The 58,966-nt window shown below is 43.3% G+C and overlaps 1 protein-coding gene across 1 annotated transcript; it reads right to left on the reverse strand.

Moving 5' to 3' along the window:
- Nucleotides 1–9,227: 9,227 nt before the first annotated feature.
- On the reverse strand, nt 9,228–40,234 carry LOC311325274 (uncharacterized protein; the record flags this gene model as incomplete). Its single annotated transcript, XM_084457940.1, has 24 exons — nt 9,228–9,905; nt 10,191–10,361; nt 15,112–15,292; nt 15,740–15,819; nt 16,716–16,896; nt 17,362–17,441; nt 18,757–18,819; nt 19,863–20,043; nt 20,455–20,534; nt 21,509–21,689; nt 22,101–22,180; nt 23,206–23,386; nt 23,840–23,919; nt 25,358–25,420; nt 29,492–29,566; nt 30,030–30,065; nt 34,705–34,803; nt 35,198–35,302; nt 36,954–37,034; nt 38,516–38,587; nt 38,675–38,719; nt 38,901–39,152; nt 39,579–39,677; nt 40,213–40,234. 24 exons carry the CDS (start codon nt 40,232–40,234, stop codon nt 9,775–9,777), a joined length of 2,619 nt encoding a protein of 872 aa, XP_084314066.1. The 3' UTR covers nt 9,228–9,774.
- Nucleotides 40,235–58,966: the final 18,732 nt, after the last annotated feature.

A 58,966-nucleotide genomic window follows, 5' to 3' on the forward strand; every position in this document is an offset into this window, starting at 1 on the left:
CGCATATCATTCCATTTTCAGTATTAATGCGCCTCCCATTTGCTCCAATGCATTGTAGTTGTTGTTGTTGCTTGGCAACCCTTTTGTTAGGGGAACTATTTTGCTCGGCGGAATTGAGGGAATGATGCTTCGTTTTGAATAAATCTTAATATTTTACATTGCTGTGTGTTTATTTTACACTAATAGATGTAGTAACTGTTGTATAAAAGCAATAAACAACTCAAGGCCGTGTGTTATAGTGATTTTTTGATATAGGCAGTGCAATTAAATAACATTCAAGTAGTTGTACAGAGTCATTTGTTGTTGTCTATTGTAGCAGGCCTAGAAAAGTCAATACAATAAAACAATATAATGAATGAATGAGTTCAACAGCTTGACTTGATCTTCCATGATGGATAGCGGACAGACAACTGTAACAATTCTGTCAACCGGCCATTTATTAGTCGATAACTCGTTCTCAAGCAGATGGCATTCAGTGGGCCATGTTAAAAATATCAGCACTAGGCTTTTTCCGAAGCCGTCTTTCGTCAATAATATTTTGGAGGCAAAGACGCTGTAGTGGTTTCAAAGGTGTTATCTTATGAATCTGGAAAGTTATTTCAATAACTTCTTGTAATACGTTGTCTGGTATGTACATATTTTCTTCCATCTCTTCTTCTCTCTATCTTTGGCGAACGAACGAACACCGCAACATAAACAAAGAAAGTGGATGTAGTAGGACTCTACACTGGAATCGGAGTAAATAGAAACCATGACGCAAGGCTAGATATATTTAAATGAAAAAAAGTACTTTTCTATAAGAGGTAGGATCTATGTCCTATGTTACAACAGCAGATGTGAAGTAAACACAATCACAAATCATTTCAAATGAACATGTCTTTCGCACGAATAGTCTGTAGCCTACTTGAGACTGTTCTTCTGTGTTCGTAGATTCTGTTCTTAGTTCCCATATGTGAGAACAGTGGTGAATGCCAGAATCTTCTTGGAAACAATGTAAGTGAAGTTAAGAAGAAATGCTTCCTAAGAAATTCTTAATTTTGTTGGTGAATGAGGCCCAATAATATCTGCAGCAACAATAAGGACTTCGGTCTTGTCAGCATTTAGTTGTAAAAAGTTATTCACCACCCAGTCTTTAATGGCAGACAGGCAATCAAGTAAAATGTTTATTTTTTCAACCTTGTCAGGTGTAAAAGAAAAGTACAGCTGAATGTCATCCGCATAATGGTATGACACATACTGGAAATAGCTAAAAATGAGGCTTAAGGGAAGCATGGACAAAGCAAATAAAATCGGAGCCAAAACAGAACCCTGAGGCACGTCACAGGATAAGGTGGCGAATTCAGACTTAAAAGGGCCAACGGCCACAGAGAAACTTCTGTCTCTAAGATAGGAGGCAAACCAGTCTAGGGTACTCCCAGAGACACCCACCCACTCTCTGAGTCTAACATGATACAACGGTCTACAGTATCGATCTACAATATAACTCAACAACATTCACAGACCCCCAAAGCCACTCCTTTGTTATCTTGGCTGTGTGCTTTGGGTCGTTGTCCTGTTGGAAGGTGAACCTTCACCCCAGTCTGAGTTCCAGAGTGCTCTGCAACAGGTTTTCATCAATGATCTCTCTGTACATTGCTGCATTCATCTTTCCCTTTATCTGGACTAGTCACCCAGTTCCTACTAAAAACATCCCTACAGCATGATGCTGCCACCGGAATGGTATTTGCCAGGTGATGAGCGGTGTCTGGTTTCCTCCAGATGTGACGCTTGCCATTCAGGCCAAGCGTCAATCTTGGTTTAGGCCTTGTCCACACGAGCCCGTGTACTTTTGCAACCGAAGTTTTTCGGTCTCCGGTTTCACAAAAATCTTCGTCCCCACGAGTGGCGTGATCTCTCTCTCTCTTTCGTGTCTTTGAAGCTGGTTGGTTATATGACAGTTTCCCATGTCTTTACACAGTCCTTTGCATTTTTATTGAACACTGCGAGGTCCTTTGAGCTGCACTGGTTGGGTAGTAGAGGGCAGACGAGGCAGTGCTGCATTGTCTGCTCCTCTTGTCCACATTCACAGATGGTTTGGCCAGTTTCATAGCCCCATCTGGACATGGTAGCTTTGGATCGCCCTGTTCCTGTTCTCAGGCGGTTTAGCGTCTTCCACTGGACCCATGGTGCTTCTAAACCTGGAGGGAGGGCTTCAGAGGGAGGGATACCCATTCCAACGGAGGGGGGTCGTCCTCAAGCCTTTTAGTCCATAGTTGGAGTCTGGTTTCTTCCCGTGATGTTGTTAGGGGCTGGACATGGCTGAGAAAGCTTCTCCTGGTCTTCAGCCGTTGGGCCGGGGGTACGCGTCCGTAGAGGAGGTGGCGTTCATCACTGGTGGCCTTGGTCATCTCTGCTTGGCTGGTGACTTCCCGTCTCACATCAGCGGGGGCAATTCCAGTGAGGAGGTGCAGGTTGTTTATGTTGGTGGGCTTCAAGCAGCCAGTGATTAAGCGGCAGGTGTTATTCAACGCTGGGTCTAGTTTCTTGGCATGGGTTGATCTCTCCCAGACAGGACATGCATATTCTGCAGAGGAGTAGCACAGGGCCAGAGCAGTAGATCTTAATGTGTGCGCTGTGGCTACCCATTTGGAGTTGGTCAGCTTCCGGAGGATGTTATTTCGGGAGTTAACCTTCAGTTTGGTGTTCTTGACATACGAAGACACAAACAACCATGGCGATTTGCAGGGCAGAATCTTTTGTTTTGACAGATACAAACATACGTGAAGAAGACGGTAGCCATCGGTGGCAAAAGCAGTTAGCTAACGTTACAATGATTCCTGTATCTGTTTAGCTGCTAATGCGAGTTTGAGTTCGCCTGCCGTTTATGCCTGAGAAACAGAAGTTGAACCAATAGTATCGAAATAGCTACAGGAATCATCATTGTAATGTTACCTAACTGCTTAAACCACTGACAGCTACCGTTAATGTCATGGAAGCTGCTGTTGTGAGCTAACTAGCTATCACGGTCTTATTGTGCAACTTTACAGCTTGCTATTAGCAGACAGCACCATAGTTGACAAAACCATACTTGCACAAAATAAAAATGAAAACAATTTATTTGGGATTCAACATTCAAAACTGAACATGGAAACTGAATACTACATGAGTACATTTCAACCTGCTGCCAGTGCCATCAGTTTGTTTACACTACGTGCGCTGCTTGCGTCCATGAATATCCGTTGAAATGGCGTTCCATGTAGTGTCAGAAAACCGTTTAATCATTCCCTATGTAGAACTATATGGGGAACACTACATAGGGAATAGGGATTGAGTGAATGAGTGAACGATTTCCAACACAGCTACTGTTTACTTCCTGGGTTTACCATCGCTCTGACGTCAAACAATGGAGACAATAAAAGACTGCGGTTATCATATCCACACGCAACCGCTGAAACCGGAATTGTCCCAAAACTTGCAAGCGTGGTTGCATGTGGACGAACTTTATTAGGGGCGTAATCCTTTTTTTGTATATATATATATATATATAAAGTTTTTTTTTTTTTTTTACCTGTACAGCTATGAAAAATATGCAGACCAAACCCAGCAATGATTTATGCTTTCTCAAGAGGATGTATTTATTATGTATTGAGGACGGAGGTACGCCAGTGTGAACCCAGGGATTAGGTTGTTGGGTTATGAAATGGGGAACTACCTGTTTTTTTGTCCTGTATAATTGTTTTTTTGTCTTTCCCTTTTGCTTGTAATGTTTCCCTATTTGTTGTCCCCCCCTTTGTTTAAAAAATGAATAAAAGAATTGGTCAAAAAAAACAAAACACAAGTGGGTTGTGATCAGAGTACACTGTGATGGGCAGAGCACTGGAACCCAGATAGACTTCAAAAAACGGAAGCGCTCACAGCAGAGCTAAGGCTTCCTGCTCAATAGTGGAATAATGGATCTGGTGTTTGTTAAACTTGCGAGAGTAATAACAAACTGGGTGGTCAACACGTACTGACACTCTGTAGACCAATCAAAATTCACGGACGGGCTGAGGAGACTAGTTAACGGAGAGACAACGGTGGAAAAGTTCTTACAAAAACTCCTATAGTAACCAACCATCCCTAAAAACCTGCGTAGCTCGCGCCGGGTGGTAGGCACGGGGTAGTAGGCGATAGCTGTCACCTTCACGTCAATAGGACGCACTTCACCTTGTCCCACCTGTTTTTCCAAGTACGTAAATGTAGCCCTTCAAAACTCACATTTGGCGAGGTTGAGAGTCAACGAGGTCTCAGCCAAACGTGTAAACACTTTACGCAAGGTACTTAGATGTCCTGCCCAGTCAGAGGAATAAATTACTAAGTCGTCCAGATAGGCTGTACAGTTGGACACACCTGACAAAACTATATTTACCAGCTTCTAGAACGTGGCAGGAGCATTCCTCATCCCAAAGGCTAAAACAGAGTATTGGACAAAATCATCAGGGGTCAAGGCAGTGCAAAGGCAGATATCTCAGAGGCACGTGCAGTCACTGGAACCTGCCAGTAACCTTTGAGTAAATCCAGTTTACTGACAAAGGTAGCCGACCCCACAGTCTCGATACAGTCATCCAACCTAGGCAATGGAAAAGAATCAGGGACTGTAACAGCGTTTACCTTTCTATAATCCGTACTAAACCGGGATGTACCATCAGGCTTTGGAACCAATAGGCATGGAGAACTCCATGGGCTAGTGCTTGGTCTTGCCAGACCATTCTCCAAGAGATAAGAAACCTCCTGCTTCATAACCTCCCTCTTCTTAGAGTTAACCCGGTAGGCATGCTGTTTGATCGGCGTGGCCGTACCAACATCAATGTCATGGGCCAACACGGTGGTTTGATTGGGAACGTCACCAAACAGGCATGGAAACTCACGGATTAACTGTACCACACCATCCCGGTGGGTGTCATCTAAATGAGGCAGCTGACTGGGCAAATGCACTAGCATTTCAGAGTTGGGCAACCTTGCGCACTGTTGCGGAGCGTTGCGTAATATCAGACCGTCTGGATCACCACCATCTCCGGTACACACCGCGGCTGAAGCCACAGGAGCTAGCTGAGGGTCAGACCTCGAATGATACAGCTTGAGCATGTTTATATGACAGACACGCGACTGGCGCTTCCTATCAGGAGTTGCAACAACAAAATCAGTATCACTTATCTTGTTCAGGATCCGATAAGGACCAGAGAATCAAGCGGACAGTGAGGAACCAGGGATAGGCAGCAAAACTAGAACCTCGTCTCCCACCTGCAAAGAACAGGGCACAGCCAGCTTATCAAAGTGACGTTTCATCCTAACTTGAGAGGACGCAAGCACCTCTTTTGCCAGAGCACAAGCCTGATGCAAACGTTCACGGAACTGGCTAACATAGTCCAGAACATTCATTTTGGAGGCTAAAGGTCCATTTGAAGCGAGCTGCTCTTTTAAAACCTTAAGAGGTCCACTTACCATGTGGCCGAATACAAGTTCAGCAGGGCTAAACTTCAATGACTCCTGCACAGTCTCATGGGCTGCAAACAGGACTAGTGGAACCCCCTCATCCCAATCCTTCCCCGACTCCAGACAAAACTTCTGCATCATCAACTTTAAGGTCTGGTGCCAGCGCTCCAGCGCACCTTGACTCTCAGGGTGATAGGCGTGGACACACGATGCTCAATGGACAAGGACTGCAACACCTGATTAAAAAGTTTGGACATAAAATTTGACCCCTGGTCGGTCTGCACAACCCTAGGTAACCCAAATGTCGAAAATAACTTTATCAAAGCCTTCGTAACCACTGGGGCGGTAATCTTGCGAAGTGGGATTGCCTTGGGGAACCTAGTAGCGGCGCACATAATGGTCAACAGAAACTCATTTCCAGACTTAGCCTTAGGCAGCGGTCCCACACAGTCTACCAACACTTGCTCAAATGGCTCACCCACCACTGGAATAGGACAAAGAGGGCCAGGCCGTATAACCTGATTTGGTTTCCCTGTCATTTGACATGTATGACAGGTGCGACAAAATTTAACCACCTCAGACTTCAAAGCTGGTTGATGTTACAAGGCAGGTTGATGTTACAAGGTTGAGGACCTCGTTGGGGGAGAGGGTAGAAAAGTGGGATAAGGTGGGACGTAGAGAGGAGGGGGAAGCAGAGAGGGTGGGGAGGTGAGGTTGGTGCATGGTGCATCGACCGAGGAGGTGGGGGAAAGAGGATCTGATATAATTAACTTTCTTGTCAAAGAAGTTGGCGAAATCGTCAGCAAACAGATAGGAAGGAGGATATTGCGGAAAGAAGAAATTGGAAATTAAGAAGGTCTTCTGGGAGTCTGCCTTTTCTCCATTTACGCTTGGCTATTCTCAGGCTCCGTCTATCAGTACACACTGAGTCCGACATCCATGGGGCAGGTGGAGTTGGGCGTGCTGGCCTGGAGGTGAGGGGACAGAGATTGTCCAGATAAGAGGAAGGAGTAGAGAGGAGAAGACCAGTAGCGGTATCAGAGGGTAGGAGAGAGAATGATTCAGAGACAGGGAGGGCAGAGGTAACAGCAGAGGGAAGGTCAGTAGGAGAGAGCGAGCGGAGGTAGTAACCATGTGGGTAGGAGGAGGAATTATGACGGAACAGGGGAGAGGGAGTAGGACATGAAATAGTGGTCAGAGATGGAGGGCGGTAACCGTGAGGTTAGGGGTGGAACACTATCTAGTGAAGATGAGATCCAGCTGGTTGCTGGCTTTGTGAGGAGGAGAAGAGGAGAGGTGAAGATTGAAGGAGGAGAGAAAAGAGAAGAGGTTCCAATTTATCACTCTGGATGTTCAAGTCGCCGAGAAGGATGAGTGCAGACCCATCATCAGGGAAGTGCGAGACTAGTGTATGAAGCTCCTCCAGGAACTCACCAAGGGGGCCTGGTGGATGATACATGACAGCAATGGTGAGCTTGATTGGATACGTGACAGAGACAGCATGGAATTCGAAAGAGAGCAGGGAAAAGTGTGGAACACAGAAGAGAGAATATTTCCATTTTGGGGAAATAAGCAGGCCAGTAGCACCACCGTGCCTCGTAGCTCTGGGAGTGTGTGGGAGGAGTACAGAGCTGCGGGGGTGGCGGTGTTCTCTGGTGGGATCCATGTCTCAGTAAGAGCAATAAAGTTGAGGGAGAGCGAAGATGCATAGACCTGTTTACAATTGGACAGACCTGTTTACAATTACATCATTTATTTGGAAATAATTTATATTGGAGGGACAATTTCAAGGACACGTCCCCTCCGAACCCCCCCCCCCCCCCCAAAAAAAATGGATAGCTGCTCCTGTGGAAAGCACATCATATATTAATTTAGCCTACTTATATTGACCCTATAAACAATTTAATATAGGTAAGGTTTTTGCCCAATCAGATGGTACCGATATCTGGTTTGGCCCATGGATTGTAGTCTAGAACTAAGGGCCCTGTCAATTGAGGTTCCATGTTGCCAATAGATACATCAAAAATGTATCTTGCATTGAGGCAACATGAACGAGCAGAGTATCAGATAGACCTGGTCCACGACGGTATACTGATTGGAGCTATGGCCCGGTACACCGCCCTGCCATAGACCATTCATTGCGCCATAAACTTTTTTCACTCGGTCTACATTACCTCATCTACAGACAATATTATTTGTTACTCACCAAACTAAACGCAGATGTAGAAAGATGAGAGCCTTTTCTAAAAGGTGGCTACATTTGCAGCCCCCCACCTTTTATATGAAAAGTGTTTTTTGATCTTTAATAACAAATATCCACAGCATCTGCCGTCTTTCGAAAGAAAAAAATAATACATACATGGGGCAATATTTTAAAGTTGTGAACATACATTTTTCTTTACTAGACCACTTAATGATATCAAAAGACTAGGTTAGAAAAATATATCTATAGGGTGCATGGGTGCATGAGAACCCCCCCCCCCCCCCCCTCTTCACTATATACATATGATGATATTATTGAATTTTGATTTCTTCATTTATTTCCCACTCTTTATCTTTAGGCAACATCACTGCGCTCTCAAATCCTGTGCTTTGGAGTTGCAGTCCTCCTTCTTCTCCTTCCCCACAACACTCGCTGCCCCCTGGAATCGTCCCAACATCACAGACTGTGCCCCAGAAAACCCTAACACCTTGTACTGCCACCAGCCAAATCTGAGTTACTCCTATCCCCACAACACTTCCGTCTCCTGAATAGCCCAACACACCATCCTAATTAATCCCCTTGGAATACCGCCAAGACTACATACTGCCCCTGATGCATCTCAGAGCTACTCCCTTTCAGATGGACGCACACTCACTGACATTATTTCTGTGCAGATGTTATAGCACGTTGTTATAGTTCTTTGTTCGAAAGTCATTACAATTCTTGTTCAATTACGTTGTAAAACAGAATTTGACTCAAGTTAATAAATTCAAAAAATGTAATGTTGCTGTTTTTCCACTTAATGCTTTCAGTTCAGGAGGTATAATAATGTGAATGGAGGATGACTGCAGATCCATGTTTGCTTTAATTAAATATTTTAGTTCAAGCCTACTGTGTGGGAACCAGTGAATCCTAATGGTGACCCAGTGAATCCTAATGGTTTTAGATCCTAATGGGACCAGTAGGTTTCTAATGGAGGCGGCCAATTCCCATTAGGATATTACCATTAGAGAAAACCTAATGGTTTCTAATGGTTTTTGTCTAATGGTTTCTATGTTTTTTTTCAGCACGATCGTGTTCTACATTTTATCGGCGAGTCGACGCTCTATTTACTCCCTACTGCCACCTACGTTGTGAGGAACGCATTACAGCCAGCATTGTTCAGAAACTGTTCAGCGGTAGATTACTTTCAGCAGATTTCTAGAAGAGACATTGGACATTTCTTTACAATTTCCCTTCAAAACAGAACAAAAGAGAGTACTTAGGGGCCCTGGCAAATGGAAAAAAATGTGTTTGCCCTGTTACTGCCCTATTTCCCATATATGGGAAGAGTATTTGCTATGGAGTCTTCGGGTAGATAATGGACAAAGTATTCATCATTCATGATTGATGTTTAGGCTACTTCAAGTAGGCTATAATGGCAACTTCATAATAACAGGCCTCCTTATGTCAATGTCAAGAATCAATGTTTCTTTTCTTTATTTGTAAAAACAGGTTAATGGGAACTAATCTTTTCTTAAGATTCCAATACGTAAAAACATCAAATAAAAACAAAACGTTATCACACAGTCATTCTAATACAGATTCTTACATATTTTCCCTTTATAGATTAACCCTGTAATAGAGCATAAAGTCATGGCCCCTTGAAATCACTGATGATGGATCAGGTCAAACGCTGGACTGACCTGGGCATACCTGCTGCAGCCATAACCAGTGATTGCAAATTATAATTAAATCATATCGAACACATAAGGGATGAACAACAAACTACAGAGATATTGCAGTTGCACAGTACAATACCATTTAACAGTGCGCCAATAATTAATTTTGGCTCTTTTATTTAGGGAAAGGTTACAGAAATCTTGCCCAATAGATCCTTGAATTACAAAAGAGATTGCAGATTGTACCATGGGAGAGTAAATGAAGCACAATTAAGTGTTATATCATGATATCCAAGCATGAAGGCAATATTTGTTCCTGCTATCAATAGTGTGTGTGGTGGTGATGGTGGTGTGTGTGTGTGTGTGTGTGTGTGTGTGTGTGTGTGTGTGTGTGTACCTGCGTGTATTTGCAACATTGGTGTGTGTGTTCATTTATTTGTCCGTCTTTGTGTCTTGGTTTCAGGCGCATGACACCCCAGCGTCTTCCCGGTGCGAACAGTTGTTCACTCCCATGCCGTTGTGAGGGCAGTCAAACACAGAGGCCTCTGTGCCGACGCATCGCAGGTCGTCAAACCAGATTTTACCCGTTCCTGAAAGGATTCAGCAAAACCCACATGCTTCGTTCATCAGATCCACATAATGCACAACACATATGATCATAAAGGACAACTACTGTTTTGTTCCATTTCCACAATAAAATATGAGAACGAATACCAACAAGTTAGAGGTGGCCAATGGCTCCTGGTCTGGTATTACTAATCATTGTGAATTATTTAGGCCCCCTGTTTATTCACATAAAAAAAAAAAAAAATCCGCCAAACAAAATAGGGGAAAACTATACTGTAAAACAGATAGGTGATTGAGAATGGTCTCACCTGGAGAAGCCGTAATGACCACAGCGCGTCTTTGGTACCCCAGCATCTTACAGATCACTTTGGCATCGAGGGTGTCAAAGCTGTCGTCACACACCGTTCCCCAGACCCCCATGTGCAGCACCTCGACTCTCCCACTGCGGCCCCCGCCCGCGATGCGCACCTTCACTGCCACTGGAAAGCATATTCAGAAACTCCTTATGCATCCTCAGGATTCAAATGGAGATGAATATAACAACACAGTCCACTAGAAAATTGCATTTCCTGCAGAAAATGCATGTGAATGCTGAGCAGCTGAATGGAATAGCAATAGCATTGCTGAAAATGCATGAATGTGAAAAATCTGAAATGTCAAATGCATCACACCTGCACAGCTGAAAATCCTGGAAGCTGAAATGTGAAACTGGCAGAATTGGAAGCTGAACTGCATTTGCTAAAGAAGCTAAGAACTTAAATACACTGCTACAAAAGCTGGAAGATAAACTGTAATACTGTCAAAGCTGAAACATGGAATAAATTATGGAATGTATTGCTAAAAAGCTTGTAAGCTGGAAAACCTGGAAGCTTAGCTGAAATTTGAAACTGGCAGAATTGGAAGCTGAACTGCATTGCCTAAAGAAGCTAAGAACTTAAATACATTGCTACAAAAGCTGGAAGATAAACTGTAATACTGTCAAAGCTGAAACATGGAATAAATTATGGAATGTATTGCTAAAAAGCTTGTAAGCTGGAAAACCTGGAAGCTTAGCTGAAATTTGAAACTGGCAGAATTGGAAGCTTAATTGCATTACATAAAGAAGCTAAGAAATTAAACTTAAGACTTACAAACTTAAGACTTAAGATTTAAGAATCAAACTTAAAGGAGTAGTAAAGAGAAAAATCATGTTTAGCCCTGTTTTAAGGTTACTTATGATCATATACAATGGTTCAGATCAAAACGTTGACAAAACTAGCACTTTTGAGAAAGTAATTGCTCTACCACCGTTTTGGTCATACTATGGATGTGGGTGGGCACCGTGAAAAATCATTCAAAAAACATGTTAAACTCTCAATTTCAAAGACACCCTTTGTTAGCGTCCGGAGGAGTGTTATGTTGTTTATTGTCATGTCTTGTCCATTCTTTTTGTAGTATACTAATGAGTTTTGTTTGGAAATAAATGACAAACGGTACATTGGATTTGGACATTGGATTGTGTTCTGAATGCCCCACACCCAGAGTATTGTGTTGTGTTCCATATACCAGCTGTGTGTTACACACAGACTGTTTATTTTCTTATTCGCCATACCCCTTGGTAATAACACCGTAGTAAGAATGTAACAAGTGGGAGCTTGTCCGGGATCCGTCCATCATTCCTGAGAGTTTGTGTGTAGGGCCCTAGCTGGTTAATCGTATTGTGGGTGGTGGTTCAGTTTTTGTGTACGTTAGTGGGTCTTTTTTTGGAATGGCGACCTCAGTAGTAGTTCAGTTCATTGAGTCTCCTTCAGTGGAGCTGTTCGATTTGTGTCTTGTGGCTGACTTGAAGGCTCTAGCTGAGCGTTATGACATAGCTACGCCCAAGAATGTTGTGAAGGCTGAGTTGAGGCGCATTGTGGGGGAAGCATTGGTGGACCGGGGGGTCTTGCCAGTGCCTGTGTTGGCTAATTCTGATCCTGAGGGGTCTACAGAGCAGCCAGGAATCCCTGTGGTTGGGGAGGACCGAAGAGAGGATGATCCCGTCTCCCCAGTGAAGGAGGAGGCCTACCCTGAGGGGAGAGAGATTCCCCCACCCCGTTCTATACCTCAGTTTGATCCTGGTCCCCATTCTGTTTCTCCTCCTAGTTCGTCACGGTCGGGTATAGACGCTCGACTCCGCGTAGCGCGACTCGAGGCCGAGAAGCAGGGGAGAGAGCGTGAACGGCAGGCGGAGATTAACTGCCAGCTTGAGATACGGAGGATGGAGTTGGACGCAGAGATTCAGTTGCGCCGACTGGAGATGGAGGAGAAAATGGCTCTCCTAAAGGCCAGCCAGTACTCTGCCTCTCAGTCTCTTGGCGCCCCGCAGACTTCAACTCCGATTTCTGCCGAGGTGAGGGATCGCCCTGATAGATTTGATGTTCGTAAGAATATTGCATTAGTGCCCCCTTTCAGAGAATCTGAGGTTGACTCCTACTTTAGTGTTTTTGAGCGTATCGGGTCTTGAGCGTATAGCTGGCTCTTGAGCGTATAGCTGGCTCTTTGCACTGGCCCAAGGACATGTGGCCCTTGCTTTTACAGTGCAAATTGGTAGGCAAAGCCCTGTGTCTGCTTTGTCTCTTTCAGATGGGTTGGACTATGATTGCGTGAAATCTGCTGTGCTTAATGCCTATGAACTTGTCCCAGAGGCATACAGGCAAAAATTCAGAAACCATCGAAAAGGTGTCAGTAAAACCTATGTGGAGTTTGCCAGGGAATAGGAGCTCATGTTTGATAGATGGTGTGCTGCTTGTAAGTGCGAGGAATTGATTATGGTGGAGAAGTTCAAGAACAGCCTCCCTGAGAAATTAGTAGTCTACCTAAATGAACACAAGGTGGTCAAATTGTCTCAAGCGTCCGTGCTTGCAGATGAGTTCGTACTCACCCATAAAACTACTTTTACGGCAGCAGTACCCCGCTCTGAGACGCGGAAAGTGTCCCCATGAGCACCGTCCCTCTACTGTGCCAGGCTTGAAGGGCAAGGAAGAGGAAGAGCGTGTGTTTTTTCTGCCACCGGCCTCGGCATTTGATAGCGGGGTATAGAAAATTGCAGCAGCGACAGGGACATTCATCTGCCTCGTCTCCTCATGCCAAACCGGTGGTGTTGGTGCACCCCGCGCCTATTGATTCTAAACTGTCCTCTAATCTATCCACTGTTAAGCCCTGTTTGAAGCCTGAGTCTAGCTATGATCCTTTTGTGTCTTCTGGATCGGTCTCCCTAACAGGTAATGATGAAACCTATGTGCCCAGTTGCATTCTCAGAGACACCGGAGCTGCCCAGTCTGGGATCCTCTCCATGTTGCCTTGGACCGATGATTCGTACTGTGGCTACAGTGTGTTGTTACAGGGCATTGAGATGAGTCATGTGCCGGTGCCTTTGCATTTTGTTAATGTGCGTTCGGATTTGATTAGTGGCAGATTCAAAGTTGCAGTACAGCCTTCTCTTCCTGTGGAAGGTATCACCCTAATCATGGGGAATGGACTTGCGGGTGGGTTAGTATTACCAGTGTTGGAGGTGGTTACTCCCCCAGCGCAGCCTGCTGTCCTCGATAGCCTGGGAAAGGAGTGTTTTCCCCTCCTGTGTGGTTACACGTGCCCAAGCCAGGAAGTTGGGTAATGTGTGTGATTTGGAGGATTCTCTGTTTAGCTCCATACTTGGTGCAGATGTGAGTACAGATGTGAACGACTTGCCTCCCCAGAGCCCAGTGAAGGAGCCTGAGGTTGATAAGTCTGATGTGGCTAAATATTCCAGTGAGGTTTTCATCCCAGTAACTACAAATAACCTGAAAGCTGCTCAAAGGCAGGACTCTAGCTTGGCCAAGTGTTTCTCTTCTGTTGTGACTAGTGAGCAAGCTGCTCACCGGACCGTAGCCTATGTACTAGTGGACGGACTCCTAACCCGTAGGTGGAGGTCCAGAAGAGAGATGGACAGTGACTGGAGTTCTGTGTCAGATTGTGGTTCCTAAACCCTTTAGATCCCATGTGTTATCATTAGCCCATGATATTCCCTGGTCGGGTCATCTGGGTGTGACCAAAACTTATGATCTTACGACGCTTCTTTTGGCCGGGTTTGAAGGGTGATATGGCTGAATATTGCAGAACCTGTCATACTGTACCTGCCAGCTCATGGGGAAACCTAACCAAGTTATTCCCCCCGCTCCTCTTTATCCCATTCCTGTGTTGGGGGAGCCGTTTGAGCGAGTGTTGGTGGATTGTGTGGGCCCTCTGCCTAAATCTAAATCAGGTAATCAGTTTTTGTTAACCATTATGTGTGCAGCTACTCGCTACCCTGAGGCCATTCCTGTGCACAAAATCACTGACAAGGTCGTAGCAGCAGCCTTAAAAAAGCCTTTCCAGATTAACTAGAATCTGACTTTATGGCAAATTATATGTTAGAACACAAACTAACACCTCAGTCAGTTTCTAATTAGCATACTACAATAAGAATGGACAAGACATTACAATAAACAACATAACACTCCTCCGGACGCTAACAAAGGGTGTCTTTGAAATTGAGAGTTTAACATGTTTTTTGAATGATTTTTCACGGTGCCCACCCACATCCATTGTATGACCAAAACTGTGGTAGAGCTATTATCAGACTTTCTCAAAAGTGCTAGTTTTGTCAACATTTTGATCTGAACCATTGTATATGATCATAAGTAACCTTAAAACAGGGCTAAACATGCATTTTCCCTTTACTACTCCTTTAACCCTACTCAAACTCTACTCTAGCCATACTCTAACCCTGCTCTAACTCTACTCTAACCCTACCCTAACTCTACTCTAACTCTACTCTAGCTCCTAATCTAGCCCTCTTCAATACAAATATGCTCCAAGACAGATTCCTGGCTGACTGCCTTCAATCTAAACAACTGTTGATTTGAGCATAAGCAGTCACTGTGGGCCCCCTGATTTTGAAGCATGCGAGCGAAGCGGAAAACCTTTTTGGTTGCTCAAAAACATGATTTAACTAGGTAGATGCTGTTATATTGCTTGGAATAACTTTTAGTTGCCACAATATAAAAAGCTCACCTTATCTCAAATCATCAGTGACATTGTTAGCTAGCTAGCTGCAGCAGCAGTGTCGATCTCAGTTTGGGAGTTGATATCACAGCTGGAGACACAGCTGGAGATTACAATATCCCCGGAAATTGTACCACCTGTGTTTGTGTGTGTGTGTGTTTGAGGTAGTACCGCAAGTATACTGACCAGTGTCGTCCTCCGGGGTAGTGGGCTGGGTGGTGGGTGGAAGCTCGGCCAGTTTGAGGTCATATTTGCCCTCAGTTCCCATCCGATATCTGTTGGTACTGCCGGTGTCCCATCGGACCTTGAACCAGCCAGTGCTGTCCCGCTCCTCGATGACCCTGCCCAGGCTCGGTGGCGGACCGTCCTGTCAAAGCACACCCACACGTGCACACATCCACACACCCACCCACACACACACACACACACACACACACACACATCCACACACAGCGTCAAGAGAGAAAAGACTAACAAGACCCAAAGGAGTCAAATTGAGCCAGAGCAAAACTCAAGGTATAAGAAGCCAGTTATCAGTGTCAACAACAAACAAATGACTCAAGAGCAATCAGCTCCCACACATGAACATGAATACCACATTTCTGTTGACAAAAATGACAGAGACGGATCAGACGAAGAAGTGTGAAATCAAACCAGAGAAAGACACAAGAGCAATCAAACGCTGAACTGGAAACAAGTAAACAAACAAAAAATATACTACAAAATGTCTATTTGTCTGCAGGTAGCCGTGTCCAGGAACGCTAGTTTCAGCTGATTTGTATCATCAATCGTGTCACATGGTGCTGCTGGTCACCTGATCTCCCCACTTCCAGTCCAGTCCCCTCATGACCCTGGTGCCGATCTTCATCATGGCTGCCAGCTCGGGGCCTGAGACTAGAGAGAGACAGAAAGAGAGAGAGAGAGAATCATGAGAACAGGCTATAATAATAATAATAATAGTTCATTTTGTTCATAAAGCACTTTTCATTGTGAGACTGAGACAATCTCAAGGTGCTGAAACAATCTCAGTCATTAAGAAAACAAAGTACTGTAAGACAAATAATAGCAAGCGGAATAACAACAGACACTAATTAATATATAAAAAATGACATTACATACAAAAAGCTTTTCTAAATCCCTAGAGGGCTAACCCTCTCCCCTACTTTAACTCTACTCTGGCCCTACTTTAACCCTACTCTAACTCTACCCTAACTCTACTCTAGCCTTACTCTAACTCTACTCTAACTCTACTCTAGCCTTACTCTAACTCTACCCTAACTCTACTCTAACCTTACTCTAACTCTACTCTAGCTCTACTCTAACTCTACTCTAGCTCCTAATCTAGCCCTATTCAATACAAATATGCTCCAAGACAGATTCCTGGCTGACTGCCTAAAATCTAAACAACTGTTGATTTTAGCATAAGCAGTCACTGTGGGCCCCCTGATTTCGAAGCATGCGAGCGAAGCGGAAAACCTTTTTGGTTGCTCAAAAACATGATTGACCTAGGTAGATGCTGTTATATTGCTTGGAATAACTTTCAGTTGCCACAATATAAAAAGCTCACCTTATCTCAAATCATCAGTGACATTGTTAGCTAGCTAGCTGCAGCAGCAGTGTCGATCTCAGTTTGGCAGTTGATATCACAGCTGGAGACACAGCTGGAGACTACAATATCCCCTGAAATTGTACCACCTGTGTGTGTGTGTGTGTGTGTGTGTGTGTGTGTGTGTGTGTGTGTGTGTGTGTGTGTGTGTGTGTGTTTGAGGTAGTACCGCAAGTATACTGACCAGTGTTGTCCTCCGGGGTAGTGGGCTGGGTGGTGGGTTGAAGCTCGGCCAGTTTGAGGTCATACTTGCCCTCAGCTCCCATCCGATAGCTGTTGCTACTGCCGGTGTCCCATTGGACCTTGAACCAGCCAGTGCTGCTCAGCTCCGCGATGACCCTGCCCAGGCTCGGTGGCGGACCGTCCTGTCAAAACACACACACACGCGCACACACCCACACACCCACACACACACACACACACACACCCACACACACACACACACCGACACACACACACACACACACAGCGTCAAGAGAGAAAAGACTAACAAGACCCAAAGGAGTCAAATTGAGCCAGAGCAAAACTCAAGGTATATGAAGCCAGTTATCAGTGTCAACAACAAACAAATGACTCAAGAGCAATCAGCTCCCACACATGAACATGAATACAACATTTCTGTTGACAAAAATGACAGAGACGGATCAGACGAAGAAGTGTGAAATCAAACCAGCGAAAGACACAAGAGCAATCAAACGCTGAACTGAAAACAAATAAACAAACAAAAAATATACTACAGAATGTCTATTTGTCTGCAGGTAGCCATGTCTAGGAACACTAGTTTCAGCTGATTTGTATCATCAATTGTGTCACATGGTGCTGCTGGTCACCTGATCTCCCCACTTCCAGTCCAGTCCCCTCATGACCCTGGTGCCGATCTTCATCATGGCTGCCAGCTCGGGGCCTGAGACTAGAGAGACAGAAAGAGAGAGAGAGAGAATCATGAGAACAGGCTATAATAATAATAATAATAATAATAATAATAATGATAATAATAATATTAGTTCATTTTGTTCATAAAGCACTTTTCATTGTGAGACTGAGACAATCTCAAAGTGCTGAAACAATCTGTCATTAAGAAAACAAAGTACTGTAAGACAAATAATAGCAAGCGGAATAATAACAGACACTAATTAATATATAAAAAATGACATTACATACAAAAAGCTTTTCTAAATCTCTAGAGGGCTAGCCCTCTCCCCTACTTTAACTCTACTCTGGCCCTACTTTAACCCTACTCTAACTCTACTCTAGCCTTACTCTAACTCTACTCTAGCTCTACTCTAACCCTACCCTAACTCTACTCTAGCCTTACTCTCTCTACTCTAACTCTACTCTAACTCTACTCTAGCTCCTAATCTAGCCCTATTCAATACAAATATGCTCCAAGCCAGATTCCTGGCTGACTGCCTTCAATCTAAACAACTGTTGATTTTAGCATAAGCAGTCACTGTGGGCCCCCTGATTTCGAAGCATGTGAGCCAGTGTTAATTTCGTTAACGAAGACGAAAATTGGTCCGTTTTATTTTCGTTGACGAGACTAAGACGAGACTCAGGGCCGTTGCTATGAATTTTGGGCCCCCTTAAAGAATATTGGTGTGGGCCCCTAACCCTCCGACTTTTCGTGACCTTTTTTTTATTTTTTATTATGTATCATTTTGTAATTATTTTTCTGTTTCTCTATGTTCTTTTTCCAATTAACCTCTCCATAGACATTTACTTGTGTACTTCCTGTGCTTGGACTGTCTCCGTCTGTAGCAGTTTCATGACTGGAACTACTATAAGCCTCTTCACTCCCTTCACTCTCTGTTTCTAACTGGCTAGGACCTGGCTCTGTAGACAGTAAGACCAGAACAGTGTCTTCTTAAGACTTGGGAATAAATCTATGTAGCACTGTAGAGTTTACAGGAAGCTGGCTAGGCGGCTGTTGATTGGCTAATAAATGCCTCTCTTATTTCAAGAGTAAATACCCTCTAAAATAACAATCAACAACAACAAACAACAATCAGCATTTAAACTGAAATCAACTCTATATGAATTTCTATGAATTAACAACACTATTTATTAATTTATTTAACCATGAATTTCTTTATGTAATGTAACTGTTTCATATGTAGGCTATCTTAACCTGGGTTAACTTACATCTACATTTTGCTATTCATAGCAGTACAGTAGTTTAGTAATAAGTTTAATAGCCAACCAGTGTCTACCAGTCACTCACTCACCATCTAAAGAACCTTCTGTGGGCTGGGGGTGGGTGTCTAGATCAGAGGGGGCCACAGTTGATTCTGTGAGTAGCAGCACATAAAGGTTTTAAAAAAACATGTCAACAGGACCGGCTAGCTAGCATAGCACATTATAATTTAAGCATTCATGAGAATGGAAACGTGTCCTGGCTGCTGCTACTGAATTTTTATGTATTTATTCATTTTGTTCATAAAGCACTTTTCATTGTGAGACTGAGACAATCTCAAGGTGTTGAAACAATCTCAGTCATTAAGAAAACAAAGTACTGTAAGACAAATAATAGCAAGCAGAATAATAACAGACACTAATTAATATATAAAATATGACATTACATACAAAAAGCTTTTCTAAATCTCTAGAGGGCTAGCCCTCTCCCCTACTTTAACTCTACTCTGGCCCTACTTTAACCCTACTCTAACTCTACCCTAACTCTACTCTGGCCCTACTTTAACCCTACTCTAACTCTACCCTAACTCTACTCTAGCCTTACTCTAACTCTACTCTAACTCTACTCTAGCCTTACTCTAACTCTACTCTAGCTCTACTCTAACCCTACCCTAACTCTACTCTAGCCTTACTCTAACTCTACTCTAGCTCTACTCTAACTCTACTCTAACTCTACTCTAGCTCCTAATCTAGCCTTATTCAATACAAATATGCTCCAAGACAGATTCCTGGTTGACTGCCTAAAATCTAAACAACTGTTGATTTTAGCATAAGCAGTCACTGTGGGCCCCCTGATTTCGAAGCATGCGAGTGAAGCGGAAAACCTTTTTGGTTGCTCAAAAACATGATTGACCTAGGTAGATGCTGTTATATTGCTTGGAATAACTTTCAGTTGCCACAATATAAAAAGCTCACCTTATCTCAAATCATCAGTGACATTGTTAGCTAGCTAGCAGCAGCAGCAGTGTCGATCTCAGTTTGGCAGTTGATATCACAGCTGGAGACACAGCTGGAGACTACAATATCCCCTGAAATTGTACCACCTGTGTGTGTGTGTGTGTGTGTGTGTGTGTGTGTGTGTGTGTGTGTGTGTGTGTGTGTGTGTGTGTGATTGAGCTAGTACAGCAAGTATACTGACCAGTGTTGTCCTCCGGGGTAGTGGGCTGGGTGGTGGGTTGAAGCTCGGCCAGTTTGAGGTCATACTTGCCCTCAGCTCCCATCCGATAGCTGTTGCTAGTGCCGGTGTCCCATCGGACCCTGATCCAGCCAGTGCTGCTCAGCTCCTCGTCGAGCCTGCCCAGGCTCGGTGGCATACCGTCCTGTCAAAACACACCCACACGTGCACACACCCACACACCCACACACACAGCGTCAAGAGAGAAAAGACTAACAAGACCCAAAGGAGTCAAATTGAGCCAGAGCAAAACTCAAGGTATATGAAGCCAGTTATCAGTGTCAACAACAAACAAATGACTCAAGAGCAATCAGCTCCCACACATGAACATGAATACAACATTTCTGTTGACAAAAATGACAGAGACGGATCAGACGAAGAAGTGTTAAATCAAACCAGAGAAAGACACAAGAGCAATCAAACGCTGAACTGAAAACAAGTAAACAAACAAAAAATATACTACAAAATGTCTATTTGTCTGCAGGTAGCCGTGGCCAGGAACACTAGTTTCAGCTGATTTGTATCATCAATCGTGTCACATGGTGCTGCTGGTCACCTGATCTCCCCACTTCCAGTCCAGTCCCCTCATGACCCTGGTGCCGATCTTCATCATGGCTGCCAGCTCGGGGCCTGAGACTAGAGAGACAGAAAGAGAGAGAGTCATGAGAACAGGCTATAATAATAATAATAATAATAATAATAATAATAATGATAATAATAATAATAATAATAGTTAATTTTGTTCATAAAGCACTTTTCATTGTGAGACAGACAATCTCAAGGTGCTGAAACAATCTGTCATTAAGAAAACAAAGTACTGTAAGACAAATAATAGCAAGCGGAATAATAACAGACACTAATTAATATATAAAATATGACATTACATACAAAAAGCTTTTCTAAATCTCTAGAGGGCTAGCCCTCTCCCCTACTTTAACTCTACTCTGGCCCTACTTTAACCCTACTCTAACTCTACCTTAACTCTACTCTAGCCTTACTCTAACTCTACTCTAACCCTACCCTAACTCTACTCTAGCCTTACTCTAACTCTACTCTAGCTCTACTCTAACCCTACAGTACCCTAACTCTACTCTAGCCTTACTCTAACTCTACTCTACTGTAGCTCTACTCTAACTCTACTCTAGCTCCTAATCTAGCCCTATTCAATACAAATATGCTCCAAGACAGATTCCTGGCTGACTGCCTAAAATCTAAACAACTGTTGATTTTAGCATAAGCAGTCACTGTGGGCCCCCTGATTTCGAAGCATGCAAGTGAAGCGGAAAACCTTTTTGGTTGCTCAAAAACATGATTTAACTAGGTAGATGCTGTTATATTGCTTGGAATAACTTTTAGTTGAAACGATATAAAAAGCTCACCTTATCTCAAATCATCAGTGACATTGTTAGCTAGCTAGCAGCATCAGCAGTGTCGATCTCAGTTTGGCAGTTGATATCACAGCTGGAGACACAGCTGGAGACTACAATATCCCCTGAAATTGTACCACCTGTGTGTGTGTGTGTGTGTGTGTGTGTGTGTGTGTGTGTGTGTGTGTGTGTGTGTGTGTGTGTGTGTGTGTGTGATTGAGCTAGTACAGCAAGTATACTGACCAGTGTTGTCCTCCGGGGTAGTGGGCTGGGTGGTGGGTTGAAGCTCGGCCAGTTTGAGGTCATACTTGCCCTCAGCTCCCATCCGATAGCTGTTGCTACTGCCGGTGTCCCATCGGACCTTGAACCAGCCAGTGCTGCTCAGCTCCGCGATGACCCTGCCCAGGCTCGGTGGCGGACCGTCCTGTAAAAACACACCCACACGCGCACACGCGCACACACCCACACACACAGCGTCAAGAGAGAAAAGACTAACAAGACCCAAAGGAGTCAAATTGAGCCAGAGCAAAGCTCAAGGTATATGAAGCCAGTTATCAGTGTCAACAACAAACAAATGACTCAAGAGCAATCAGCTCCCACACATGAACATGAATACAACATTTCTGTTGACAAAAATGACAGAGACGGATCAGACGAAGAAGTGTTAAATCAAACCAGAGAAAGACACAAGAGCAATCAAACGCTGAACTGAAAACAAATAAACAAACAAAAATTATACTACAAAATGTCTATTTGTCTGCAGGTAGCCGTGTCCAGGAACGCTAGTTTCAGCTGATTTGTATCATCAATCGTGTCACATGGTGCTGCTGGTCACCTGATCTCCCCACTTCCAGTCCCGTCCCCTCATGACCCTGGTGCCGATCTTCATCATGGCTGCCAGCTCGGGGCCTGAGACTAGAGAGACAGAGAGAGAGAGAGAGAGAATCATGAGAACAGGCTATAATAATAATAATAATAATAATAATAATAATAATGATAATAATAATAATAATAGTTCATTTTGTTCATAAAGCACTTTTCATTGTGAGACAGACAATCTCAAGGTGCTGAAACAATCTGTCATTAAGAAAACAAAGTACTGTAAGACAAATAATAGCAAGCGGAATAATAACAGACACTAATTAATATATAAAATATGACATTACATACAAAAAGCTTTTCTAAATCTCTAGAGGGCTAGCCCTCTCCCCTACTTTAACTCTACTCTGGCCCTACTTTAACCCTACTCTAACTCTACCCTAACTCTACTCTAGCCTTACTCTAACTCTACACTAGCTCTACTCTAACCCTACCCTAACTCTACTCTAGCTCTACTCTAACCCTACCCTAACTCTACTCTAGCCTTACTCTAACTCTACTCTAGCTCTACTCTAACCCTACCCTAACTCTACTCTAGCCTTACTCTAACTCTACTCTAGCCTTACTCTAACTCTACTCTAACTCTACTCTAACTCTACTCTAGCTCCTAATCTAGCCCTATTCAATACAAATATGCTCCAAGACAGATTCCTGGCTGACTGCCTAAAATCTAAACAACTGTTGATTTTAGCATAAGCAGTCACTGTGGGCCCCCTGATTTCGAAGCATGCGAGTGAAGCGGAAAACCTTTTTGGTTGCTCAAAAACATGATTTACCTAGGTAGATGCTGTTATATTGCTTGGAATAACTTTCAGTTGCCACTATATAAAAAGCTCACCATATCTCAAATCATCAGTGACATTGTTATCTAGCTGCAGCAGCAGTGTCGATCTCAGTTTGGCAGTTGATATCACAGCTGGAGACACAGCTGGAGACTACAATATCCCCTGAAATTGTACCACCTGTGTGTGTGTGTGTGTGTGTGTGTGTGTGTGTGTGTGTGTGTGTGTGTGTGTGTGTGTGTGTGTGTGTGATTGAGCTAGTACAGCAAGTATACTGACCAGTGTCGTCCTCCGGGGTAGTGGGCTGGGTGGTGGGTTGAAGCTCGGCCAGTTTGAGGTCATACTTGCCCTCAGCTCCCATCCGATATTCGTCGCTATTGCCGGTGTCCCATCGGACCCTGATCCAGCCAGTGCTGCCCAGCTCCTCGATGACCCTGCCCAGGCTCGGTGGCGTACCGTCCTGTCAAAACACACCCACACGTGCACACACCCACACACACACCCACCCACACACACACACACACACACACACCCACACACCCACACACACAGCGTCAAGAGAGAAAAGACTAACAAGACCCAAAGGAGTCAAATTGAGCCAGAGCAAAACTCAAGGTATATGAAGCCAGTTATCAGTGTCAACAACAAACAAATGACTCAAGAGCAATCAGCTCCCACACATGAACATGAATACAACATTTCTGTTGACAAAAATGACAGAGACGGATCAGACGAAGAAGTGTGAAATCAAACCAGAGAAAGACACAAGAGCAATCAAACGCTGAACTGAAAACAAACAAACAAACAAAAAATATACTACAGAATGTCTATTTGTCTGCAGGTAGCCGTGTCCAGGAACACTAGTTTCAGCTGATTTGTATCATAAATCGTGTCACATGGTGCTGCTGGTCACCTGATCTCCCCACTTCCAGTCCAGTCCCCTCATGACCCTGGTGCCGATCTTCATCATGGCTGCCAGCTCGGGGCCTGAGACTAGAGAGACAGAAAGAGAGAGAGAGAGAGAACCATGAGAACAGGCTATAATAATAATAATAATAATAATAATAATAATAATAATGATAATAATAATAATAATAATAGTTCATTTTGTTCATAAAGCACTTTTCATTGTGAGACTGAGACAATCTCAAAGTGCTGAAACAATCTGTCATTAAGAAAACAAAGTACTGTAAGACAAATAATAGCAAGCGGAATAATAACAGACACTAATTAATATATATAAAAGACATTACATACAAAAAGCTTTTCTAAATCTCTAGAGGGCTAGCCCTCTCCCCTACTTTAACTCTACTCTGGCCCTACTTTAACCCTAATCTAACTCTACCTTAACTCTACTCTAGCCTTACTCTAACTCTACTCTAACCCTACCCTAACTCTACTCTAGCCTTACTCTAACTCTACTCTAACTCTACTCTAACCCTACCCTAACTCTACTCTAACTCTACTCTAGCTCTACTCTAACTCTACTCTAGCTCTACTCTAACTCTACTCTAGCTCTACTCTAGCCTTACTCTAACTCTACTCTAACTCTACTCTAGCTCCTAATCTAGCCCTATTCAATACAAATATGCTCCAAGACAGATTCCTGGCTGACTGCCTTCAATCTAAACAACTGTTGATTTTAGCATAAGCAGTCACTGTGGGCCCCCTGATTTCGAAGCATGTGAGCCAGTGTTAATTTCGTTAACGAAGACGAAAATTGGTCTGTTTTATTTTCGTTGACGAGACTAAGACGAGACTCAGGGCCGTTGCTATGAATTTTGGGCCCCCTTAAAGAATATTGGTGTGGGCCCCTACCCCTCCAACTTTTCGTGACCTTTTTTTTTTTTTAATTATGTATCATTTTGTAATTATTTTTCTGTTTCTCTATGTTCTTTTTCCAATTAACCTCTCCATAGACATTTACTTGTATACTTCCTGTGCTTGGACTGTCTCCATCTGTAGCAGTTTCATGACTGGAACTACTATGAGCCTCTTCACTCCCTTCACTCTCTGTTTCTAACTGGCTAGGACCTGGCTCTGTAGACAGTAAGACCAGAACAGTGTCTTCTTAAGACTTGGGAATAAATCTATGTAGCACTGTAGAGTTTACAGGAAGCTGGCTAGGCGGCTGTTGATTGGCTAATAAATGCCTCTCTTATTTCAAGAGTAAATACCCTCTAAAATAACAATCAACAACAACAAACAACAATCAGCATTTAAACTGAAATCAACTCTATATGAATTTCTATGAATTAACAACACTATTTATTAATTTATTAACCATGAATGTCTTTATGTAATGAAACTGTTTCATATGTAGGCCATCTTAACCTGGGTTAACTTACATCTACATTTTGCTATTCATAGCAGTACAGTAGTTTAGTAATAAGTTTAATAGCCAACCAGAGTCTACCAGTCACTCACTCACCATCTAAAGAACCTTCTGTGGGCTGGGGGTGGGTGTCTAGGTCAGAGGGGGCCACAGTTGATTCTGTGAGTAGCAGCACATAAAGGTTTTAAAAAGACATGTCAACAGGACCGGCTAGCTAGCATAGCACATTATAATTTAAGCATTCATGAGAATGGAAACGTGTCCTGGCTGCTGCTACTGGATTTTTATGTATTTATTCATTTTGTTCATAAAGCACTTTTCATTGTGAGACTGAGACAATCTCAAGGTGTTGAAACAATCTCAGTCATTAAGAAAACAAAGTACTGTAAGACAAATAATAGCAAGCGGAATAATAACAGACACTAATTAATATATAAAATATGACATTACATACAAAAAGCTTTTCTTAATCTCTAGAGGGCTAGCCCTCTCCCCTACTTTAACTCTACTCAGGCCCTACTTTAACCCTACTCTAACTCTACCCTAACTCTACTCTAGCCTTACTCTAACTCTACTCTAGCTCTACTCTAACTCTACTCTAACTCTACTCTAGCTCTACTCTAGCCTTACTCTCTCTACTCTAACTCTACTCTAGCCTTACTCTAACTCTACTCTAACTCTACTCTAGCTCTACTCTAGCCTTACTCTAACTCTACTCTAACTCTACTCTAGCCTTACTCTTACTCTACTCTAGCCTTACTCTAACCCTACCCTAACTCTACTCTAACTCTACCCTAACTCTACTCTAGCTCCTAATCTAGCCTTACTCTAACCCTACCCTAACTCTACTCTAACCCTACCCTAACTCTACTCTAGCTCTACTCTAACTCTACTCTAGCTCCTAATCTAGCCCTATTCAATACAAATATGCTCCAAGACAGATTCCTGGCTGACTGCCTAAAATCTAAACAACTGTTGATTTTAGCATAAGCAGTCACTGTGGGCCCCCTGATTTCGAAGCATGCGAGTGAAGCGGAAAACCTTTTTGGTTGCTCAAAAACATGATTTAACTAGGTAGATGCTGTTATATTGCTTGGAATAACTTTCAGTTGCCACGATATAAAAAGCTCACCATATCTCAAATCATCAGTGACATTGTTAGCTAGCTAGCAGCAGCAGCAGTGTCGATCTCAGTTTGGCAGTTGATATCACAGCTGGAGACACAGCTGGAGACTACAATATCCCCTGAAATTGTACCACCTGTGTGTGTGTGTGTGTGTGTGTGTGTGTGTGTGTGTGTGTGTGTGTGTTTGAGGTAGTACCGCAAGTATACTGACCAGTGTCGTCCTCCGGGGTAGTGGGCTGGGTGGTGGGTTGAAGCTCGGCCAGTTTGAGGTCATACTTGCCCTCAGCTCCCATCCGATAGCTGTTGCTACTGCCGGCGTCCCATCGGACCCTGATCCAGCCAGTGCTGCTCAGCGTTTCGATGACCCTGCCCAGGCTCGGTGGCGTACCGTCCTGTCAAAACACACCCACACGTGCACACACCCACACACCCACACACACAGCGTCAAGAGAGAAAAGACTAACAAGACCCAAAGGAGTCAAATTGAGCCAGAGCAAAACTCAAGGTATATGAAGCCAGTTATCAGTGTCAACAACAAACAAATGACTCAAGAGCAATCAGCTCCCACACATGAACATGAATACAACATTTCTGTTGACAAAAATGACAGAGACGGATCAGACGAAGAAGTGTGAAATCAAACCAGAGAAAGACACAAGAGCAATCAAACGCTGAACTGAAAACAAACAAACAAAAAATATACTACAAAATGTCTATTTGTCTGCAGGTAGCCGTGTCCAGGAACACTAGTTTCAGCTGATTTGTATCATCAATCGTGTCACATGGTGCTGCTGGTCACCTGATCTCCCCACTTCCAGTCCAGTCCCCTCATGACCCTGGTGCCGATCTTCATCATGGCTGCCAGCTCGGGGCCTGAGACTAGAGAGACAGAAAGAGAGAGAGAGAGAATCATGAGAACAGGCTATAATAATAATAATAATAATAATGATAATAATAATAATAATAGTTCATTTTGTTCATAAAGCACTTTTCATTGTGAGACAGACAATCTCAAGGTGCTGAAACAATCTGTCATTAAGAAAACAAAGTACTGTAAGACAAATAATAGCAAGCGGAATAGCATAATCTAGTGCTGAAGGCAAAGTGCAAGAATAGCAATCTAAAGTACAGTGCAATATAATACAATATAATACAATAAATACAATAAGTGCTTAGGAGGGAGGATTGTTTTAGTACTTCTTGAAGAGATGAGTTTTGAGTTTTTATGCAGTGGTTGAGGCTGGCTAGCGAAAGCTGTAGTAGCTGTCTAGTTAATGGTAGCTAACATTATCTAGCAGCTAGCTTACCACAACAGTAGCTGGTAGGGCTGGGTTTAAAAAATCGATTCATGAATCCCAAAATCGATCTTTTATTTAATGAATAAATGAATAAATGAATAGTTCATTAATTCATTCAATGATTAATTCATTCATTAATTTTTGGAAATCAGTATCGATACCCAGCCCTAGTATTGATGTGTTGCATAACTTGGCAGTCATGTAATTAAGGTTACAGCTAAAAAATAAAAATAAAACAGGTTTTAGTAACACTAACTGAATCGATATTGAATCGAATCGAATCAAATTGAATCGTGATAATCGATTCTGAACCTTGTGAATCGGAATCGAATCGATTCTTGAAATTCGACTCGATACCCAGCCCTAGTTGGCTGGTTGCTAGCACTGTAGCTACTAGCTGTCTAGTAATGGTAGCTAACGTTATCTAGTAGCTATCTTACCAGAACAGTAGTTAGCTGGTTGCTAGCACTGTAGCTAGCTGTCTAGTTAATGGTAGCTCGCACTGAAATGAAAAAAGCATTCTGTCCCATTTTGGTTCACATAATTGGTGTTCACCTATTCAATGATGTAAGCCAAAAAATTTACAAAATTCTACTTTTGTTGTAATCTTATATCAAAGTATATAATTTCTTACTTCCTGGAAAACGGTAGGTCACGTGCAATGACGACAACAGGTACCTTAGATTTTAGGCCAATAATCTCACGACATCCACCCGTCAATCAACACTACCATTCTATCGAATCTGTCTAAAGTTCTTAAAACCTGTCCACTTGTCAATGTTCCAATCAAATTCCTCTAAACATATGTCCCACCCTCATTGCTTGTTTGTGTCGGAAATACCTCAAACTACGGAAGTTAGATGATCTCAAACGTCCGTTTCAGTCAAGCCCCCAGGATTCGAAATCTAAAGTGAAACCCTATTGAACCGTGCCATCTTGGCTAAATTTGTAGTCATTTGGCTATTTCCGGTGACTTTTGTACTTGCGCAGTTGTGCTTTTCTGTCCTACGGGCGTCCACGAACAAGTTCACGTTTATGTGAAATGCAATGAAATGAAAACCGGCTTGCATATTAACCTGTTTTTGTCAAATATATCCATTGGAGACATTATTTTTGTATCCAGGCATCTTAGTTTTAACAGGTTAATTATAGCTGAACATGTTTTGTTTGCTAGTAGAAGGTATTCACGCCGTTCGCGATAACGTTATTGCAGCCAGGCTAAATTCCTCCAGGGAGCCAGTGACAGGCGAGTTGAAAAGCTTCACTCCCCGCCAGCAGGAGCTTTGGCCGCTGCTGCCGCATCTCGGATAACCCGCTGAGTTCGTGGCTGCTATTTCACACTCGCCCTTGATCAATCCCAATACCGATCCATGGTAATAATAAGGTTCGAGGTGTGGACATGAGTCTTAGTGAGGAGACTCAGGGGACTGTCATGAATGAGTGCCAATTTTCACAACTTCTCACCATACGGTTCTATAGGCTGCCATAGACTCCCATGGCAGAAGAAAGAAAGAAAAAGAAAGAAAATGTACAAACACAATGCAGCAGCTGTGCTGCTTGGCCCCCAATAAAGAAATGAATAACAATAGTGTGAATGCTGAATCAGCATTCACACTAAATATGCATAGCGTATTTGCATAGATGTTCAATTAATGCATACTAGCATGAAAAAAATTCTAATTGCTTTATCAAGAGCATGGTATTTAGTTTAATTTTTAAAACAACATGTTTTGGATAAGCAGAATATTCCATATCTGCTATGGAGAAAGCTGCTGTGGTTTAGGCTGCAGCAGTTCAGACACTCACCGGGAGAAGCTTCGCTGTCTCCCTTCTCTCCACGTGGACCTGGAGCTCCAGGTAAGCCTTGAAGCCCTCTGGGACCTAGCAAACAGAGACTGAAATTAATCACGTGCAAGCATTCTTACGCACGCGTGCACACACGCGCGCGCACGCACACACACACACACACACACAGCAAACAGAGAGAGACTGAAATTAATCACGCGCAAGCATTCTTACGCGCACGCATGTGCGCGCACACACACTCACACACACCCCTCAACTTTATTTATAGAGCGCTTTAAAAACAACCACTGCTGCAACAAAGTGCTCTACATGAGTAATCATGAATACATAAATACAAACAGTAACAAGCAATGAAATAACTAACTCTAACCCTAACTAACTGCTATTGCCTGGCGATAGACTAGTTTTAAAAATGGACAGTGATGAAGCCTGTCGAATGTGCAGGGGTAGGTCGTTCCATAGCTTTGGAGCAGCGACTGAAAAGGCTCAGACACACACACACACACACATACAGTACAATGAGCCCACACAAACTCACCACTGGTGCCATTAAAGCCAGGAGGACCAACTGGTCCTAAAAGAGAGGAAACAATGATGAGATTTGACCACCTTTAACAAACAACATATTTGGATAGTAGAAACTTCTGTGACTGCACATAACCTGCTCAATTCTTACCTCGCCTTTTTTTTTTCTCCCCCTCGTTTATTTTTTATTTTTTCCTTTGTATTAATCTCATAATTTATTCCTTTTTTATAATTTAGATTTATGTGTAGCTTATAGCCTATATTCTGTTTTCTTTTCTTTTTTGTGTGTGTTTTTTTCTCTCTCCTTCTCTCTCATCGATATTCTCATCCTGACTTGGGAATAATTGGCCTAAAATTCTGCCTTTTTGAAGGGGTAGGCCTACGACCTGGGGTGACGTGACCCCTTGAGAGTGGGTGCGAATCACATGTGCTTATGTTCGCTCGCACATGCACTTATGGTTGTTTGTCTGTCTGTCTGTCTTGTCTGTGGTCCTTGCCCTCTGCCCCCTCCACTGTTGCTCCCATGTTCACTTTCCAAGTTACTAACTGCCTAGGATAGTTGTATATGTATGGTGATAGTTGTATATGTATGGTGATAGTTGTATATGTATGGTGATAGTTGTATATGTATGGTGATAGTTGTATATGTATGGTGATAGTTGTATATGTATGGTGATAGTTGTATATGTATGGTGATAGTTGTATATGTATGGTGATAGTTGTATATGTATGGTGATAGTTGTATATGTATGGTGATAGTTGTATATGTATGGTGATAGTTGTATATGTATGGTGATAGTTGTATATGTATGGTGATAGTTGTATATGTATGGTGATAGTTGTATATGTATGGTGATAGTTGTATATGTATGGTGATAGTTGTATATGTATGGTGATAGTTGTATATGTATGGTGATAGTTGTATATGTATGGTGATAGTTGTATATGTATGGTGATAGTGATGATCACTCTCCCCTGTTCGACGGTTGGAATGAGAACATCCACCTCCATGAATTTTGATCTTGAATTTGAAACTTTGAGTATAAATAAAACTCAGTGAATGATATTGATCCAGATAATAACATCTTTGCTGACATTAAGGACTGCAGATATTATACTGACACCAAATTTAATGAAATGATTGATTCAGTAAAATAAATATCATTGATCTACTTTAAAAGCAGGAGTCTGTACGCCAATTATGACCTCTTTCAAGATTATCTGAATCAATTTAACTCTCCATTCAATATAATAGCCATTTCAGAAACATGGTTAAATTCTGACAAAGATACAGATCTCAATCTGGCCATCACCATTGAAGACACAGTGGCGACCCCGACTCGGACTGCGAGGAATCTGGGTGTGACCCTGGATGACCAACTGTCGTTTTCCGCACATGTCACATCCGTCACACGCTCCTGCAGATTCATGCTCTACAACATCAGGAGGATTCGCCCTTTCCTCACTGATGAAAGGGCGCAGATACTCATCCAGGCCCTGGTCATCTCCCGCCTGGACTACTGCAAGTCCCTCCTCGCTGGGGCCCCGGTGTCAGCCATTAAACCGCTGGAACTTGTCTAGAAAGCTGCTGCTTGCCTGGTGTTCAACCACCCCAAGTTCTCCCACACAACTTCCCTTCTCCATTCCCTACACTGGCTCCCTGTAGCGGCTTGCATCCAGTTTAAAATTCTGGCGCTAGCCTACAGTACAGGGCAATGAAAGGAACAGCCCCCTCCTACCTCCAGGCCATGGTCAAACCCTACACCCCCTCCCGACCGCTACGCTCTGCTACCTCGGGGCGACTGGTTGCCCCGTCACTCCGAGGCCCCTGCGGTCGATCGACACGGTCACAGCTCTTCTCTGTCCTGGCCCCGCAGTGATGGAACGAACTGCCCACTGATGTCAGGACAGCAGAATCACTGCCCATCTTTCGTCGCAGGCTCAACTCAACTCAACTCATCTCTTCAAGAAGTACTACAACAATCCTCCCTCCTAAGCACTTATTGTATTTCATTGTATTGTATTGCACTGTATTTTAGATTGCTATTTCAGTCGAGATCACTTTAGTCAAAATTGACCCATTTATTAGCATGCAACAATATACAGCATATGAATTTTGTCGGTGTGCTCTGTTCGGGGGGGCCCCCTGCCTTCCATGCATGTGGAAAGCGTGTTAGTAGGGGGAGGCAATCTAGATGTTCCCCCCCTCTGGGCCACTTGGCCCGGAGTGCCGGAAGAGGGAACGGCATCTAGCCCCCTGCCTCTATGACGATCAGAGTGGGCCGCGATCGGGAAGACGCTCGGAGGTAACTCAGCCCACTAAGACGGTCAAAGAGAGCCACAGGGGGACTGCTGTACATTATAGTCCCCGGCCTCCACGGGCCAATGGTTCGTGGAGTTCCGAAGGAGATACAGCCTAATGTCTCTGCCTCCATGGTGACCGGAGGGACCGCTGAATGGCCCTTCGGAGATGTTTCGGCCCACGATCACCACGGAGAGCCACAGAGACTAAGCTAGTGAAATTCCCCGGCTTCCACTAGCCGACGCATAGTGGAATACCAGAAGAATGCAGCAATACCCCCCAAAACTAACACACCGGCAGCTCGGAGAGGAAAGCACTAGCGTGGGGGGGGGGGGGGATAATTTAGATGAACACGCCGGCGGCTCCGAGGCCCACATGCTACACGAAGGGGTCGGCGGAGAGCACTCTGACTGGATGGGTAAGCCAATTGCAGCCTGTAAGAACCTCTAGCAGGGGGAGCCCTTAACCAACAAACATGCCGTTTCACCAGGGATGTATTAATAGAAATAATGTTAATTATAATTATTATAGCCAATATTAATTCTACTTTTATTAATAAATGTATTAATTATTAATTTACTAATATTTTATTAAATAATAGTTTCACGAGCAATTACACTGCATTTTAAATAAGGCTATATTCGCACAAACCACGTGAAATCCGCAGTGACACTAAATACAACTTGGTTACGGTCCGCTCATCGCTCTTTGAGCATCCAAAACGGCCTGGACGCCGGGCCCGAGGTAGCGTTCGTATGCTGATGAAGGGGTCCAGGCAGCGCATGTGAAATTGTACACCTGCAATGACACTTTTAAGGCCGCAGCCGTCTGGACTCAACACGATGGACTATAAATGCTGATAAAACCAAAATGTTAACGGGCATGAATGCACATCAAATGTGGAGCAGAACGCAGTGAAATGAGACCATGCAGTCGTATTGGTTAATGTGGTCTTGGCTAGACCAGCTCTCATGTATCGGGCAGCGGATTATAGGAGGGCACGAGGGCATCGTTAGGTCCAGAACTGTCTGCTGAAAGGAGGGCAGACCAGGCCGGACGGGGCCGCAGCCGGGCACAGTCTGCGGAACTTCTGTAAATCGAACCGGGACACGAGTCAGCGATTTGATTGTTGAGGCCGGGGATGTGGACTGCATGGAAAATGAAGTTTCTCTGCACGGACAGCCATGTGAGGCAGCGCATGAATTAATTAATGAACGGAATGTTCGAACGATCATCGTTGATAATATTCCCGGTGGCTTCGCAGAAGAAAAAGCGTTTCCTAGACCACTGAGGGCCCCACAAAATACTAGCGACGACAAAGGGATACAGCTCCATAGCGCTACGCAGTCGTAGCTGCCCCTCAAAGTAGCCCTTCTCAGTCCCGTTGTCGCATTCCGCTCGCTCATGCCAGACAACAGTCCTTTGCCGGTCCATTCACTTTGCCGTCAAAATAAATCGGTCTCGGCCTATTTAGGAGAGGCGCTCATATTTACAAGTGTCAGATAAACATGAAACGTCACTTACCTAAGCAAAAGCGTCTATTTTAACAAATGCTGGGTTTTGAAGCCTCGGCGCTACCATTAAATAACTTATTTAGACGCGTTCTGTCCTAGTGAAATAATTTTTCCGAGGTAGCTCTTCTGTGGTGGTGGCGGTGCTTTGAAGCTTCTTTATTTATCAGTTTTGGCACTTTTATTAATTTATTTATCAAGGTCAAGGTTCACTATTTGTCTCCCATGGGAGAAATGTATCCAATCCAAAGAACATTGTTAAAAAGAAAAGCCACTGTCAACATTTAATAAATGAATTGTTATCAAAGTCAATAATTTGATTTGTTAAGAAAATTTGTTAAGAAAATGTTAAAACTTTTGATTAAAAAAAATTCAATGAATAATCGTGTTAAATAATCGTGATCTCAATATCAATCAAAATAATCGTAATTATGATTTTTTCCATAATCGAGCAGCCCTAACTACAGCCAGGGCCAGCTCTAGACTTTTGGAGGCCCTAGGCAAATTGTCTGTGGAGGCCCCCATTTGAAATAACCCCAACCCACCATCAAGCAATAAAGACTGAGGCGCATTCTATCATCATGTAACATTAGGCTATCACATTAGGCTATCATCATCAGCAATCACATTCAATTGGGGCCTCAACCAATCAGATCAGTCTATTGCTTGGGGGGGGGGGGGGGAGGATCAAGGTTTTATGGTCAATGGCACGTTGACACTTTTTAGAAAGTAAAAAAAAAAAAAAAAGTTTGCGAGGCTGGAGGCCCTTTAGGCTGGAGGGCCTAGGCATTTCCCTACTCCGCCTGTAGGAGGCGCCGGCCCTGGAGACAGCTGATTTTGTCATTGAATCAAAAGATGTAATGGCTGAAACTCACCTGGTGGCCCCGGAGCTCCAGGCATCCCCGGCGCGCCACTGCTTCCCCCATGACCAGGCGTTCCTGGCTGCCCAATATCCCCTGGAGGCCCTTGAGTACCTGAGTACCACAACACCAAAATGTCTCTCCAGTGTGTTTAAGGTTACATAGATACAAAATGCACATGTTACACAATGTATTATCACGCAGACACACACAGACACAAAATGCACGTTACACAATGTATAATCACGCAGACACACACACACACACAAATTGCACATGTTACACAATGTATAATCACGGTAGACACACACACATTCACACAGTGGAACATTAGTGGAAAGCTGTAATACCGTCATCCCCTTTAGGCCCATCTGTGCCTGCCGGTCCTACAGGACCTGTGTAGTAGATACAAGTTAAGACATGGTCAGACATGCGTCGGCTGAGTGTTGACTTCCCGAAGCGTTTCCCAGTGTTTCCCATTGTGTGTTAAAAGCACAAGGACGCCTACCTGGCAGTCCAGGGTCCCCCCTTTCCCCTTTCGATCCTGGCCCTTGATTCCCCGGGACCCCCGGTAATCCTGGTATTCCATTGGGACCTCTGGGACCTGCTGGACCTGCGCCATGCACACAATCAAAAACCCATGTGAGACTGCAGAGAAACTCAGCAGCGATAAGAATGCAGCTCGATTTGTATTACATAACTACAGATTACTCTTTTAAAGACGTAACTAGGACTATATATAGCCCGGGTGACCCCCTCACCCAGGCTCGGGGTAGTAAAAGGATAGCCCCTCGGCCCAGAGCCTGGGGGGAGAGGACTATAACAACTAACCCAAACGACGAAGAAGAAGATTAGTCTTGAAAGCGCTGTGCCGGATAATATTATGAGTTGTTAGATACTGATACTGTGTATATATACTATATCCTATACAGTATCATGGTGTTATGTTATTTAGCTGTGTATTTAAGCCAAAAACTTAGCTCTCGTGGGTTGCGATCCCAGGACTCAAAAAGGCTTTTATGTACTCTTCCCCCTCAACATGGACCACTTTACAAAAGACGCTTAAACTCCAGGACAGAATCACTCTAAATGAATTCAAAAGTGCTGTAACGGCTATAGAAACCAAATCTATTGGTAGTTGTAATTGTTAACTGATCGTCATATGAACTATTACTGATTTTGCGCTTTTAGCTAGTCTTGTTAACATTTGTTGTCATTATTGTAGCGGTTGTTATTGTTGTTTTTTGTTGTCATTGTGTATTGTTTATGTTTAGTTGTGTATCGTAACCTTTATGTCTTTTTTTTAGGAAACTGTGTTGCTGCCTCTCTTGGCCAGGATTCTCTTGTAAAAGAGATTTTAATCTCAATGAGTTTTTAACCTGGTTAAATAAAGGTATAATAAAATAAAAATGGTGTGATAGAGATAGCAAATTACCACTTTTTCAGTCAAACTTACACCAGCGCAAATATGTAATAGTTTTCCATCCTCATTTCAGATTAACTGTATCCTCGGATAAGACAAATATGTTTTTCTAAATGCCATGAGTAAGCACCTCTGGTTCACGGCAGAACCGAAACTGTCAAGCAAAGAAGGGTCACTCCGATGTTATGAGTCAGCACCCTTGGAACACATTTCACAATATTCATTTCCTGGTGTAAATTCCAGTACTGTGGCTCAGGAACTGAAACTGACATAGTTCCCAATTAGGTTAATTTAATATCTGCAAGCAACTCAAAATCATCACTAACATTATTTAAATTGTTGTAGTGTGAACTGTGAATCAATGTGAAGGATGGCTCCAATAGGTTTAGATTCATGCATTCAGTGCTCTTATTTTTAACAGGAAGTCGAGCCTTGGGCAGACCCATTAACAGAGGGTCTTATCTTTTTATAGGGCAACAAACACAACTGTAGCAGCAGTTTTAAACTATACTGTACATCCAAGACTTTTTTCAATGCATTCATGTCTGTGGTTTGCAAGCTTTTGAAAAGCCAGGGCTCATTATTCAGCAATGAAAAATGCAAAGCCTGGTCAAAGGCCAAGAAAATGATTGGATATGATTAGGGCCAGGAATTTTCCTTAGTCACATCATTTGACAGAGGGTTTACATTGATTTAGTATCAGGGTTAGGTGTACCACCCGGTTAACCATGGTGAAGATTTACTGAAAGCTTGGGTTATTAAGTTAGGGTTATGGGTTAGGGTTAGGTTTGTTAGGGTTAATGTAGGTTTGGGTTATTAGAATCAGCTGGAGTTGTATCACCTGGTGGACCAGCGGGGCCTTGTCCTCCAGGATTTCCAGTCGGTCCCATCGTTCCTATTGGTCCAGCCTCTCCAGCTTCACCTGGGACAGAGGAGCATTAGCGTTCTGCACAACACACCCACAACACCCCCACAACACCCCCACAACACCCCCACAACACACCCACAACACCCCCACAACACCCCCACAACACACCCACAACACACCCACAACACACCCACAACACACCCACAACACCCCCACAAACTGCTCCCACGTTCTGGACAACACCCCCACAAACTGCTCCCACGTTCTGGACAACACACCCACAACACCCCCACAAACTGCTCCCACGTTCTGGACAACACACCCACAACACCCCCACAAACTGCTCCCACGTTCTGGACAACACACCCACAACACCCCCACAAACTGCTCCCACGTTCTGGACAACACACCCACAACACCCCCACAAACTGCTCCCACGTTCTGGACAACACCCCCACAAACTGCTACCACGTTCTGTAATCTCACAGCATTCAAACGTAAAAAAACAATAATCAATGGTCACATTGAATCAAATGAATGCGATTTTCAACTTTGATAGGGGAGGAAGATGTTTTGGATCAATCTCTACTTTTTCTATGATGTACTGTCTTATTGCCAAAGTCAATTATTGCCTTGACAAAAGGCACTTATCTGTGCTAGCAATTCGAAACACGCACACAATACATTCTAGCACACAATACATTCTAGCACACAATATATTCTAGCACCGATAGTTAGCGTCAACAGCAGTGGTGTGATCAAAGATGGCATTTGGCTAGGTAATTTGTCGGCTTGTGTGAAACGCCATCCCCTGATTGAGACTTCATAAATGTCAGTGCATTGACTAAGCTGTGAGGTTATGAGAAAGCAAGCAGAATAACCATACAGCTGCCCCATTCTTCCCGCTCTCCTCACCTGCTCCTGACACAAGATGACAGGTCATCACCGTAGAGATCATTACTGGACAAGCAGCTGAAAGCTAATGCGGCTCCCGGTACTGTAAAGTATAGGACCTCTTTAAGCTGCACCTGAAGGGATCTACCACCAATTTCACATCCAATATTTTAAGCAGTGTGCATGAACGTAGTAACCTTCTGAGACCATCCTGATCTCGCAATGTAGTGGACTCTGCGAATGTCTGTTCTAAAACAACGCGAAAGGGTCTGTTTCTTTGGGGGTGAACCGTCCCATAGGATAGGTCACCATGGCCGGATCCCAGAGAAGAGTGGTATATCGGGCCGGCGCTACCCCCGAGGGTGGTTAGTTTAATTTCGAAGCGAGGGTCCACCGCTCTACAGCGACCCCGTCCGGTTTAGGGGTCACAGTCACGGGCTTGAGAGAGGCTCTCTCTTCCGGATCGCCTACCACGGGGTTGCGCAACAGTCGACCCTCTTCAGCAGCGACAGGGACTACTGGAGAATAGGTCGGGTGTGATTGGCTACTAAATTGGCGGAAGTTGAGATAAAATCTGAAATAAAGGTATATCAAAATACAAAAAGAGATAGAGAAGAGAACGTCTCTCCGTGTCGACTCACCGTTGTCTCCTTTCTGTCCCCGGGGACCGGGAGGACCCTGTGATCCAGGCGTACCCATCTGACCAGGGGGTCCTGGACATCAACAAGGGAGTTTGGAAATTATGCTGGTTATATTATTCTCACTTAATCCACGGTTTCTTAATTTGAGGAGAGACTCACCTGACCCTCCAGACTCTCCCTTTTCTCCACTTGGTCCAGGGGGGCCTGCTTTTCAATAACACATAATTAAATAGTTCTTAAAAAGCACTTCAACAGGGAAATTGTTCTATCCTTTGATTTTGCTTGACATAATACTTTGCTCTCATGTCAGCACCAATGGCTTCGCAGCCCTTCATTTACACCCCCCTCATTTTGAACATGGATGTCTGGCGCTTTCTTACTGCACCTGCTTTGAGGCTGAGTTGTGCCAGTTTGTCCTGGAGGAGGTGGGTGCTGGCATTGACTGTGCCTAGCTCTGCCTTCATCTTGCCTAGTTGTCCCTCGTTATCACAGAAACTACTGATCTGGCTCTCTATTAATGCCTCCAGTTCTCCTCTTGGCAAGGTCATCAGGCTGGTGTTGGGATTGGTATGGTCATGTCTCAGCCTATCTGTTGCCGGGTTGGACACAATGTGACTTCCAGACTCCAGGGCAAATACTGTAGGGAGAACAATATATATGATTAATCGAATCCATGCTTTGTTGTATCGGCATAACAGATTCTTCCCTTTACTGGACTAAAACAATAAAACAAGTCTTAGAATGCCCATAGTTTTTTAAATTGCAAGACATAGAAACAAAAAGTCGAACTCATGAGTACATTTTTACTGAGTTCAGGGCATCACATTTTACAGTGTATGAGCCCTATCAGTGTGTGTGATTAGTGCTACAAATGATGACATTGCAGCCAGGTGACGTGGCAGCTGTGCTCTTCGAGTCTGCTGCCTGAACTAGCTTATCCCTCCCAAGTCTGAGGTAGCCTACCATCTTAATCGACCCAGGTTCAACCCGCTGTAAGCTGTGTGTGTGTGTGTGTGTGTGTGTGTGTGTGTGTGTGTGTGTGTGTGCGTGTGTGTGTGTTTACCTTTGTACAGAAGAAAGGCATTTAATATGGTCAGTAGGATGAGGTAGACCACAATAAAATTCAGACAACGCTGTCTCCTGGGCTTCGCTGGTGTTGACTCTGAAAGACGTGACACAACAAAAACATTACAACTTTGATATAGGCTAGTCTACTGTATCTTGTGGAAAGATGTTCTAACAACCGTGAAATGAAGTTGCCATCTTCTGGACATTTCTGTGCTTTCATTTATTCTGGTTCAGTTCCACCAAGGAGTGTTAACACAACTGGTGTTGAAGCTTGAGGTGTAGGGTTGGGCAGTGTGGTTAATCTCACTAACCACATTGCAAAAATAGCCTAATAATCTATGTCAACCTCGCTGATCTATTCTTTTCCTGCAATTTAGAAAAGAAAAACATCTGTATGGTTTACCAGTTAGACTTAAGTTTTTCCAATAGGCTATCGGTTGATTCCTCAATTAACACTATAGTAGGGTTTTGCAACATACAAAGGTCAACATCCACATGATATCTATGTGTTTAAAATGATGCTGCCTGTCTTGGCCAGGTCTACCTTGGAAAAGAAAATATCAATGGGACTCGCTGGTTAAATTAAGGTAAAATAAAATAATATTAATAAAAAAAATACAGGGCCTTACCATTGCTCTGGAGGCTGTACATGTTGCTTCTGCTCAGCTTCATGTCCAGGTCAGGGTTACTCTGGCTGAACAACGAGGCCCCTCTCTCTTCCCCACCCACAGATGTCCCTTAATCACAGCAATAGATCACAGAGTGGAGCCAAGTTTCTCCAAAAGGTCCTCTTATAGTAGCAAGGGATAATTCACCGATCTCACCGAGACCAAATTGCTCATTGCCGAGTTGAGTAAGTCATCTGCTTTCTTGCTGATGAAGTGGAAATTATAAGCTTATGAAATTATGACCCCAAGTCACTTAGAATAGGGAAGTTGGACTCCTCCCCAATTGTGAAATGCAGATTAAGCAGTATTTTCTTACTGTGGAAATGAAATCGAAATACCCCATTAGGAAGTGTTATAAAAGTTCTGTGACCCTAAACCAAGAGGTTTGGAGAAAAAATTAACAGAGACCCGCCATCATCAAAACAGGTAAGCATGTATAACACCAACTTTATCACTGAAAGCTATGGACGATATATTCAGAAGTCCTCAGGATGCTGTAGCCTACAGTATATTTCATATCTGAATTTGTTTACAGAAAATAGTTTTTCCTACACAGGCCATGAATGAAACAGTCCTGAATATGACTGACAGGCTTTGTCAGAAATGATCAGCCAGAACCACATCTTGGACCCCAACGCTGTGTCAGAACCTATAGAGGTTAGGCAAAAAGGGCTGCGCACATCATCCAACTTTATAATATAATAATAATCTTTATTTAAAGAGCACATTTCAGACACAACGTGCCTCTCAATGTGCTTTACACAACATAAGAAATACAAAATGCAAATACAATAAACAACAGAAAAACAAACAAACACAAACGTAAAATTCAGACATGAGAAAGCAATGTAAAATAGGAATGACATTATGCTAACAAAATTAAAAACCTTGTTATTGTTCAATAGGAAATGCCCTTTTGAACAGGTAGGTCTTCAGATTTTTCTTGAATGTATCCACGGTGCCAGAGTTTTTTAAGTCTAGCGGAAGCTCGTCCCATGGGGGCATATGAGGAGAAGATAGCTTCGCCATATGTTTTAGTTCTGGTGTGAGGAATGGTCAATTGCAGTGAATCTGAGGACCTAAGAGCTCGGGCAGGAACATAACATACTAAAATATCACTGATGTAAACAAGAGCGAGACCATATAAAGCTTTAAACACCAACAGCAGCACTTTACTGAATTCTAAAATCTAAAGGGAGCCAGTGTAGTGATCTCAGGACAGGGTGATCATATTTTGGGTGTTCAGAACCCTGCAGCATTTTGTACCAACCTCAGTCTATTTATTGCTTTACTGTAGAGTCCAGTGAATAGTGAGTTGCAGTAGTCTGGGCTGGTTATGAAGGCGTGTAGGCCTACTACTAGTTTCTTTGCATCGCTACGGGAAAGGGAGGGTTTAATTTAAAGCAATATTTTTACGTAGTAAAAAGCCTTGCCTGTGACATTTCTAATGTGTGCGTCGAAGTTTAAGTTGCTGTCTAGGATGACACCCAGATTTCTAGCCTGAGAGGTGACTTTGAGACCTCTACTCTCAAGATGGGCAATGACAGACTTTCTTTTACTTCAATTTCCTATGACCAATATCTCGGTAAATGGTCAACACCATTTACAATTAAGAACAATTTATTATATTAAAAAAGTACAATTTCACACTATGGCTATCCAGACAAAAAAAGTACACACAATGTCTGGCATGCAACATAATAAACAAGTTCTAAAAAAAAAAAGGATTTAAAAAAAAACATCCTGTTCAAAAAAAAAAAAGAAAGTTATTTACAAAAAAGTTATTTACAAAAAAATGATAGGCTGTGCTCAGATAGGCTGGGGGGGGCGTCAGATGGGCTGGGGGGCAGCTAGGAAGGGAAGTCTTCCTCATCAGAATGCTGGGCTGTGCTCAGATGGACTGTGCTTGGATGGGCTGTGCTCAGACGGACTTCTGCAGATACCTAAAGACACAATGAAATGGCTGTAAATACACAACGCACATACATGCACAAAAAAGTGGTACACAATCATTGGAAACATGCCGTGTCACTGGGTAGAAGAAACAAAAAAAAAAGACATCACTTACCCTTCTGCATTTAGCAGGGGCATGTTTTAATGTCTCCTGCAGCTGGGCGGCCACCTCCACCATCGTAGCCTTTGGCATCGAGACAATAACTGCACCTTTAAATTATCAAGAAAGGTAATGGTTTCAATTCACATCGGTCATGGAACAAAGACGATGTATTAAAAAATATTAAAATTAATTAACAATTAAGGTCATCAACTGGCTGAAGATTATTAGGAGTAGCAGCTATATATATATTTGTGTGTCCTCTGCATAAAAATGAAAATCTTGTATTTGTGGATAATGGCTCCTAGTGGAAGCATGTAAAGGCTAAAAAGGAGAGTTCCTAGGATGGAGCCCAGTGGAACGCCACAAGTGCTATTAAATCCTGTAGAGGAAAAATTATCAATTGAGGTCAAGGTCAATTGACAAGGTCAAGTTGGATAGGCTGAGGAGAACAACAGGAAGAGAGCAGCAAGCTCAGTTAAGGCCTAGTGAGTTGTGCAAGTCAGAGGATTCTAGACTGGAATGTCCCATTTCACAAGATTCATATCTACTTACGTAAGTTTCAAACCATTAGCTAAATGTGACGCACACACTGGGTTTTGAGGATCTACATATAAAAATGATGAGTCCAGTTGGGCTGGGGGGGCTGTATCAGAATACTTAGCTGTACTGAGCTGTAGTGAGTGTGTTACGTAATAAATACCCGTAAAGGCTGAAACGACTTGGGTCTCCTGTGAAGTTTTGTACTATCATAAATTACCAACATTATTGGCGAGCCAACCATCACTATTTGGGGAAGTCTGTGGACCACTGCATCTCTATGAGTGAGAGCCACGCGGCGCGCCAAATAAAAGGTAGGAGAATTTTACTTCTCACCAAAAATAGTGTGCTTTCACTGTGCTGAGGTGTTAGTGGTCTGCTTGACTCTCCAACCAGAAAAGAACCTAATTTGACAGGAGATCAGTCGCAGCCTTGAAAACCATATGCATATGGTGGTTGCTTTTAAATTTGATTTAAATTTGATTTAAATTGTTTTAAACCAAACAGCCTAAATTAAATTGGTTTTGAATTGGCATTTGAGAAAGCAAATGCAGACTCACAACCAAGTAGATAGCTTCTAAACCAGTTTAGAACCGGGCCTCCAAGACCAACCCATTTCTCAAGCCTAGAGATAAGGATATCATGATCCACCGTGTCAAAAGCAGCGGAAAGATCAAGAAGCATCAAAACAGAGAGATTACTATTATCCAAGTGAATTCTGATGTCGTTGACAACGTTGACCACCAGGGCTGTCTCAGTGCTATGATTTGCACAGAAACCTGATTGGAATTTTTCAAAAATAAAGTTTGTATTTAGATGGTCTAATAGTTGCCACAAAACAAGTTTTTCAATGATCTTGCTCATGAACATGAAATTTGAAATAGGCCTGAAATTGTAAAGAACAGAGAGGTCAAGGGAGCTCTTTTTAAGGAGAGGCTTAACTATGGCCCTCTTGAAGATGGAAGGAAAAAAGCCAAGTAGGCCTGGTGCTGGATCTTAGAGAACATACGTGAGGAGAGAGGAAAGATCCGCACACTGATATCTCCCGGTTCACTTTATTGAAAATACGCAACGTTTCGACCCTTAGGTCTTCATCAGGCAACTTCCGGGAACCGGGAGATATCAGTGTACGGATCTTTCCTCTCTCCTCAGAACCTAGAAGTTAACCTCTGACCTTGCTGACCTCAGCAAAATGACATCTCGGGGCATGTGATGGAGGGGAGGTGTGATGGCAGGCAGCCACGTTACAAAAAGGGATGTAGGCAGATGGAGGGATAGAGGAAGGTTAGATGGAGAACCTGAGATTTCAGTTTGACTAATGACTGATTATAATGATTAAAAACACTGACACTGTCCTTGTATGGTACTGGTCAGTTTTAATAACGATAATGGTGGTTTAGAAAACAGAATAAAAATGCATTTGATTTGATGTTATCTTCATAAAATGAATAAGACTGCAATTGAATTACAAAACACCTGAGCTTGTCAACCTCTGGCTCTTCTAACAAAATGGAGAAGATTGTACCATGGGAGAGTAAATGAAGCACAATTAAGTGTTATATCATGATATTCAAGCATGAAGGCAATATTTGTTCCATCTATCAATTTGTGTGTGGTGGTGGTGTGTGTGTGTGTGTGTGGTGGTGGTGTGTGTGTGTGGTGGTGGTGGTGGTGGTGGTGTGTGTGTGTGTGTGTGTGTGTGTGTGTGTGTGTACCTGCGTGTATTTACAACATTGGTGTGTGTGTGTTTTCTGTCTGTCTTTGTGTCTTGGTTTCAGGCGCATGACACCCCGTTCTATTGAGTTTGACAATAGACACCCCATGACACCCCGTTCCTCAAGTTTCCTGTTAAAACTGCGAGTAGTAACGCGTGATTCACGAGCCTTATACGTTTAATCTGTGCACTGCAGTGGCTAATGCCTAAACTAGCTTCATGTTTCCCACACAAGTGAAACCGTACCTCTCTTTTAAGGACCTGGAGACAGTCATCCATGCTTTTATTTCTTCAAGATTGGACTACTGCAATGCCTTGTATGTGGGCCTTGACCAGCGGTCACTGAGGCGCCTGCAATTGGTCCAGAATGCTGCTGCACGCCTCCTGACTGGAACCAAGAAGCGGGACCACATCACACCGGTGCTGGTCTCCCTCCACTGGCTTCCTGTTCGCTTCAGGATTGATTTTAAAATCTTAATGTTTATTTTTAAGGCTCTACATGGTTTGGCCCCCCTATATCTGGCTGAACTGATTCAAGTTCGTGCGACATCTAGAACCCTGAGGTCCTCCTCCGAGACTCTTTTAATAGTCCCTAGATCGAGACTTAAGACGAAGGGTGACCGAGCTTTTGCGGTGGCTGGCCCAAAGCTCTGGAACAGCCTCCCTCCACACATTAGACACGCACAGAACCTAGGGCTCTTTAAGTCTCAGCTTAAAACGCACTTGTTTTCACTGGCTTTTGAGGCCTGATAGCCTACATCCCCTGTCCTGTTTTGTGTCCTGTCCTTTTATTGTTCTGTGATTGTGTGCACTTTATTCTGTTTTTTGTTTTAGTTTATTTTATATATTGTACAGCACTTTGGTGCAACTTCGGTTGATTTTAAACGTGCTTTATAAATAAAGTTGACCTTGACCTTGACACTGATGATTGACCGCCATTTCCATCTGCGCATCTGCCTGGGCATACGAGATCATCAAACATCAATGCTACTTGGCTGCCAACTCCCCCTAGTGACGTGTCACTAATTACTTATCGGCTGTAATTACTTGTTGAATTGTTCACTGTTTTACTCGCCTCTTCCCCTTTGCCTACTTTCCCATAGGGTCCTTATGTGTTTATAACCTTAATATTTTTTGTTTATTGGGCAGAATGTATTGCAGCGTAGAGTTTCTGGAGGCGGGAACTGTCGGTTGTCCCAGTATCCTGGCTCTCCAAAAAGGATGGGGTAAGAACAGTTTGTGTGAACAATGTTTCTGATTGGTGTGCTACTTTTCAACTGTACAGGGAAGCGGGTACTAACATGGTTTCACTCACAGTTGCAGATGTGTTGCTGGCCAATGAACAAAGTCAGCCAACGCATAAAGAACTGTGTGGAACCAAACCCTGACTGGGCGCTCCAGAGTCTGAGTTTTCCCAAAGTCCATAACTGGTAGGCTTGCATTTTAAGCTGTTAAAAAAATATTGATGATACTGATACTGAAAAACACGATTCATTATTTTGAGGAAAAAGGATGGCTGAAATGTATTGATTATGGTACTTTATACACACAGATCGTTATGAAGGTGCCAGGATCATGGCAAAGGTGTTCGAGCAGCAGTCATCAATGGATGAGCGGCAAGATGTTCAAAAGAGACGGCGCAACACGCGCTGTGACTCCAGTGACGAATGTTATATAATAAAGTGCATTCAACAGTCCCAAAAGATTACTACTTTTGAAATTGACTGATCTGATCTGAGCTAATTTACTCATATTCCACTAGATATTCCAAGCCCCAGGCAGCCATCGGTCCCCACAACGCAGGCCAAAGACAGTATGCCAGGTGTCGGAATCGAGTGTGTGTGTGTGCTGTACAATCCAGGTATGCATGTTTGTGTTGTGAAATGTCTGCCTATTTGCACACTGATAGTTGGACTATTTTTTTAGATTGAATACCATTTTACTCATCTTGCAGATTTTCCGAGCTCATCCCCTGTGAGCGAAAACCATGCAAGCCCAGGCCCCATGTATAGCACCCCAGCCAGACCAGGTAAGAGTGGTATGTACTGCTGTGGTGTTGTGATGTGTCTACCTGTTTCATGTCTTCATTTATTTTCCTTCAAATGCCAGAAGCCAAAGCATGCTGCCAACACCATAACGTTTCCTGCTAATCCCTTTCCTTTATCCCTTTTGGTTTTCAGTTAGCTCTGTGATGCCATCGCCCAAGAGAACGGCTCCACCAGCATTGACTCCATGTACCCCTCTACCCAATCGATGCTGCTCTGCAGATGCTGGTATGTGCAATTTCAGGAACTACTTCATGTTGCATGCAGGGATATATTTTGAGTTTCATTTAGTTTCATTTAGTTTTATGTCAATGTACTTACTGTATAGCCACACCTGTGTTTATCTAGATTTCCAGAGGTCGGTACATCAGCAGTTCTCAGACTTGCGGGAGCAACTCCGTGAGCTTGCGCAGAGTGTGAGGGAACTGGCCCAGAGCATGCGGCCTGAGGAGTCTGGAGGTGCCCAGGGAGAAGTGCTGGATGCACTGGACCCTGCCCAAATGGAGGAGGAGCTGCAGGTCTGAGGCCAGGTTGAAGGACCGGGAACATCAGAGGAAGATGGTGAGTGTCTGCAGGGCAGAACTTTGTCTTATTTTTGCAGGGAAGGGTACAGTAAATGACTGTCTTTGTTTTGCAGACACAATACCTAGGTGCCATTGGTGGCAGAGACTTGGCGGACACACGGGAAGAAGGGGAAGAAGCCACTGAAGAGTATGACACTCTTCAATGTTCTAACACGTAAGAAATGGTTCATATTTTTAATATTTTTTAATACAACGTCTTTGTTCCATGACCGATGTGAATTGAAACCATTACCTTTCTTTATAACTTAAAGGTGCAGTTATCATCTCGATGCCAAAGGCTACGATGGCGGAGGTGGCCGCCCAGCTGCAGGAGACATTAAAACATGCCCCTGCTAAATGCAGAAGGGTAAGCTATGTCTTTTTTGGGGGGTTTCTCCTACCCAGTGACACGGCATGGTTCCAAAGATTGTGTACCACTTTTTTGTGCATGTATGTGCGTTGTGTATTTACAGCCATTTCATTGTGTCTTTAGGTATCTGCAGAAGTCCGTCTGAGCACAGCCCATCCAAGCACAGTCCATCTGAGCACAGCCCAGCATTCTGATGAGGAAGACTTCCCTTCCTAGCTGCCCCCCAGCCCATCTGACGCCCACCCGCAGCCCATCTGAGCACAGCCCCCCCCCCCCCCCCCCCCCCCAGCCTATCTGAGCACAGCCTGTCATTTTTTTGTAAATAACTTTTTTGTAAATAACTTCTTTTTTTTAACAGGATGTTTTTTAAAATCATTTTTGTCTTTAGAACTTGTTTATTATGTTGCAGGCCAGACATTGTGTGTAGGCTACTTTTTTGTCTGGATAGCCATGGTGTGAAATTGTACTTTTTTAATATAATAAATTGTTCTTAACTGTTAATGGTGTTGTGTCATAACTTTTGTACCATAATTTTGCTTGCTGCATTGACTATGACATTAATAGGCTCTTTGCACAAACTCCACTACTTCCTGACACTCTACAGGTATTTCTTTCCTGTCCTATACTAGTGGATGGAAGTGATTGATCAGGTGATATCAACATTGATATTGCTATCCAATAGTTTGGACGGTAAAGAAATATGCCTGTAGAGTTTCAGGAAGTAGTGGAGCTTGTGCAAAGAGCTGATTTGTTACAAATTGTTCGTAACAAAGTAATATATAGACGTGTATACAACGTTGCAGCCAGGTACGACTACAACGTTACGTCCTGTCTAAAATCAACAACGTTGTATGCACACTGTAGCACACTGTGGACCTGCACGTTGCAGCAACTTGTGTGCAGATACCTCGTTTGCGTTGCATGCACGTTTAACTTGACGTTGAGTGGACCATACAAAAGTCTAAATTGCACGTTGCTGCAACGTTGCTGCAACCTGATTGTGCTAGTAGGGCTCTTACTAAAGAGATCATTTTTAATATCTGCGGAAATTAATCTACTGCTATCCATCTCCTTTTATGTGAAGAACTGTGCTACATTTGTACGAATGGTGCTATATGTAAATATATTAATAAAATGACATTGACATTGAGTAACGAACTAATATTGTCTGTAGATGCGGTAATGTAAACCGAGTGAAAAGTCTATGGCGCAATGAATGGTTCGTGGCAGGGCGGAGTATGGTGGAATATCAGGTCCAAGTATCAGAATATCAGAATTAACAGTGCCGTTAATGGTTTGTATCCCATATTGCATTTAGTCACTGCAGGCTGTATCGGTAGTATTACTGGGATCTGCATGTACACACGGATCATTCAGGCAACGAATGAGGGAAGAGCTCAGAGTAGACTTTTATTTTGAAAAAGACAATAGGCTACAGGAAGTTACTCTTCCTCGCCTCCTTTTTGTTTTGATTGCAGCCGAGTTAAGCTTTCTCTTCTTCACTGGCCATCGGACCAGATGTAGTATACATTTTGGATACTACGTCGACAATTCAGTGTCCATCATGTCGATTCATCTTAAACTTAACCGTGATCTGAACGAAATGGCCGGACACATGTCCAATTCCAAAGCTTTGCAGGAGCAATTGGCGATTATCATGGGGGCGTTGACTAAAGCAGCAGTGGCGGAGATCTGTGAAGTCGTCGATGAAGGTTATGCGGTCTTCCAGTTAGAAATATCTAGAAGCCATAAGGAAAACGAAGACCTCAAGAAAAAATTACACTTGATCGAGTCCATAATTGCCCGAGGGAATGCCTCGGCTCAAGCTCTCCTCCAGACGGGCACAGAGAGAGAGAGTCCCTGCTCCCAGCAGCAGGACATCAAAGAGGACAATGAGGGGCCAGTGACCACTGGAGATGCTTATTTCATGGGAAGAGAAGAGGTAAAACATCCCACTGTTGTAAATTGGCTATGCATATCCTTATATATATATTTGTTTTGGTTTAACCGATTTGGTTTGGTTAAAACCATGGTTTTAACACCTAAAAGTGTAGCTGTGCTCATGTTTGGTTTCATTTGGTGTTTAGTGAAATAGAGCCTCACAAAGATTTTTTTTGGCAGTTACCTGATGTGGTGCTAATCAAAGATGAAGATTCAGACATCGATGAGGATGGTAAGTAGCCTACTAGAGATGCAAAAGTCCTGCAGCGAGAACCTCTCGCATTATATAAAATAATAAGTTAGCGAGGATTTTACTTCCACTTTTCAAAGTACAAAACATGTTCTATATAGAACTATTTGTATTAATCTGCGGTAAATATAAATTATTCTCTGGGCATCCCCTTTCCCAACAAGGGTTGCAAGGGTTGTCCTGGAATGAGAAAAAGTATCTTAATTAAATTCTGTATTCTGGGTTATTCCCTAATTTAGGATGATTTATTTACACATTAAGGACTTAAAATGCAATTATGATTTATGTAATTATTATGTTTTAGTTTGAAACGTGTGAAACTCCCAGTAGGCTAATTTTCTAAAAGCCTTTGAAAAAATGTTTAGATATTTCAAGAAGGGTGTGTTTTTAGCTAACCTGGCTAAAAATGTAACATAACATGTGACGCCAACAATCAAACTTTTATCAAATCCAGTCAGAAGAACGGCAAAAGCATCTTTTCTGAGAGAAACTCCACTAGTCCATACACTTGTTCTTGTTTAATTTTGGTTTTCTCCCGGTTTGCTAAACCCATTACACCCAACATATTGTCCAATTGCCCCATTCTTACTGTTGAAGATTTGTCGCAAGGCACTATAGATAAGACGGTGACAGACTGATGGCTCATCCAATCAGCTGCCTGTATTTTTCGAAAGTGCCTACCCTTTTCCAAACAGTTTCCAACAAAGACATCCCAGGTGGTTCTGTGGAGCTTCAGGTTAGGACAGCACAGAAGTTAGAACACAGTCCCTGATTGGCTCAGTTACATTGTAATTTCTGGAAATCGGTGTGGATATGATGAAGCCTAGTCTGTATCGCAAATATATACTTTTTACAGGCTCGTTTTTAGCTGTTTTGTTTGAATGTTGAACGACATCTAAAACTTTTATACTAAGATCAAGTTTTCCACTGGCAGAAGGACAGTCTGTTACTAGATGTCTCCAATGGCTTTGCTTGAACTCTTTTCAGGTGCCAAGGCATCTTCTGCTGGAAGTGTGGATGTGGCCAATGCTGCGACCAGGCAGGAGGGAAGCCCAGCGTTGTTCAGGAACAAGATGAGAAACTGGCCGGCGAACGACTCTGAGGCTGCCCTCCAGTCGGACCCGAGGAAGAAGACCTCAAAACTCACTCCCAAACGTCCCTCATCCAGATCAAGTGTAGGTAAACGGAGAACTATGGGCCTTCAGTTCACAATGCATGCAACGTCCAGTGAGCCTGGTTGTTCTGGGCAGTTAGAGGATGATGAGATGGGAACAGCAGAGCCCGTTCCAGACTATCACTCTGACACAGATGCTGACGTGTTGCTGGTTCACCCAGACCACCCAGAAGTTCCTCCAGTGTCAGATATTACTAATAGCCAGGCTTACTTTGAGGCTCACGGTGACGCCATGCTTGACTCTCCGCCTAATAAACTGGAGCTGGAACTGTGTTCCGCATGGGCTAAACAGCGCAAGACTGAAATGGCTTTTACTCAGTTCCATCAGAGTGAAAATGCCGACCATGAGGCCTTTGGACTGAAGTTAATAAGCGTCTCAGGCTCAACTACCACTCACTGTCAACCATCGGAAATGAACTCAGCCATGGACTACGATGGATCGGATTTGATGTCCTTCACTGTCTACGATGAGCAGTCCAACCGCTCGCAGCACGGCGAATTGCAAATGGGTGCAAACGCCAAAGGGAAGCGTTACATTTGCCCTCTTTGTAATAAGAATTTTGCCACGTCTCAGAATCTCGACGTCCACATGCGTATTCACACGGGAGAGCGACCGTTCAGCTGCGCTCAGTGTGGGAAGCGGTTCACTCAGTCGGCCCATCTCAAGTCGCACCTCAACGTACACACGGGAGAACGGCCGTACGCCTGTAACATTTGTGGGAAAAGTTTCATTGTGAAGTACAGCATGAAGTTACATATGAAGAAATGCCACCTCAATGTGTGAGGTTTTCATGGACTTACATTGGTTCTCTATAGAAACTTATCTATCTAGCCCAAATTACCTACCTGAGGGTCATTAAAGTATCTTATGAACTTTATTTATCCCCAAAGGGAAATAGGGATCATTCTGAAGCTCGTCAATAAGAATGTTCACTTAAATACCTTTATATACCTTTATTGTCTACCACTCAAGTGGAGGTAGACAGAATGTTGCAAATGTTAATCTATGTTCATTTCAATACAGATGTTTTTCTATTCTCACCCTTATTGTAAATGGAACATTAACTGTAAAATTAATAGTGGAGAAAATTGAGTGCATTGAGTTAAAATAGAGACCAAGTGAAGCTGACTGTAGCAGCAGTTTTTTAAATTTTCAATTATGAATATTATGAAGATAGATAGAATATAATTTTGTGTTGGTACATTCAAGGCAGCTGCATTTCTTACGTACATAAACGTGAAAAAAAACTTTTAAGTACTTTTTGTCTGTAGATAGTGATATCAGGCATGTACACATAGGCATCGAAAGGACAATTCTGCTGAGGGGAGAAGCACATGCAGAATAAAGTATGGCAAAAGAGCGGGGGGGAGGGGGCTGTTTTAAAATCAACTGTTTTATGTATCCCAACAGTATGTAACAAGTAAACCATAACATTTTATTTGATTAAAACTATGTCAAGACGTTCCAGTACTAAGTAGAACTGAACTCCTGGTATTATATGCTACTGCTGTTATCTGTACCCAACCATAGCCAGTGGATGATGACTGCTCTAGTGAAGTCCTAAACTGTGTGCCCAAGAGGGGAAGGGAAAGGGAGGACTTCCCCCAGGCAGGTCCAGGAACATATTCAACCTCTACGACTGATGAAGATCCAAATAGAGGAAGAGAGAGAACACACACACCACCACACCAAATCCGCCTGCATCACACCCGAAAGTGTGAAAAACAACAATTTGTTCAACTGTGCAACCATGGAAAACATGATTGATTGGCCTAAAAGGGCATTCATTTATGCATTTGTAAGTGCATGCATAATCGGTTAATAACTAGAGATGATACAGGCTCATTTGGCAAGCACAGACAACACCAATGTGTTACAACAATATAAATGTGTATAATACATTTACAGATGCTTAAATAATCGTACATGTAATTATAAAGCCTTTACAGACCCTTTACATATAGTGTTACACCAAATTATTAAATGTTTTGGGTGGCAGTGTACTTAAAATGTTTCCACAGTAGTGTGAGCTTTAGTGGGGTTCACATCTTAGTAGGTCAAAGTAGAAATTGCTCAAAGACTGAGATTCAGTCCTTGAAAGTTATTGAAAGGCCTAAAAGATGTAGCGAAAATGTGTATTTTTTGGTGCCTGTATTCTGCAAAGATAGATGCCTGAGCCCTGTACAAGCAGGCCAGAAAATCACTGACAAAGGAGATCAGAGTGGCTAAAAGAAATTACACTGAACGGGTTTCAGCCAAACGATCTTACATCAGTGTCTCCCCCATCTGTCTCAAAGCCTGTGTTGACCAAGCTGCCATCTCAACTCAGATCTTCAGCAGATTGCTGGAGCTGTGTGAAGTGGTGAGGTCTCAGGAGGCTAGTGTGTGTGTGAAGTCCCTGCCTGCTTCAAACACTCCTCCATCATCCCGGTCAAGAAACCCTCCATCACAGGACTGAATGACTACAGGCCTGTCGCTCTGACATCTGGTCATGAAGTCCTTTGAACGCCCACCTCAAGAATGTCACATGACTCCAGCCTAATTTATACTCAGTCGACAAGTGTCATACGACAAATGTTTGTCGACAGAAAAAAAAAATGTCGACCGACATTTAGCATTACAGTTTGCCTACCAGTCACCATTGGACTGGTCTACATTCTGCAACACCTTGACTATACCCAGGGACATATGTAAGGATCCTGTTCCTTCAGTAAAGCGTTCACCACCATCATTCCAGAAATCCTCTCATCCAAACTCTCCCAACTCCCTGTATCCATTCCCCGCCATCTGACAGTGGATGACCAGCTTCCTGTCAGGCAGGAGAGGTTAGGCAGGGGGGCGTGACGTCTGGTATACGGACTAGGGTTGCAAATTTCAAGGAATTTCATTAATCGATAACTGTTAAGCTTAACAAACAATAGTTGATTAATTAATAAGAACGTCCTACGCTGGACTGCGCTTTGCTCGCTTCATTTTTGTGTCTTTTTCCGCTGTGTCATTGAAATTTCTTGGCATCCCAATTAGCCTTCACTACATGGCGTGGCGCCCTCATGTGCAGTCAGACCTTAAATCTTCATTAGCCTACATTTCACGCAACTCCCGTTGATAACGTTCGTTCCCCCCAAAAAAGCTCCATTCCATCAACAAACAATTAATCGAGTTACCAAATCTTACTCAAGTGAATTCTTATCGGCAGTCGATTAATTATTAACATCCCTAATACGGACTGGTGCTCCCCAAGAATGTGTCTTCCCCCCACTGCTCTTCTCCCTCTACACACCAACAACTGCACCTCCAAGGACCCGGCTGTTCAACTCCTGAAGTTTTCCGATGACACTACAGTCACTCTGACTCATCCAAGATGGTGGTGAATCTGTACACTGGAAGGAGGTAGAACGGTGGGTGTTCTGGTGCAGTCTGGGTAACCTGGAGCTAAACATGACAGTGGACTTTAGGAGACACCGCTCCCCATCACAATATCCAATAGCCCTGTCAACTGTGGAGTCCTTCAAGTTTCTGGTAACTTGGGAATTTCCCATGACTTGAAGTGGGAGACCAACATCAACTCAATCCTCAAAAAGGCCCAGTAGAGGATGTACTTTCTGTGGCAAATGCAGACATCAAGTCATTGAACCTGTCCTGTGTACCTCTATCAGATTCAGATACGTATATATTTTTCTACTCTATTATTTGCTCTGATGTATACTCTTTACTCTGATCTACTCTGTACATTCTTGCTGCTGTAACACCCCGTATACCAAAACTACCAGACACTGGAGTAGTTTCTTTCCTCATGCAAAGACAATTTGTTCTGGTGCTCAGACTGATAACGTCACTGTCAGTTGTAGCCTCAAGTAGCTCATTCATTGCAAGTTGAAATCTTAATGGTTGAAATGGGAAGACGACATGATAAGTAAAGCTATGCAAATCCAGGATATCAACCATGAAGATTTCAACTTGCTATTCTAGCTGCTGCGCAGCACTGGGTCGGGGCCGGGAGGAGTAAGAGGAGGAAGGAGACAAATGGCAAATATATGAGGGTCCAGGTGAACACATATATACACAAACTGGTGCAGGCATATGTTTTCCTGTTAACTGCTACAGTTAGATGATGGAACAAGGTTTGAGGTTGTGACATGGTCACAGCTCTTTTCTGTCCTGGCCACACAGTGACTGCCCACCGACATCAGGACTGCTCATATTTCACCATAGGCTCAAAACTTGAAGAACCTTTTCAAGAAGTACTACCAGGATTGTCACTCGCACCTATTGTTTTTTTTGTTTGTTGTTATTTACTTTTGCACTTTATCTTAAGCAGTAGATTATACTCTTAGTCAGTTGTTTAGAAAGGAGATGCACTTCTGAGTTCTGGTGAATAGTAGTACACTAACTTTCTATGTGAAATGCAATTATGTAAGTCACTTTGGATAAAGGTTTCAGCTAAATGACTAATGTAATGCGAACAGCCAAAGACAGGCAATGCTGTTGCTAACTAGCCAAATAATACATCTTAGCTGGGTGTTGCTGAAAGTTGAAGATTGAGGGTGGATGTCATATTATTGGTTGAAATTGGTTCAGTCCAACTACTGTACACAAACACACATTTTGTTTTACATGAAAAACATGATTGGATTTTGATAGAATACTGTGGCAAACTAGGGCCCTCGCAACCCAAAATGGCCGCCTGTGCCAAAGTGGCCGCCCATTAGCTGTGGGACTGCAGTTCCCAGAACCCCACAGGTTGTGGGTTAGAGAGCTTAAAGTATATGTACACTGAATTTCATGTTTAGCCCTATTCCTGGCTTCCCTGGCATGTATCTGACTAGTACAGGTTAACAAGAATCTCTGTCTATCTCGTCCCCACATCAAAGAATAAACTGCGTTATTAGAATTCTTCACTGTGGCCAGAGTTTTTCAAAATGTTCGTTTGCAGGGGGCAAAGATTTGTTTACGTGTGTACGAACTCCCCAAACAGAATATACAAATCTACGTTTGGCAAATAAACGTCTTGGTGTGGACAGGGCCTAAGTTAAGTTTATTGAAGAGACAACCTCTGGCTATTTTCTGCAACTTGCTTCCCTGTCTGTGTGCCACTGCTATTTTGGCATTTGTGGTCTTCCCTGTACCCTTTTTTTACTCACACTGGTTCCCCAGCTTCCTCAGCACACACATCACAGGAATGGTCCATATTTGTTTCATGTTTTGTGATTGAAATGTCAAAATTATGACCCCAAACAAATGTAATCAAGTGTCCACTGTCGATAATTTATTATTTTAACATGGTACCTCAATATTTACGCTACAGAAAAAAATCATCAGATCACATGACATTCAGCCAGTTTATAAACAACAATACTGTGCAGCTGAATACGTTTTACACTAGACGTCGGTTTAGCCACAGTTAATTGAACCAGGCCAGGTCCAGCCTGGCTTATGTGCGTGGCTGGCTTGTTTCTGTTCAGGACTGGTCGAACGGAAGCTAGTCACGCTACTGAAATAGCTGTGAATTGAAATGACATGAAATAATGTCTGATAAATTTAGATAGGTCTTGTCGCCTGGACACATCAGTTCCAATGCTTCCAATTCTAATCCAGCACAATAAAAGCGGGATAGCCAGTTAGCTCATGAGCTCACCACAACTAGCAGCAGCTTCCATAACATTAATGGTAGCGGTCAGTGGCTAAAGCAGTTACACTGATGATTCCTGTAACGTTAGCTATTTTGCTGCAATTGGTTCAACTTCTGTTTCTGGACAAAGGTAAGGGATAAAAAGATTGGAATGAAAGGGTGGAGGTTTGGGGTATAGTCCCATAAAGTCATTGCCACCGGGGCCTTGAACCCCCGTCTCCCGGGTGGGATTCCTATGCTCTCACCACTACTCTACTTGTGCAGTGGAGATCGGTGGGTTGGTTTTGGTGTCCTTCTTCCAGTCCCTAGTGTGGGTTGGGGTTAGAATAAGGGTTGGGGTTGGGACAGGATCTGACCTATAAGGCAAGGGGTAAAGGTTGGAGTGAAAGGATGAACATGTGGAGGTTTGGGGTATAGTCCCATAAAGTCATCCCCTCCGGGTGGGAGTCCTATGCTCTCACCACTACTCTACTTGTGCAGTGGAGATCGGCAGGTTGACTTTGGTGTCATTTATTTTGGTGTGCTGAGACTACTGCCTCTTGTGGTGCCAACAGAGAAATGCAGGTCAACATGGGAGGGAGGGAGGGAGGGAGGGAGGGAGGGAGGGAGGGAGGGAGGGAGGGAGGGAGGGAGGGAGGGAGGGAGGGAGTGATAACCGGACAAATGCTATTCTAGGTGCACTGGCTTACAGCCATGCACAAAAAACAACTGCCTCTTGTGGTAGCAACATAGAACTGCAGGTCAACAACACGACTGAGGAAGGAAGGGAGGGATGGAGTGACAACCGTACATTTGCTATCTTTGGTGCGCTGGCTTACAGCCACGCACAAAAAAGCATAACATTTGACCATTTGTAGAGAATAGAGAAAGCAACAGTTTATGAAGAACAGTCTGGCTCCAAGGCCATGTTGTCTATTGGATGGATCTGGTTAGTGTTTCGCCAGAATCTTGTGATGCATTAGTTCAGGCAGCACACAAACTTCTTTAGAATCAAGCTTAGCAGAAGTCATGACCACCATGATATACATATTAATTTAGTCTGTATTTGAGTGGAGACATAGCTGGCTTCCTCTTTAGAGATGAACTAAGCTGATATTTGGCCTGGCTGGTTATATTGTCTGACAACACCCTGTATGCTGTTGTACAGTATATGCAGTAGTTTTGATACAGTTCCCTCTGTAGCCTTATGCCTAATTTACAAAATATCTGTGCCTTTGGGAGGTATAGTTTGCATGCTGTTTGGGAAAGACCATTATAGGAGTAATTCAAATTCAATGTCTGGCCTGTCTCTCCTTCCTCTTGCAGAATATAGATATCTGCATACAAGAAAATGTCCTTCAATTTAGGGGTAAGTTATCTACATTATAATCATGTGATATATTGTCAATAATTATTGTTTGGCAAGGCAGGAATTTTCATGAATTATTATCGTATAATTTTTTGAACATTTGTATATATGCTTGTTTTCTAGCCCAGGGTCATGGGGCAAAAGGAGAGAATGATTATGAATTCAGCCTGACATTTCTCATGTCAGTAAAACCAGAGGTATATGTCCGCTCCTGAGTAATGATTGGCAGACCCCTCAGAAGATATGTGATTACAGAAACCTCAGTACACCATGTAATGAGTTTGCGTTGGGCCAATCTGGTGCTATTACACTGTACTTGCCCTATGAGTCATAACTGTTGCTGTGGCGATATCTGTTCCTGTCTGTGGTTGATTGTGTGCCCAGCTGAGCCACAGATCCACCCATCGCCAGGGGAACATCTCAGTGAGTGAGCAGCAGCGGAGGTGGTGGGGCAGGCTGACCCAGCAGGAGCGGAGGCCCGTCTTCCTCGCCCCAGACTTCGACCGCTGGATGGATGAGTCAGATGCAGAGATGGAAATAATGGAAAAAGGAATATCTTCTTCCAAGCTGAAAGCACCGTTTGTTAATGTAATTTGGATGTTACGGAGACATTTTGACATGTTTTACTTAAGTAGAATGTTCTTTACCGTTTCTCTGAAAGAAGAAAACCAGGTCCAGCCTGGCGTATGTGCGTGGCTGGCTTGTTTCTGTTCAGGACTGGTCGAACGGAAGCTAGTCACGATACTGAAATAGTTGTGAATTGAAATGACATTAAATAATATCTGATAAATTAAGATAGGTCTTGTCGCCTGGACACATCAGTTCCAATGCTTGCAATTCTAATCCAGCACAATAAGAGTGGGATAGCCAGTTAGCTCATGAGCTCAAAACAACTAGCAGCAGCTTCCATAACATTAATGGTAGCGGTCAGTGGCTAAAGCAGTTACATTGATGATTTCTGTAATGTTAGCCATTTTGCTGCAATTGGTTCAACCTCTGTTTCTGGACAAAGGTAAGGGATAAAAAGATTGGAGTGAAAGGATGAGCGTGTGGAGGTTTGGGGTATAGTCCCATGAAGTCATTCCCA

This window comes from Borostomias antarcticus (genome assembly GCF_949987555.1).
Source record: "Borostomias antarcticus genome assembly, chromosome: 24".
NCBI lineage: Eukaryota > Metazoa > Chordata > Actinopteri > Stomiiformes > Stomiidae > Borostomias > Borostomias antarcticus.